The 72,089-nt window shown below is 43.3% G+C and overlaps 1 pseudogene; it reads right to left on the bottom strand.

The window, feature by feature from the left end:
- Nucleotides 1-12,413: 12,413 nt before the first annotated feature.
- Nucleotides 12,414-69,380, bottom strand: LOC147985305 (uncharacterized; annotated as a pseudogene).
- Between the last annotated feature and the right edge of the window lie 2,709 nt (nt 69,381-72,089).

The following is a 72,089-nucleotide window of genomic DNA, read 5'->3' as shown; positions in this document are numbered from 1 at the left end:
ACAGAGGTTTGCGCACTTTTCCCCACAAGACTCGATTGCCTCCGTTGGATTTCTCGCACTACATGGTGTTTGAGAAACGGATGACCGAGACATAGTCTTTCAGAAGCGCTAGCACCTTAGGATCGGGTAGACCGGTACACCTACATCCCCTACATCTGCTAGTCTACCACTGTAAGAGTTCGCACAACTTAATCAACCATGCCAGAGCCCATAATGGCTTGTGGCTGCACACGGAAGTTTCTAGTATGAAAAATCTCATGATCCCTTTGAGCCTGGGTGGTGGTCCGAAAGAAAACAGGCAAGTCCTGATAGACATCAGGTGCCTCAATCCACCCAGATGTGTGTTTAAGTTGCCACCTTAGGTAAACCATTAAATTATCAACCTCACATCTGTCATGGATTTCACTCACCCAATCCACATCTACTAGCATAGCATGGCATAATAAGCAAACATAGAAGTAACTCCCAAAGGTTTGATAATAAACAGGTAATAGGTACTACCTCATCTACTTCCCATCCCACAATTTAATTAGATCCTAATCATGCAATGTGTGAGGATTGATCTAATGCAATAAAACTGGGTTGCAGAAAAGGTATGATCAAAGTGTGAACTTGCCTGCAATGTTGATGAAGATGATTCGCACTCAAAAATCTTGATAGCTCTACTCTTCACACTCCGGTCAATCTATCGTAAGCAAGCAATAGTAACCACACATAAGCAATCACTCAAAAGATCAGAAAGAACGAAGAAGACGATTCAGAAAACATCAAAACCAAGAAAATAACTCTTGCAACATAAAACAATTTCTAACAGTACCAAAATTATGTGAATTTGGCCTTATTATAATGTTTAGGTCAAGAGCTTCGATTTGCAAAAAGAATCAACTCAAACGGAGCTACGAAACTCAAGCTATGATCAAACAAAGTTTGAATTCAAATCTTATCTAATTCAAATTTTAAACTTTCCAAAAACATGTTTGAGTTTATTACTGGATAGAGGACATCATAACGAAGACGTGGGCGTTGGTTTCGTTGGATTTGGACTAACGAGTAAAAAGTAATGATAGATTGAAGTACAGGGACTAATCTGTGAAGAAAGTTATCATGAATAGGTCCCTGGCCGAAATTAAAACAGAAAAAGGAAAAAACTAAAAGGCGAACGTTCGTTTTCTATACCTAACCAGTGAACGTTCACTAAATAGATCAATCTAAAAAAAACTAAACCGTTTTTTTAACGAAAACCGAAATAAAAGGAAATAAACCGGACCGGGGCGGTTTTATACCGGTTCGGGCGGTTCTTCGGTGAGGAACCGGCGGCAGATCTCCGGCGAGGGCGGCGCGGCTCCGGCGACTGCGAGAAGCGGCGACAGCAGCGGGTGGCAGCGCGGCTAGGGCGGGGAGCGGCGCGGGGCGATGCGGCGCGGGGCGGAGTGCGGCGCGGGCAGCAGCAGCAGGCGACGGCGAGGCGGCTGCGAGCGGCGGCGCAGGCAGCACGGGGAGGAGGAGAGAAACGGGCCCGGGGCTCCGGTATTTATGGCGGGGCGACCTCGGGAGGCGTGGGAGAGGGGCAAGGAAGAGGCGGCGCGAGGACTCCGCGGCGGAGACGGCGGTCATGGCGGCGCAGTTGCGTGCAGGGCTCGGTCTCCCGCGGGAGGTCGGGGAAGATGGAGCTGGGCCGCGGCCTGGCTGGCTAGCTGGGCCGGCCCAGTCGGCGGAAAGGTTTTTTTTAACATTTTTTTTCAGAGAACTAAAATAATAAAAACAAAATAACTAAAAATATTATATAGGCATATAATATATCAAAATTTTCAGAAAAAGATTTCCTACAACGTGGACATTTTAGTAAAGTCAAATAAGATCCACACAAAATCAAATAAATTAAAGAGTGCTACTGGTCTATTAAAATTCAACAAAAATCATTTTAAAAATACCAAAATGATTTCAAATTAATTTTTTTCTCCAATTTTCTAATGTAGGGAATCATGTTACCCTAATTTCCATATATTTTATTTTTGGAGAAAAATAATTTGAACAAACTCAAATAAATCCAAATTGAAAATTAATTCCAAAAGGACTTGAAATTGATCCTTTGAAACTCCCAACTCATATTTCATAATTTGAAGAAGTCATTTTATCTTCTCTCGTGAAAATCATTGAGTTGCATAAAGTTTCTGAAGTGGAAAATATTTCCCAATGGAATTCAAATATTTTTCAAACACCCTTTTCATTTTTAAATGGAAGAAGTCATGTCATCTTCTCTCTAGGGTTTTGTGTTGAAAAGAATTCGAATTCATGGAGATCATAAAAGCAAATATGAAAGTTTGGGAAAGTCCTTTTATTCCCTCTCATTTAACTTTCAAAAGTTTCGAATTCACTCACTTTCAGACAATCAATCAAACAATCAACCAAATCTATCTAATTATTATAACATTCCAAAATTTATAATTTTGGGATGTTACATTTCCTTAGGGTATCCTATGAAGACGCACTTTTCCGATTTGGGTTCAAGATTGTCAGGCTGAAGCCTTTTGACAAAAGTGTCGCAACCCCAAACTTTAAGAAACGACAGCTTAGGTTTGTTGCCAAACCACAGTTCATACGGTGTCGTCTCAACGGATTTAGACGGTGCCCTATTTTAACGTGAATGCAGCTGTGTCTAATGCATAACCCCAAAATGATAGTGGTAAATTGGTAAGAGACATCATAGATTGCACCATATCTAATAAAGTACAGTTATGACGTTCGGACACACCATTATGTTGTGGTGTTCCAGGTGGCGTGAGTTGTGAAACAATTCCACATTGTTTTAAATGAAGGCCAAACTCATAACTCAAATATTCGCCTCCGCGATCAGATCGTAGAAACTTTATTTTCTTGTTACGATGATTCTCCACTTCACTCTGAAATTCTTTGTACTTTTCAAATATTTCAGACTTGTGTTTCATTAAGTAGATATACCCATATCTGCTCAAATCATCCGTGAAGGTCAGAAATAACGATACCCATCGTGTTCCTCAATACTCATCAGACCACATACATCGGTATGTATTATATCCAATAAGTCATTAGCTCGCTCCATTGTTCCAGAGAACCGAGTTTTAGTCATCTTGCCCATGAGGCATGGTTTGCTAGTATTAAACGATTCATAATCAAGTGATTCCAAAAGTCCATCTGTATGGAGTTTCTTCATGCGCTTTACACCAATATGACCTAAATGGAAGTGCCACAAATATGTTGCACTATCATTATCAACTTTGCATCTTTTGGCATCAATATTATGAAGTGTATCACTACAATCGAGATTCAACAAGAATAGACCACTCTTCAAGGGTGCATGACCATAAAAGATATTACTCATATAAATAGAACAACCATTATTCTCTGATTTAAATGAATGCCTGTCTCGCACTAAACAAGATCCAGGTATGATGTTCATGCTCAACGCTGGCACCAAATAACAATTATTCGGGTCTAAAGCTAATCCCGAAGGTAGATGTAGAGGTAGCATGCCGACCGCGATCAATCGACCTTGGAACCATTCCCGACGCGGATCGTCACCTCGTCCTTGGCCAATCTTCGTTTACTCCATAGCTCCTATTTTGATTTACAAATATGAGCAACCGAACCAGTATCTAATAACCAGGCGCTACTACGAGCATTAGTAAGGTACACATCAATAACATGTATATCAAATTATTTGGGGCAGTTCCGCTTCCAGTGACCAGTCCCTTTGCAGGAGATGCACTCAGTTTCAGGCTTGGGTCCAGCTTTGGGCTTCTTCCCGGTAGTGGTAACTTGCTTGCCATTCTTCTTGAATTTCCCTTTCTTTCCCTTGCCCTTTTTATTGAAACTAGTGGTCTTGTTAACCATCAACACTTCATGCTCCTTCTTGATTTCTACCTCCGCGGCCTTAAGCATTGCGAACAGCTTGGGAATTCTTTTGTTCATCCTTGCATATTATAGTTCATCAATAAGCCTTTGTAGCTTGGTGGCGGTGATTGAAGAACTCTATCAATGACACAATCAATTGGAGGATCAACTCCCAGTGAGTCAAGTGATTATCATACCCAGACATTTTGAGTATGTGTTCACTGATAGAACTATTCTCCTCCATCTTGCAGCTATAGACTTGTTGGAGACTTCATATCTCTCCACCCCGGCATTTGTTTGAAATATTAACTTCCACTCTTGGAACATCTCATATGCTCCATGATGTACGAAACATCTTTGAAGTCCCGGTTCTAAGCCGTAAAGCATGGCACACTAAACTATCAAGTAGTCATCAGATCGAGCTTGCCAGACTTTCAAAACATCAGCTTCTGCTCTTGTAGCAGGCCTTTCACCTAGCGGTGTATCAAGGAAATAATTCTTCTATGCAGTAATGAGGATAATCCTCAAGTTACAGACCCAGTCCGTTGATGCGGCTTGAAGCTACGTCGGTATTTCCCCAAAGAGGAAGGGATGATGCAACACATCAACGGTAGGTATTTCCCTCAGATGTGAAACCAAGGTTATCGAACCAGCAGGAGAACCAAGCAGCACAACGTAATCAGCCCCTAGACACAGATAACAAATCCTCGCAACTCACCGTGTTAAAGGGGTTATCAACCCCTTCCGGGTACGGCGCCTCAAGATAGGCAAACGGACGTGAGATAAATTGTAATAGATTGATAGATTGAACGTCAAATAAAATAAATAATAATAAATTGTAGCAAGGTATTTTTGTACTTTTGGATTAATAGATCTGAAAATAAATGGAACGGAAAAGTAGACCACAAAGGCAAATAATATGAGAAAGAGACCCGGGGGGCATAGGTTTCACTAGTGGCTTCTCTCGAGAAAAATAGCAAACGATGGGTGAACAAATTACCGTAGGGCAATTGACAAAACTTAAAATAATCATGATGATATCCAGGCAATGATCATTAGATAGGCAACAAATCCAAGATTAGTACACCGACTCCTGCATGCATCTACTACTATTACTCCACACATCGACCGCTATCCAGCATGCATCTAGTGTATTAAGTTCATGAAAAAACGGAGTAGTGCAATAATAACGGTGACATGATGTAGACAAGTGTAGCGACCAGACCTCAAACAGTTTGATCTCTGTGCTTTAGTGTCATCCCTGGATCAGTAATGCTGACACGCATAGTACTTGAAGGATTTATAACAGAGTAGCAATCACACACTTATTACATCGAATGCCTCAAAAGAGAACTTATTACAATAAATATGGCTTAAGGCCATCTAATAACGTTAACAGCGGAAGGCTTGGAAGATAAGTGAGTCCATCAACTCCAACGGCATCACTGAGTATAGAACCACGACCTAAGGGCACCTTACTCGTCATCTGAAAAGTCTGCAACATGAACGTTGCAGCCCGAAAACGGGTCAGCACATGGAATATGCTGGCAATGTAACATATAGAGAGTAATGGAAGAATAAAGCTATACTACATGCATATATGGCTGGTGGAAAGCTCTATGGTTACAGTTTTGCGTAAAGCCAATTTTCCCCTACTGCAAAGGAATAATTTTTTTAACTAACATGGTAGTTGTTAAACATTGCGAGTGTAGACACCCTCTCAAACCCAATTTAGTATCATCATTAAAACCCAACAGTATTAATTTAAAGTAACATGATGAGATTCACATGATAATCCAAGTACTAAATAGTCAAGACGTCCATAACCGGGGACACGACTAACCATGATTAGTTTATACACTCTGCAGAGGTTTGCGCACTTTTCCCCACAAGACTCAATCTCCTCCGTTGGGATTCTCGCACTACATGGTGTTTGAGAAACGGATGACCGAGACATAGTCTTTCAGAAGCGCTAGCACCTTACGATCGGGTAGACAGTACCAACCTACATCCCCTACATCTGCTAGTCTACCACTGTAAGAGTTCGCACGGCTTAGTCGACTATGCTAGAGCCCATAGTAGCTTGTGGCTTCACACGGAAGTTTCTAGTATGAATAAATCTCATGATCCCTTTGAGCCTGGGTGGCGGTCCATAAAGAAAAACAGGCAACCGCTGGAATACCCAGGTGCCTCAATCCACCCAGATGTGTGTTTAAGTTGCCACCTTAAATAAACCATTAATTTATCAATCTCACATCTGTCATGGATACACTCTCCCAATCCACGTCTACTAGCATAGCATGGCATAATAAGCAAACTTAGAAGTAACTCCCAAGGGTTGATAATAAAACAGGTAATAGGTTCTACCTCATCTACTTCCCAAAACCCACATATTAATCAGATCCTAATTGTGCAATTGTTTGAGGATTGATCTAATGCAATAAAACTGGGTAGTAAAGAGGTATGATCAAAGTGTTACTTGCCTTGCTGATGATCCGTGAAACCTAGAGATTCGAAGTAGCAAGCGGCGCACTTCGGGTACTCTATCGCAAACAAACAAGCATACAATAAGTACTCATCTAATGCATGGGTAAAACTCAAATAAGAAAACTAACCAGAAAGTTCAACTTAAGAACTCCGGTTTGCAAAAAGAATCAAATCGAACGAAATAACGAAAGAAACAAACTTTGTTTACTAATCTGGATCTAAGTCAAATTTTACAGATGCAAAAACTTGTTTGAGTTGGTTAAACAGAAAGAGGGTTTCGAGAAGAAACTCCAGGCGCTTGAATCGCCTGATTCCGATAAACGAGCGAAAAGTTATACTAGAACGAAAATCGGATCAGAAATCGCGATCAGAAATAACCGCGGAAAAATCTGAGAAAAAAACCGACGAACAGATTAACGAACAAACGTTCGTTAACTGAAACTAAACGATGAATTCGTCTGTTAAAACGAACGAACGAGCGAACGCTCACTAAATAAATAAACCGGAAAATAAAACCGATCTATTTATAAAAAACGAATTTAGGGTTTTCTAAAAAAATAGATCGGTTTCTTTAGAAAAACCGGGGCGGTGGGCGACTACCTCGGCTCGGGCTCCGGCGAGGTCCGGCGGGGTTCCGGCGGGGCTCCGGTGGCGGTGGGCGTCGTGGGGTGGCGGGGCGGCGGCTCCTGGCGGCGGCGGGGTGGCGGTGGCTTGCGGCGGCGGCGCAAGGCGGTGAGGCGGCGGCAAGCGGCGGAGTGGGTGGCGAGGGGCCGCGGCGGCGGCGACTTGGGGCTCCAGGGGGGCCCGGGGTGGTATTTAAAGGGGGAGAGGCGGCGGCTCCGACTTGGGGAGGGGGTCGGGCGGCGGAGGAGGCTCGGACTCTCCCGAATCTGGCGGCGGCACGGGACGGGAGGCGGTGGCACGGGCGGGCCGGCCTAGCTCGGCTGGGCTTCGGCCCAGTCGGGCTCGCGGGAGGTTTTTTTTTTAAATCCTGCCGAACTAAGAAAAAACCTAGAATAAATAAATAAAAATCTAAAAATGCCAAAACAAATTTTCACCGTCTAAATAAATATTTAGAACAGGATGAACATTTTCTTGGCCCTAAAATGAAGTTTTGAAAACGTGCAATTTTTCATAAATTCAAATAAAATAGCGAGAAAACTCCGAAATAAAATGTTACTTGATTTTTTTATTAAACCTTCAATATTTCTTTATTTTGGGAATGTCATTTTATTCCCTCTCATATTTTTATTATAGAAATAATTGAAGATAGAATAAATAAAATCAATGATCCTATTTTCAAAATTTGAGAAAACCCAAATATAAAAATAACGAAATCCCCAACTCTCTCCGTGGGTCCTTGATTGCGTAGAATTTCTAGATCAGGCCAAAAGCAAATAAAATATGATATGCAGTGATGACCTAATGTATAACATTCCAAATTGAAAATTTGGGATGTTACAAACCTACACCCTTAAGATGAATCTCGCCCTCGAGATTCGGGTTGGCTAGAAAATAGGTGAGGGTGGTCCTTCAGCAGTTCTTCCTCTCGCTCCCAGGTGGCTTGATCCTCGGTGTGGTGGCTCCACTGAACTTTGCAAAACTTGATAACCTTGCTGCGGGTGACTCTGCTGGCATACTCAAGAATCTTGACTGGTTTCTCCTCATAGGTCAAATCACTATCCAACCGAATTGCTTCCAGCGGCACTGTATCTTTCAGCGGTATGTCTGCCATCTCTGCGTGGCATTTCTTCAACTAGGAGACGTGGAACACGTCATGAACTCCCGACAATCCTTCGGGCAACTCCAACTTGTAGGAAACTTCTCCCATACGCTCCAAAACTTTGTATGGTCCCACAACACGTGGCGCTAACTTTCCTTTAACTCCAAAACTCTTAACTCCCCGAAGTGGAGATACTCGAAGATAAAATCGGTCTCCGACTTCGTAAGCTATCTCCTTGCGTTTAGAATCCGCGTAGCTCTTCTTCCTGGACTGGGCTACCTTGAGCCTACCGCGAATCAATTTCACTTTTTGTTCAGACTCCTTAATCAAATCCGGTCCAAACAACTGGCGGTCTCCAACTTCATCCCACGGCAATGGTGTTCTGCACCTTCTTCCGTACAAGGCTTCGAAAGGGGCCATCTTCAAACTGGATTGATAACTGTTGTTGTAGGAGAACTCTGCATATGGTAAATTGTCGTCCCAACTAGATCCATAATCTAGCGCACAAGCTCTCAGCATATCCTCCAAAATCTGATTGACTCTCTCGGTCTGTCCATCTGTCTGCGGATGAAAAGATGTACTGAACTCTAGCCTGGTACCCAAAGTTTCATGCAATTGATTCTAGAACTTTGAGGTAAACTGGGTTCCTCTATCTGATACAATGCTCCTCGGAACTCCATGCAGACATACGATCCTTGTCATGTATATCTTTGCCAACTTAGCACTGGTGTAGGTGGTCTTTACTGGGATGAAATGAGCTACCTTCGTCAAGCGATCGACTACAAACCATATCGAGTCATAGCCTGAACGGGTCCTGGGTAATCCCGTGATGAAATCCATGCCTAGCTTATCCCACTTCCATTCGGGTATCGGCAATGGTTGTAGCAATCCTGCTGGCTTCTGATGCTCTGCTTTTACTCTCTGACATACATCACAAACTGTTACATACTCTGCAATATCCTTCTTCATTCCGGTCCACCAGAAAGTATCCTTCAAATCCAAATACATCTTGGTATTTCCTGGGTGAATAGAGTATGGTGAATCATGGGCCTCCTGCAGAATCAACTTCCTGATCTCCAGGTCGTTAGGCACATAAACACGGTCTTCAAACCATAGGTTATCGTGCTCATCCTCACGAAATCCTTTAACTTTACCTTTGCTCATCTTCTCCTTTATAGAGGCAACCTCCTTGTCAGTTTTCTGAGCTTCTCTGACCTTATCCATCAAAGTAGACCGAATCTCCAATGTTGCTACATAGCCTCTCGGAACTATCTCCAAACATAGCTCACGAAGGTCTTCGGCTAACACCTTCGGTAAATCTCCCGTCATTAATGTGTTGACATGGCTCTTACGGCTCAGCGCATCGGCTACAACGTTAGCCTTTCCGGGATGATAATGCAATCTCATATCGTAATCCTTGATGAGCTCCAACCATCTCCTTTGCCTGAGATTTAGCTCCTTCTGCATGAAAATATACTTCAAACTCTTGTGATCCGTGTATAATTCACAATGGTTTACAATGAGAAAATGTCTCCAAGTCTTTAATGCATGCACTACGGCTGCTAACTCCAAATCATGCGTGGCATAATTCAACTCATGAGGTTTCAGCTGTCGTGAAGCATACAAAATAACTCTTCCCTCCTGCATAAGCACTGCTCCAAGTCCTCGACGTGAAGCGTCGCAATACACCTCATAATCCTTGCTCTGATCTGGCAGAATCAATACTGGTGATGTAACCAAACGTTTCTTCAACTCCTGGAAACTGGCCTCACATTCCTCAGTCCATTTGAACTTGGTATCCTTCTTCAACAACTCCGTCATAGGCTTCGCAATTTTTGAGAAATTCTCAATGAATCTCCGGTAGTATCCTGCAAGTCCAAGAAAACTCCGGATCTCTCCAACTGTTGTTGGTGCTTCCCAATTTGTCACAGTGACAACCTTTGTGGGATCTACTGCTATACCTTCTCCGGATATAACGTGTCCGAGGAATCCAACTTCCTTCAACCAAAACTCACATTTACTGAACTTGGCATATAACTGATGTTCTCTGAGCTTCTCAATTACCAAACGCAAATGCTCCTTATGCTCCTCTTCGTTCTTTGAGTAGACTAAAATATCATCAATGAACACCACGACGAACTTATCCAAAAACTCCATAAACACCTTGTTCATCATGTTCATGAAATATGCAGGTGCGTTAGTCAGACCGAATGACATAACGGTATACTCGTACAACCCATACCTGGTGGTAAAAGCCGTCTTAGGTATATCCTGCTCTCGAATCTTCAACTGATGGTATCCTGATCGCAGATCAATCTTGGAAAATACGTTAGCTCCTTGCAATCGATCAAACAGATCATTGATCATCGGCAGTGGGTACTTGTTCTTGATTGTTACTTCGTTCAATCCTGGATAATCAACCACCATCCTTAACGATCCATCCTTCTTCTCCACTAGAAGTACGGACGATCCCCAAGGTGAAGAACTTGGGCGAATATAACCTTTATCGAGTAACTCCTTAATCTCCTCCAAATCTTTTCCGGGCATCCTGTATGGTCTCTTAGATATGGGCCCTGTGCCTGGCAAAAGCTCAATCAAAAACTCAATATCTCAATCCAGTGGCATGCCTGGCAACTCCTCTGGAAATACGTCAGGGAAATCCTTCACCACTGGTACTTCCTCCTGCACAACTCCTGATAAGGAATTTACTTGAGTCCTCTTCGGCACATGCCAGGATACATACTTGATCCTTCTTCCTTCTGGCGTTGTAAGCAAAATTGACTTACTAGCGCATTCAATGTTCCCTCCATACTTCGATAACCAATCCATGCCTAATATCACAACTAATCCTTGAGATTCCAATACTATTAGGTCCGAGGGAAATACATAGTTACCAATCCTTAATGGTAACCGATCACACCATAGACTAGCCATATACTCTGCTCCAGGCGAGGTTACTAACATGGGTGACCTAAGGGCTTGGGTTGGCGGTTTATACTTATCCACAAATCCCCTTGAGATGTATGAATGCGATGCACCAGTATCAAAAAGAACGAGTGTAGTAAATGTCTTAACCAAAAACTTACCTATTACTGCATCTGGCTGAGCTTCAACCTCCTCCACGTTAACGTGGTTCACCTGTCCCCTATTGAAAGGGTTTGGCTTCTTCCCAGAGCTTACATTGCCATTTCCAATCTGGGCTTCAGGGCATTCATTGGCGTAATGTCCAGTCTTTTGGCACTTATAGCAAGTGACTTGGCTCAGGTCTCTCTTGGCTGGCGTCGATGGGTTGGTACGGTTCTGGCCGTTGCTTCCTCCATCCCTGTTACCATTCTTGGGGCCATTATGATTGTGCGAGCTGCCTCCTCCATGGGTATGCTGAAAATATCCTCCCGGTTTAGGGGTAAAACGTGGCTTCTGCTGAGCTCTAGAATTGTACTTCCCTTGTCCATACTTCCTCTTGCGGTTTTCAATCTGCTGCTGCTTCCTTCAATCATAAGAGCGCGATCTACCAACTCCTGGTAGTTATTGAAGCTTTCTACCATCAAATGCATGCTCAAATCATCATTCAGTCCTTCCAGAAACTTCTCCTGCTTAGCTGCATCCGTAGCAACATCATCTGGGGCATAAGGTGCTAGCTTACTAAAGTCATCCACATACTGGCCAACTGTCCGTCCTCCTTGGCGTAAGTTGCGAAACTCACGCTTCTTCATGGCCATAGCTCCTGCTGACACATGGGCAGTACGGAAAGCCTGCTGAAATTGGTCCCATGTCACCGTGGCTATAGGGTAGGTGATAGTGTAATTCTCCCACCATGATGCTGCTGGTCCATCCAACTGATGTGCGGCAAAGCGCACCTTCTCAGCATCAGTACATCCTGTAGTGGTTAACTCCCTTCCAATCTTGCAGAGCCAATCATCTGCTACTATAGGCTCGGTGCTACTAGAGAACACCGGCAGATTCAGCCTAAGAAAACGGGTTAAGTGATCGACAGGTGGTGGCGGTGGTGGGTTGTTGTTGTTGTTCCCCTGATTCTGATTCTGGACTAGCAACTGCATCAACGTATTCTGCTGCTGGATCAACTGAGTGAGCTCCAGTGGGAAAGCAAATCCATTGTCACGTCTGGGAGGCATCTGGGGGGTTTAGAAAAGAGGATAATATAGAATAGAATGAGGTCTAGAGGGAAAACACTACCCATATGCACATGAGGCAAATGCAAACAAAATCACTTCATTCAATCAAACAAGGGCATACAACGGTCTATCTATCATTACAAAAGTGCTCGGGCTATACTAGATACATGGGGAAATACTACTACTGATATGGGGGTCGACTAGAAAAACTGCTCCGATGAAGACTCCATGATATCTGCTCCGGCTTCATCAACATAGTCATCATCGCTATCGTCTGGGTCCGAGTCGGTGTCGTCGATGATGATGTAGTTCTCTGGACAAGTGCAATCTTCGTCTTCTCCTCCAGTTGCGGGAAATCCCATGAATATTTTTAGCTTCTTCTTCAGATCATCGTTCTTCTCCACGAGTGTTGCTATTTCCTCCTCATATCCATCGCGTGTAGACTTGAGTTCTTCTTCCAGCTCCGTGATCTTGGTCATGGCCTTCTTCAGGTCTATCATGCATGTGCACATCTGGTTCTCCTGGCGTTGAATGTGCTAGTTTAACTCCTGGATGAAAGCTGCAATTGATCTATCCTTCCTGGTGCTGATCATCTCCCATTGCTCATCTCGGCGCCCACAAATCTGGGAGATTGTATCCTTGAGATCCTTGTGGTAGACTTCTCCAATGCGTCCCATAGTGATGTGGGCTGCCATGCTCTTTCCTAGACTCCAGGTTGGTGCATCAAAGGAAAATTCTATGGGCTCAGTGACGGGCATGAACATCCTTCCTGGAACTTGAACTTGAATCATCCAGCGCTCCTCTTCAGGTAAAGTGGCGTTGTAGGTTCCGGTGAAGCTTGGTACTCCGATGTTCAGGTATCTAGTGACTTCCTTCAAGTGACGTACAAAGGGTGTATCTTCATCCGGTTGCGTGAACTTGTTCCTAGCACCCGCCATCCTAAAAGAGTAGAAAAGATGAGGAGTCAGAAATGAGAAGAGGGAGTATTGATCTAGGGCTTTAGCTTAGTGGTCATGTCCTAGAGTCAGCGTGTGCTCTGATACCATCTTGTAGCGACCAGACCTCAAACAGTCCGATCTCTGTGCTTTAGTGTCATCCCTGGATCAGTAATGCTGACACGCACATTACTTGAAGGATTTATAACAGAGTAGCAATCACACACTTATTACATCGAATGTCTCAAAAGAGAACTTGTTACAATAAATATGGCTTAAGGCCATCTAATAACGTTAACAACGGAAGGCTTCGAAGATAAGTGAGTCCATCAACTCCAACGGCATCACTAAGTATAGAACCACGACCTAAGGGCACCTTACTCATCGTCTGAAAAGTCTGCAACATGAACGTTGTAGCCCGAAAACGGGTCAGCACATGGAATATGCTGGCAATGTAACATATAGAGAGTAATGGAAGAATAAAGCTATACTACATGCATATATGGCTGGTGGAAAGCTCTATGGTTACAGTTTTGCGTAAAGCCAATTTTCCCCTACTGCAAAGGAATAATTTTTTTAACTAACATGGTAGTTGTTAAACATTGAGACTGTAGACACCCTCTCAAACCCAATTTAGTATCATCATTAAAACCCAACAGTATTAATTTAAAGTAACATGATGAGATTCACATGATAATCCAAGTACTAGATAGTCAAGACGTCCATAACCGGGGACACGACTAACCATGATTAGTTTATACACTCTGCAGAGGTTTGCGCACTTTTCCCCACAAGACTCGATCTCCTCCATTGGGATTCTCGCACTACATGGTGTTTGAGAAACGGATGACCGAGACATAGTCTTTCAGAAGCGCTAGCACCTTACGATCGGGGAGACAGTACCAACCTACATCCCCTACATCTGCTAGTCTACCACTGTAAGAGTTCGCACGGCTTAATCGACTATGCTAGAGCCCATAGTAGATTGTGGCTGCACACGGAAGTTTCTAGTATGAATAAATCTCATGATCCCTTTGAGCCTGGGTGGCGGTCCATAAAGAAAAACAGGCAATCACTGGAATACCCAGGTGCCTCAATCCACCCAGATGTGTGTTTAAGTTGCCACCTTAAATAAACCATTAATTTATCAATCTCACATCTGTCATGGATACACTCTCCCAATCCACGTCTACTAGCATAGCATGGCATAATAAGCAAACATAGAAGTAACTCCCAAGGGTTGATAATAAAACAGGTAATAGGTTCTACCTCATCTACTTCCCAAAACTCACATATTAATCAGATCCTAATTGTGCAATTGTTTGAGGATTGATCCCATATGTAGAGATAGACACCATCGTTTTATCCTTAGTAGCAACGATACATATGTGTCGGTTCCCTTCTGTCACTGGGATCAAGCACCGTAAGATCGAACCCACTACAAAGCACCTCTTCCCATTGCAAGATAAATAGATCAAGTTGGCCAAACGAAACCCAAATACCGGAGAAGAAATACAAGGCTATAAGAGATCATGCATAAAAGAGATCAAAGAAACTCAAATACTTTCATGGATATAGAAAGATAGATCTGATCATAAACTCCAAGTTCATCGATCCCAACAGACACACCGCAAAAGAGTTACATCATATGGATCTCCAAGAGACCATTGTATTGATAATTCAGAGAGAGAGAGAGAGAGAGAGAGAGGAAGCCATCTAGCTACTAACTAGGAACCCGAAGGTCTACAAAGAACTACTCACGCATCATCGGATAGGCACCAATGGTGGTGGTGAACCCCATCCGAGATGGTGTCTAGATTGGATCTGGTGGTTCGGGACTCTGCGGCGGCTGGATCAATATTTCATCGACTCCCCTAGGGTTTTGGGAATATTGGTTTATTTATAGAGCAAAGAGGTGGTCCGGGGGGCACCCGAGGTGGGCACAACCCACCAGGACGCGCCTGGGCCTCCTGGCGCGCCCTGGTGGGTTGTGATCTCCTCGGAGCACCCCCAGCGTTTGCCTTGGCCCATTAGGTGTCTTCTTGTCCATAAAATATCTCCATAAAGTTTCGCTGCATTTGGACTCCATTTGGTATTGATTTCCTGCAATGTAAAAAACATGCAAAAAATAGCAACTGGCACTTGGCACTATGTCAATAGGTTAGTACCAAAAAATGATATACAATAACTATAAAATGATTATAAAACATCCAAGATTGATAACATAGCAGCATGGTACAATAGAAGATTATAGATACGTTGGAGACATATGAGCATCCCCAAGCTTAACTCCTACTCATCCTCGAGTAGGTAAGTGATGAAAACAAAATTTTGATGTGGAATGCTGCCTATCATGTCATATCATATTTCTTTTCTTTATAGCATGGACATTTGGACTTTTATATTGTTCAAAGCAATAGTCTCATTTTGACATGATAATTTAAATACTCAAGCATATCAACAAGCAACCATGTCTTTCAGAATATCAACGCTAAAATAAGTTATCTCTAGGCCATCATGCTCAACCATTGATCCATTCATGAAACACACTCCCATATTAGCTACACCCAATACTCAAGTGCGATCATATTGCATAAAGTAAAAATAAGGTAAAGATGGAGACTCAAATTCAAAAATAAAAATTGCATAAAGTAAAGAAAAGGCCCTTCGCAGAGGGAAGTAGAGATTTGTAGAGGTGCCAGAGCTGAAAGCGAAAAACTTAGAGATAAAAACATTTTGGGAGGTGTATCCTTCCCACCAACGAAAACGACTTAGAGTTCCCAACACTTTCCATGCTAAATATATCATAGGCGGTTCCCAAACAGAAAATAAAGTTTATTCCATTTTCCACCATACTTTCATTTTCCATGGCTAACCATATCCACGGGTGCCTTCCATACCAACACTTTCCAAGGAATTTATTATTTGACAACATAAAGTAAATTCATCTTTCATTTCGGGACTGGGCATCCCTAATACCTTTGCCTTACTCTCGTGCAATGAGAAGTGAATAAATACTCATCTTGAGAATAACACATCTAGCATGGAAAATATTAGCCACCCCTCACCGCTCCGCGAGCGAAACAAACACACAAAAAAGAAGTTTATTTTGAAAATTAGAGACAACACAAACAAATTTTCTTAGAACAGCAAAAGAATACCGCATATAGGTAGATATAGCGGACTCATGTGGCAAAACTGGTTTAAAGCTTTTTGGATGCACAAGTAGAGATCGTACTTAGTGCAAAATGAAGGCTAGCAAAAGATTGAGAAGCGACAAACCAAGAAACGAATAATCTCATAAGCAAGCATTAAGCATAACTTACACCGAATAATGCACCACAAGCAGGATATAATTTCATCGCATAATTATTGACTTTCGTGCTTGCATAGGGAATCGCAAACCTTAACACCAATATTCTTACCAAAGCATAATTACTCATCGACATAACTCACATATCACATCATCATATCTCAAAACTATTACTAAGAATCAAGTTTATTTTGTCCAATGATCTTCATGAAAGTTTTTACTATATCCTTCTTGGATATCTATCACTTTGGAACTAATTTTAATATGTTGCTTTTGATAAGCTCAAATAAATATAAGTGAAGATCATGAGCATAATTTTTCTTTCTTTCTCTCAAATTGATTTAAGTGAAGCAAGAGAGAATTTCTTGGAAAATTTACTAACTCTCAAATAAATCTAAGTGAAGCAAGAGAGAATTTCTTCAAAAATACTAAAGCACACCATGCTCAAAAATATATAAGTGAAGCACTAGAGCAAGTCCATAGCTCATAAAAATTTAAGTGAAGCATAGAGAGCAATTCTAACAAGTCATGACATAATTTGGGCTCTCTCAAATAAGTGTGTCCAGCAAGGGATCAAGACTTAAAACACAAAATAAATCAAGCAAAGACTCATATCATACAAGACACTCCAAGCAAAACACATAGTATGTGACGAATAAAAATATACCTTCGAGTAAAATACTGATGGTCGTTAGAAGAAAGAGGGGATGCCACTCGGGGGCATCTCCAAGCTTAGTTGTTTGCTAATTTTTGGATAATAGCTTGGGATGACGGGGCATCCCGAAGCTTAGGCTCTTCTTAATCCTTATTCCTTCATCCATCGTAAGATAACCCAAAACTTGAAAACTTCAATGATACAAAACTCAACAAAAACCTTCGTGAGATCCGTTAGTATAAGAAAATAAATCACTACTATAAGTACTACAGTAAACCAATTCATATTTTGTTTTTGCATTATATCTACTGTATTCCAACTTTTCTATGGGAAAAACTCATCAAAGAAAACCATGGAGCCATCAAAATAAGCACATGACGCAACGAAAACAAAATCTATCAAAACAGAACAGTCTGTAGAAACCTGACTATTTTGAATACTTCTGTAACTCCAAAAATTCTGAAACATTAGGATGGCATGAGCAATTTGTATATTAATCTACTGAAAAAGTAATTGGCATTTTATTGCTCTCTGGTTAAAAATGAGAATTGTTTTCGTGAGGGCAAAAGTTTCTGTTTTTTCAGCAAGATTAAACAACTATCACCCAAGAAGATCCTAAAGGCTTTACTTGGCACAAACACTAATTAAAACACAAAAAAACACAATCATAACAGTAGAATAATTGTGCAAACACTCAAGAACAGGAATCAAAGAGCAAAAATAAATTTTATTCATTGGGTTGCCTCCCAACAAGCGCTATAGTTTTATGCCCTTAGCTAGGCATAAAGCAAGGATCTAAGTTTTGTCATCTTTGTTTCAAGATCCATAAGATGCCCTCATAATTAATTCATAAGGTGGCCTAACTCTTGTTCTAGGGAAGTGTTCCATACCCTTCCTCAAAGGAAATTGGAACTTAATATTGCCTTCTTTGATATCAATCACGGCACCGATAGTGCGTAAAAATTGTCTACCAAGAATAATTGGACAAGACGGATTGCAATCAATATCAAGAACAATAAAATCTATGGGCACATAATTCCTATTTGAAAGAATAAGATCATTAATTCTTCCCATAGGCTTTTTAATAGTAGAAGCTGCCAAGTGCAAATTTAAAGAACATTCTTCAAGATCGGTAAGACCAAGCACATCACATAAAGATTTCGGAATTGTAGAAACACTAGCCCCGAAGTCACACAAAGAAAAACACTCATAATTTTTAATCTTTACTTTGATAGTAGGTTCCCATTCATCATGCAATTTTCTAGGAATTCAAACTTCTAATTCCAACTTTTCTTCTAAAGCTTTCATCATAGTATCAACAATATGTTTAGTAAAAGCTTTATTTTGTTCATAAGCATGGGGTGAATTTATCATGGATTGCAACAGAGAAATACAATAAATATAAGAGAAACTATCATAATTAAAGTCTTTGTAATCCAAAAGAACGGGCACATCACTAGCTAAATTTTTGACCTCTTCAAATCCACTTTCATCAATTTTCTCAACAAGATTTTCACCCTCCAAAATATTGGGACGCCTTCTACCTAAAGTTGACTATTCTACAGTCCCTTTTTCATCAATCTTAACTTTACTAAAAATGGAATCAATAGAAGAAACACCAATCATTTTAAGATCTTCATCACTTCCGCGAAAGAAATCACTAGAAAACGCCTTTTCTAAAAATTCTCTTTTTAGCTCTAAGCATAGAGGTTCTTTTCTTACTTTCATCCATAGAAACATAAAGAGATTTAATTGATTCATCTAATTTAGGCACAAAAAATTTCATCTTGAGATTTTTCACATCCTGAGCAATTCTATAAACACTTCTAGACAAATCATCAATCTTACTCAACTTTTCTTCTATGGAAATGTTGAAAACTTTTTGCGTATTGATAAATTATTTAATATTATTCTCCTGATCAAAGGTGTTCGTATTATTATTATATGATTTATTTCCATAGGAATTACCATAATTATTAGGGGAATTACTAGGAAAAGGCTTAGGATTAAGATTTCCTCTATAAGCATTGTTATTGAAATTATTTCGAGAGATAAAATTTACATCTATGGCATCACTATTTTTCTCAATCAAAGTAGACAAAGACATATCATTAAAATAAATAGGAGCACTTTTAATAGCCACCAATTTCATAAGAGTGTCAACTTTTTCACTCAAAGAAGAAATTTCTTCAACCGAATTAACTTTTTTACTAGTAGGAGCTCTTTCGGTATGCCATTGCGAATAATTTTCCATAATATTATCAAGCAATTTGGTGGCTTCACCCAAAGTAATTTCCATAAAAGTCCCTCCCGCGGCGGAATATAAAAGATTACAAGAAACAAAATTCAACCCGCATAAAAATTTTGTATGGTCATCCAAAGATTTAACCCATGAGTTGGGCAATTCGTTAGCATCATTTTCATCCTTTCCCAAGATTGTGCAACATTCTCATGTTCAAGTTTCTTGAAATTCATGATCTGGGTTCTAAGGAAATAATTTTTGCGGGAGGGAAATACTTAGTGATAAAAGCATCTTTGCACTTATTCCAGGAATCGATATTATTGCGAGGCAAAGAAGATAACCAAATTTTTGCAGAATCACACAAAGAAAACTAAAATAATTTCATCTTCACCACATCATTGTCCACATCTTTTTTCTTTTGCATATCGCATAATTCCACGAAGGTATTAAGATGGGATGTGGCATCCTCACTAGGAGTACCGAAAAATTGATCTTTCATAACAAGATTCAGCAAAGCAGTATAATATCACAAGACTCTGCACTAGTGGCGGGAGGAGCAATCAGAGTGCCGATAAAATCATTATTGTTGGTATTTGAGAAATCACACAACTTGGTGTTCTCTTGAGTCATGGTGACTATGCAGCAAGATTTCATTAAAAAACAGATCCGGCAAGAAAACGGTGAACAAAAAAGAGAGGCGAATAAAATGGCAAATTTTTGTGAAGTGGGGGAGAGGAAAACAAGAAGAAAATGGAAAATAATGTAAATTGCGAGGAGATGATATTTGTGATTAGGGACCTGGTATATGCTGGAGATCCTCCGCGGCAACGGCGCCAGAAATTCCTATTGATGCGGCTTGAAGCTACGTCGGTATTTCCCCAAAGAGGAAAGGATGATGCAACATAGCAGCGGTAGGTATTTCCCTTAGATGTGAAAACAAGGTTATCGAACCAGTAGGAGAACCAAGCAACACAACGTAATCAGCCCTTGCATACAGACAACAAATCCTCGCAACCCGACGTGTTAAAGGGGTTGTCAATCCCTTCCGGGTACGGCGCCTCAAGATAGGCAAACAGACGTGAGATAAATTGTAATAGATTGATAGATCGAACGTCAAATAAAATAAATAAGAATAAATTGCAGCAAGGTATTTTTGGATTTTTGGATTAATAGATCTAAAAATAAATGCAACGGAAAAGTAGAATGCAAAGGCAAATAATATGAGAAAGAGACCCGGGGGCCATAGGTTTCACTAGTGGCTTCTCTCGAGAAAAATAGCAAACAATGGGTGACCAAATTACTGTTGGGCAATTGAAAAAACTTCAAATAATCATGACGATATCCAGGCAATGATCATTACATAAGCATCACATCCAAGATTAGTATACTGACTCCTGCCTGCATCTACTACTATTACTCCACACATCGACCGCTATCCAGCATGCATCTAGTGTATTAAGTTCATGGAAAAACGGAGTAATGCAATAAGAACGATGACATGATGTAGACAAGATCTATCTATGTAGAGATAGACCCCATTGTTTTATCATTAGTAGCAACAATACATACGTGTCGGTTCTCTTTCTGTCACTGGGATCAAGCATCGTAAGATCGAACACACTATAAAGCACCTCTTCCCATTGCAAGATAAATATATCAAGTTGGCCAAACGAAACCCAAATATTGGAGAATAAATACGAGGCTATAAGAGATCATGCATAAAAGAGATCAAAGAAACTCAAATACTTTCATGGATATAAAAAGATAGATATGATCATAAACTCAAAGTTCATCGGTCCCAACAAACACACCACAAAAGAGTTACATCATATGGATCTCCAAGAGACCATTGTATTGAGAATTCAGAGAGAGAGAGAGAGAGAGAGAGAGGAAGCCATCTAGCTACTAAGTACGGACCTGAAGGTCTACAAAGAACTACTCACGCATCATCGGAGAGGCACCAATGGAGGTGGTGAATCCCATCCGAGATGGTGTCTAGATTGGATCTGGTGGTTCTGGACTCTGCGGCGGTTGGATCAATATTCGTCGACTCCCCTAGGGTTTTGGGAATATTGGGGTATTTATAGAGCAAAGAGGCGGTCCGGGGGCACCCGAGGTGGGCACAACCCACCAGGGAGCGCCTGGGCCTCCTAGCGCGCCCTCAAGTCATCTAAGTGATACGTGATCCAAATCAACTACCCCATGACCGGTCATCACGTGAAATGGGGTAGTCATCAATGGTGAACATCTCTATGTTGATCCTATCTACTATATGATGCACGTTCGACCTTTCAGTCTCTAGTGTTCCGAGACCATGTCTGTACATGCTAGGCTCATCAAGTTTAACCCAAGTATTCTGCATGTGCAAAGCTATCTTACACCTGTTGTATGTGAATGTAGAGTCTATCACACCTGATCATCACGTGGTGTCTCGAAACGACGAACTATAGCAACGGTGCATACTCAGGGAGAACACTTTTATCTTGAAATTTAGTGAAGGGATCATCTTATAATGCTACCGTCGTTCTTAAGATGCACAAAATATAAACATCACATGCAATCAAAATATGTAACATGATATGGCCATCATCATCTTGTGCTTTTGATCTCCATCTCCAAAGCATCGTTATGATCTCCATCGTCACCCGCTTGACACCTTGATCTCCATTGTAGAGTCATGGTCGTCTCGCCAACAATTTCTTCTACAACTATTGCTAACGCATAGTGACAAAATAAAGCAATTACATGGCATTTGCATTTCATACAATAAAGAGACAACCATAAGGCTCCTCCCAGTTGCCGATAATTTACAAAACATGGTCATCTCCTACAATAACGTATATCACATCATGTCTTGACCATATCACATCACAACATACCCTGCAGAAACAAGTTAGACGTCCTCTACTTTGTTGTTGCAAGTTTTACATGGCTGTTATGGGTTTCTAGCAAGAACCGTTCTTACCTATGGCAAAAACCACAACGATGATTCGTGAAGTTTGTTGTTTTAACCTTCTTCAAGGACCGGTCGTAGTCAAATTCGATTCAACTAAGGTAGGAGTAACAGACACCAGCCAGCCATCTATATACAAAACTAGTTGCATGTCAGTCGGTGGAACCAGTCTCATGTGCGTGGACATGTATGGTTGGTGATACGTCTCTGTCGTATCTACAATTTTTTATTCTTTCATGCCAATATGATACCACTTTCACCTACTTTTGGCGACTTTTTATATGATTTATGGACTGACCTATTGATCCAGTGCCTAGTGCCAGTTCCTGTTTTTTGCATGTTTTTTGTATCATAGAGTATCCTTATCAAACGAAGTCCAAATGCAATAAAATTTTATGGAGAATTATTTTTTAATATATGTGATTTTTGGGAGTTGGAATCACTGCAAATGGAGGCCCACATAGGGCACAAGACACTAGTGCATGACCCAAGAGCCTGGCGCGCGGTGGTTGGTTGTACCCACCACGTACGTCGGTTGGAGCTGTACTTTGGGCGCAAGGAAGCTTATATCCGAAAAAAATCATGTTAAAATCTCAACGCAATTGGAGTATAAGAAATGGTTTTCGGCGAGATCTGGGAACGCAAAACAGAAGAGAACAGAGAGGGAGATCCAATCTCGGATGGGCTCCCGCCCCTCCGTGGCCATGGAGACCAAGGACCAGAGGGGGAACTCTCCTCCCCATCTAGGGGGGAGGCTAAGGAAAAATAATAAGTAGGGGGGCTCTCTCCCCCTCACTTCCGGTGGCGCCGGAGTGCCACCGGGGCAACGATCGAGACGGCGATCTACATCAACAATCTTGCTACCGTCAACACCAACTTTCTCCCCCTCTATGCAGCGGTGTAACACCTCTTCCCCCACTGTAATCTCTACTTAAACATGGTGCTCAACTCCATATATTATTTCCCAATGATCTATGGTTATCCTATGATGTTTGAGTAGATTCGTTTTGTCCTGTGGGTTAATCATGATCTAGGTTGGTATGATTGTATATTTTATTTATGGTGTTGTCCTACGGTTCCCTCCATTCTCGCGCAAACGTGAGGGGCCCTCGCTGTAGGGTGTTGCAATATGTTCATGGTTTGCTTACGGTGGGTTGCGAGAGTGACATAAAATTAAACCCGAGTAGGTGGGTTATGGCGTATGGGAGTAAAAGGACTTGATACTTAATGCTATGGTTGGGTTTCACGACCTTAATGATCTTTAGTAGTTGCAGATGCTTGCTAGAGTTCCAATCATAAGTGCATATGATCCAAGTAGAGAAAGTATGTCAGCTCATGCCTCTCCCTCATATAAAATTACAAGAATGATTACCGTTACTTGTTATCGATTGCCTAGGGACAAATAACTTTCTTGTTGACAAAAAGCTCTCTACTAAAACTAACTTAGTTGTGTATTTATCTAAACAGCCCCTAGATTTTATTTACGTGGTCTTTTTATTATCTTGCAAATCTACCCTATCACACCTATAAAGTACTTCTAGTTTCATACTTTTTTCCGGTAAAGCAAACGTCAAGCGTGCGTAGAGTTGTATCGGTGGTCGATAAAACTTGAGGGAATATTTGTTCTACCTTTAGCTCCTCATTGGGTTCGACACTCTTATTTATTGAAAAAGGATACAAACGATCCCCTATACTTGTGGGTTATCAAGACCTTTTTCTGGCGCCGTTGCCATCGAGCAATAGCGCGGGGTGAATATTCTCGTGTGTGCTTGTTTGCTTTATCAGTAAGTAGTTTTTATATTCTGTTCTAAGTTGTTCTCTATCTTTAGTTATGGATATGGAACACGAAACGCCAAAAAAATTAGTTGTAATTGTTACTCATGGAGATGGGGAACCTCCTAAAACTCTCGATGCTCGTTATGTTAAAAATATTATGCACTACTTTGATAATCCTGAGAAAACCCCATTCAACTTGATAATGGGAGTAACGTTAGATCAACGTGAATACTTTAGGGATTATCGCTTGACTCAAAAGGGAAAGCTTTTATGGGATTAAATTGAAATGTTGCAATGGTATGCTTGGGATTTATGTCGGAGATATGATTTTACTTGTTGCTCCAGGATGAATGCTCCACATCTTCCCTTTTCATGTGAATTTAATGATAATGAAACCTTAGCTTCTTATGCTAATGGTATATATGATTATTATGATGTGGAACGAATAGAAGAATTTGTTGCTTTTAAGGTGCTTATGAAATTGAATCTTTGTTTGAAAAGTTCGAAGATTTTGATTATTCAGTTTATAGGCCTGAAAATTTTGCCATCCTTAAATATTGCTATGATAATTATAAATTCAATTTCGATATTGATGAATTTATTCAGAAAGTCTGCGCTGTCCAAGAAGAGACTAATATTTTGCAGGAGTCTATGGAAGAAGGAATTGATGAAACTGTGAGCTCATTGGATGAAAAAGATGATGAGGAGAGCGAAGAACAAAAGGAGGAAGATCGGATTAGCTACCCGTGCGCACCTTCTAATGAGAGTAACTCTTCAACTCATACATTATTTAATTTTTCTTTGTGCTTACCAAAGGATGATTGCCATGATAATTGCTATGATCCCGTTGATTTGTTTGAAATATCCCTTTTTGATGATGCTTGCTATGCTTGTGGCCAAGATGCCAATATGAATTGTGCTTATGGAGATCAACTTGCTATTGTTCCTTCTGTTAAGAATGAAATTGTTTCTATTGCACCCACGCATGATAGTCCTATTATCTTTTGAATTCTCCAAACTACACTATATCAAAGAAGTTTGGACTTATTAAGGATTACATTGATGGGTTGCCTTTTACCGTTGCACATGATGATTTTGATGAATATAATATGCATGTGCTTGCTTCTCCTACTTGCAATTATTATGAGAGAGGAACTGTATCTCCACCTCTCTATGTTTCCATCATGATAAAATTGCAAGAAACTTCTTATGCTCTGTATTGGCCTTTACTTGATGTGCATGAATTGTTCTTGTATGACATGCCGATGCATATGAAGAGAGTTAGACTTCGTCTTTACTTGATATATGTTTCTTTGTGCTCACTACTAAATGCCAAATCATTGCTAATTAAAATTGGCTTTGATATACCTTGGGATCCGGGTGGATTCATTACTTGAGCACTTTATGCCTAGCTTAATGGTTTTAAAGATAGCGCTGCGGGGAGACAACCCGAAAGTTTTAGAGAGTAATTTATTTCTGTTGAGTGCTTTTATAAAGTTTAAAAACAAAAAAAATATAGAGGGGAACTTAAATCTTCACAAAAACAAAAGTGAAAGTGAGATAGACGAGCACCGTGGAAGCGGGAGCTAGCCTTGAACTTTGTTCATGCCCTTGGAAACTTTTTGAATATTAATTACAGAAACTTTTCAACAAAAATAATTATCCCCTTGTACAATTCCATTGTATTATAAAAATAATGTGCCAAGATTTGCTTTTAGGATTTTTAGATTGCTTGTTGGTTTGTGCGGTGCAAAACAGAAACTTTGGCTGTAGTGGTCAATTTTACAATTTTTTTACTGGAATGCCAAACGGTTCTGAAACTTTTTGCACTGTCTTTCTATAGAAAATGTTTATTTGTCCTAATTTTTTCAGAATTTTTGGAGTACCAGAAGTATGGTGAATGTTCAGATTACTACAGACTATCCTGTTTAAGACAGATTCTGTTTTTGATGCATTGTTTTGCTTGTTTTGATGAAACTATCGATTCTATCGGTGGATTAAGCCATGGAAAGTTATATTATAGTAGCTACAATGCAAAAACAAAATATGAATTGGTTTGCAACAGTACTTAGAGTAATGATTTGCTTTATTATACTGACGGATCTTACTGAACTTTCTATTGAGTTTTGTGTGGATGAAGTGATCAAAGATCGAGGAGGTCTCGATGTGAGGAGAAGGATGTAGCAACCAGACCTCAAACGGTTCGATCTCTGTGCATCAGTGTCATCCCTGGATCAGTAATGCTGACATGCACAGTACTTGAAGGATTTATAACAGAGTAGCAATCACACACTTATTACATCGAATGTCTCAAAAGAGAACTTATTACAAAATAATATGGCTTAAGGCCATCTAATAACGATAATAGCAGAAGGCTTGGAAGATAAGTGAGTCCATCAACTCCAACCACTACAAAAAAATACACTTCTGTGATGATACGTGTTTGTCACAGTAGGTCGCTTTTTTGTCATGCATGTACATCCATGACAAATTTATGACAAAATCAAGATAGTCATACTTGTGTTGTCGTAGAAGTGTTCCATGACATTACCAAAATTATCATCACAGAAGTGTCCACTTCCATGACAATAAATCGCGTGTCACAGAAGTGCTTTCGTCAAGGGTTACCAACACGTGGCATCCACCGTAACGGAACGCCGTTAAGCTATCGGGTCAGGTTTTGGATCCGATAACCCGTTAATAGCCCCGACCAATGGGGATTTTCCATGTGTAAAATCATCATTGGCTAGAGGAAACACGTGTCGGCTCATCATTGGGACAGATGTCATCCACTCACTGGACAGAAGGCGCCTATGATACGTCGACACGTGGCACGGCCAAACAGTGGCCCATTCCTGTGAAAGGACGGCCCATTTGACTTGGTCAAAAGCTGGCGGGATGGCCCATGGAAAGCCTGTTAACGGCCTGTTCGCATATAGCCCATTTACAGCCCGCTAACCCAAGGCCCGTTACGCCCTATCCGAATTAGGCCCAGTAGCGTCATCTGGGCCGTCTAACAGATTCCAGCCTGTTTTCACTTCTGGCCCATGTATAGCCCATGACGTCTTTCGGCCCATATGAGGCCCTTTGTAACTCTTGGCCCATTAGCGGCCCGTGCTGAAACTGGCCCGTAATGAACAGTGTATAACTTTACACCCATTAACGGTCCATGGTGAAACTGGCCCGTAATGAATAGTGTATCACTTTATACACATTAACGGCCCGTTATTCCGTTGGGCCATCTCCAGCCCATGTTATCTTTCGGCCTTCTCAGAGCCCATTTATTCTTGGGCTCATTTCCAGCATTCATTTACTTACAGCCCGTTACTGTCATTTTCTGCTTGTGGGCGAAATTCAGCCCATGGTTACAGTCGGCCCGTTTGTGGTCCGTTAATACGTTGGGTCATTTTCATAGCGTCATCAAATACGGCCTATTAACGATGGCTCGTTATGGTCGGCCCATGAATGGACGATTCCAACTCTAGCCCGTTTATGGCCAGAATGCGGTCTGTTTGGCCCATGTTTGGCCAATCGATCATACGGCCCGTATAAGGCCCATTGATGATACGACCCGTAGAAGGCCCATTGATGATACGGCCCATAGAAGGCCCACTGTTTCTACGACCTGTAGAAGGCCCACTGTTTCTACGGCCCGTAGAAGGCCCACTTTTTCTACGGCCCGTAGGAGGCCCAGTGTCACTACAGTAAATATTAGCCCATGGTTATTGTGGCCTAGTTTTAAAAAATAGGTTATTGCAGCCACTAGCAAACCGCGGAAAAAGAACTACACTGACTACAAGCAAACAAATAAACAAGACAACAAGGAAATAAATAAGCAAGCAACTTACACTAGGCTATCACGGCTATTACACATATTACATCCACTGGGCATCAAAGTTCGCCACCAGTGCAAATATAGGGAACACAACAGCATATAAACGCCGCAGCAAAACAAGTCCAGAACTGAAACCACTTCAGAAGAGCTCAAGAAACAATATCCTGGGTACCCATAATGCTGGCAAGATGCTTAGCAAGCTTATTAAGTTTCTCTTGTTTGGCGCTTAAGTCCTCCAGCGCTTGCTGTTGCACCAGAAAGTATGCATCTGAATTCTGCAGGGACTTCCTCAGTCCTTCGACTTCCTGTCGCATAACATCTGATCGATGTCTTTCAACTTGAAGTTGAGACTCAAGAAGCCGAACTGATTCAGGCAATGAGTTTGAAGAGCTGGTGCCAGCAGTGGTAGCCAGTAACTCGAACACTACATCAAGACAGGACTTTGGGGTTGTCTCAGTGTCTTCAATATAGTTTTTATCAGCTTTCTTGGAGACCAACAGGGATGTTTCACTATCTTGAACCTTATCTGCATTACTTCCTTTACCATTGCATAACAGGGTACTCTTCTCCAATATTTTATCCGTGTTCTAAAAGAGAAACAAACAAACACATCTCAGGTTTACAATGTAGTATATGAAACTCATTTTGGTAAACCAGTTCAGTAGTAAGGTGGACAGGATAACAGCATGAAACAAACATATATCTATGTAGTATGGTCATTGTATGGTCTATATCATTCTAGTTTATGTTGCCAAATCAAGATAGATACAGTTCGAATCATATCTATTTAAGACAAAGCAGCATAGATAGAATATAAGTGTGGGAAACTATACAACAATAACAACACTTGTAATGTGCATGGCATGAGAACATAACTGTTTATTCAATTGAAATTGAAATCAACATAGAGCAAGTTACAACAGCAAACAGCCAAACACGTTGAAGAAACATGTTTAAAACATACCTGTTGCGCCATTGGAGTTTCAATTGCATCCTTCAAATTTGAAATTAGTTGGTATCAGTAAATACAGTGATGCAAGAGCAAAGTAGTATGAACCATAGCTACGGAACCTGACCTGAGAACAATTCTTCTTCTGCTTTAAGCATTGACTTCGGGTTCGGAGTGGTGGTCCTCGTGATTTGGGCACTACAGTTGCCTTACTAACTGCTCGTGTTTGGGTGCTCTGTGGTGGAGATGGTTCTGTGTCAACGGGAACTGGGTGTCTATCTGCTGGGGTTGGGGTTAGAAGGGGTGTAGTTGGTTCTATGTCCAACTGGGTAGGGGTACAATCTGCATGAGTGTGGGTTATGTGTGGTGGGGCTGGTTCTTGGGCAAGTACAACCGTGGTTCTATCTGCATCAACAGGTAGCACAATCTTTTATGAAGACCGTGTTTTTACTCCCACAGATACTGCCATCACTCCCTCCAATTGAAATGGCTGATAAACAAGAAAAGTAATTGAATGTACATACATTGTAAGATAGACATGTGCAATGGATAGTAGGGAAGAAAACAGGGCATGAAATAATTCACATTTATGTTGTCTAAGCAAACAGAATAGCAGGACATAATTTCACATATATGATGGCTAATTAAACAGGATAGCATGACACAATTTCACATGTATGATGGCTAACTAAGCAGGATAGAATGACATACTTCAAAATATGATGACTATGTAAATAGGATGACATGATATAACTATACGATGTGTCTATTAAAGTGGTTGGCATGCCATAAATCACAAACATGCCGTCGATGGAAACATGATGGCATGATATAATTCACGGATAGGATGACATAATTTAAATATGATGACTATGTAAACAGGATGAGATGATATAACTATATTATGTCTTTAGAAAATGGGTTGGCATGCCATAATTCAGATACATGCTATCTATGTAAACATCATGGCATGACATAATTCAAATATATGATTTATATACTAAGGAAGTGAGCAGAGGGCAATCGCATATATGATGTGTCAACTAAGGAGATGGCATTCAATATTGTGTATATGATGTAAAAACTAAGCATTGCAATACAACATATGCATTATATGAGTAATATAACCTTGCCAAGTTTGAGCATACACCTCAGGGGGATAATAGGACTGGTCATCTGCCTCTGAATCCTCCTCTGAAGAGCTATCTGTAACCAACAAGATATCTGCTTCAGCAGGTACCATTGTCTGCTCTGAAGACCTTGTTTTCACTCCAGATTTCTCCATCACCAATTCAAATGGCTGATGCACAGGAAGAGCAGTTGAATATACAAACATTGTCGACAAATGCAATGAGAAATACAAAAAAAAAGGACGGCATGATATAATTCACATATATGACGCTTGCCTAAACAGCATGGCATTGCATAATTCACATACATAATGCCTTGCAACAAGATAACATTGCATAATTCACATATATAATGTCTTGCAACAATTTGGCATTGCATAATTCACATATATGGTAATTAGACACTAAACAGGTGGCATTCACATGAAGCATGTCTAAACTAAGCAAATGACATAGCAATGCAAGATACCATACGCATGATATGAGCAACATAACCCTGCCAAGTTAGGGCATGCACCTCGGGGTGGGGGGGGGAATATGACTGGTCATCTGTCTCTGAATCCTCCTCTGAGGAGCTATCGGTAACCAGCAAGACATGCGCTTCGTCAGATGGCATTGTCTGCTCTGAAGACCTTGTTTCCACTCCAGATTTTTCCATGACCGTGCCAAATGGCTGATGTACAGGAAGAGTAATTGAATGTACTAAAATTGTTGACAAATTTAACACATAATAAAAAATGATGGCATGATATAATTCACATATAAGATGACTGGCTAACCATGGTGGCATTGCAAAATTCACATATATGATGCCTGGCTAGACAAGATGGCATTGCATGATTCACATATACGATAAAGAAACTAAACAGATGGCATTGACACAAAGCATGTCTAAACTAAGCAGATGACATCTTTAATGTATATAGTAAGCAATGCAAGGCACCATATGCATGATATTACCAACATCAGCATGCCAAGTTAGAGCGAAGACCTCATGGGGTAAATAGGAGTGGTCTTCTCCTTCTGAATCCCCCTCATAACAATTATCTTCCTCTTGATTACGATCCGAAATGGGTGGAGGGGGGCTGCCTTTGCGCCCACCATGGAACGATGTCTGCATGAAATTTTATTGCCACGCAAGGCTTCTCTCTTTTGCTCTACATGATCAATTCCATTGTGTACAATAACTGGCATGCATAGGAATAAAACATAGTGAGATTATGTAAGGAGTGCATGCACAAATCCAGAGTGATGGTAGCAAACGGTGGATAGATCCAAAACCAATGATAGCAGGCAGATAATAGCTTTAGTTAAAAAATATAGATAATGGCTCCTTTAATGTTTGTTTTCACCCAACATGAAACTCATAGTAGACACCGGAGATTAACCAGATAGTAGACAAATAGTACTGATTGCTGCCCCAATATGTACCCCACAACCATTTAAAAACTCAAGTTTCAACATTAGTTTGGACCTGACTCAGAGTCTAATAGGTGAACACGACAATAATGTAGCATGTCATCATATTAAGCGACGCATAACGTAAGCAGACACGGAAGTGTGCGACCTCTCTTGCGGACCCGTGTAGTCCTCAAGGTCATCTGCTCAGTTGATGATGGTAATGCAGTTGCCGTGGCTGCCAGCGGCGGGGAAGAAGATCTGAGGCGGCGAAAGACATTCTGGAGAGTGGATCCCTGCTGTGGTGAACCCTTCTGTCGTTGGAGCAGCTGAGCTGGGGTGGAACACAGCGCCGCAGGAGCAGGACAAACCACACAAGGTTTTCTTTGACACATATCTGTAACAGAAGTAATTGAGTAAGGGCTTGTTTGAATTTGAGGATTCTAACAGTGCAGGGATAGGAAATAGACAGGAATAGGATAGGAATGCATGTGCAAAACAGAGAATTTAAAAACATGGGATTTCTGCCAATCTGGGTGTTTGATTCACAACAATTGGAAGATCACAGGATGCAAAAAAGCATGGTGAGATTAAGTCAAACCACAAGAAAATGTACGGTTATAATGCTATTATGCTACTATCTCTTAGTCTTGTGCTTGATGAATAGGAATATGAAAAGGAGGAGAAGTGGAAATTAGAATTCCTATGGTTTTTCTTTCAAGGAGACACTAAAGGAACAAATCCTACAGTTTTCTTTTGCTCCATTCCTTGGCACCAAATTCATGAAAAGTAGTACCATAGGAAACTTTCCAATTCCGATGTTTTTCATTCACTTTTCCTTTCAAGCACTGGCAATTCTAGTAGGCAGGCTTGAGCAAGGAAAATCCTACACTAAAAAAATGTTTTTGTGCTACTTCTATTACTTTGGACCCAGTCCACTGCCATACTAGCTCAACTCCCAGGCCCATCGACAAATGCACAGCTCAAACGCGCAGAGATAAATAATGATGGCGTTCAAGAGAGTCCATCACAGATAGCTAAGTTGCCTGGTACCTCACTGCTTGTCATATAGTAGGATAAAATAATCATATTTCCCGTTACTACGAGTGCTCAGTGGACAATATATATATAACATGTAGAGTAAAAAAGAGATGCAACAAGTGTACAACCTCTTTGGCGAAGCCATGTCGATCTCAGCGTGATTGGGTTGGCCGGTGAGGATGCTTCGGCTGACTTGGCTATCAGAGGAGGGGAAGAAGATCTTAGGCGTCTGGAGATGGAGCCTGAGGTACTGCTCCGCTGTGATGGAGGGTTTCGTCGTTGGAGCAGCTCCGGTGAGTTGTACGACGCCGAGGCTGAAGCAGGACAAGAGAGACAACGAACAACGTTAACCTGAGTGGAATTATAATAGCATCTCCAATACATGTCGTAAAATACATAAACACAAAGTGCTAGATGTAAAATACATCAGCCGCTCATCTCTGAACTTAACTGTCGAAACTGAATTTAACTGTCGAAACTGAACTTAACTGTCAAAACTGAACTTAACTGTCGAAACTGAATTTTGATGTCGAAACTAAACGCACTAGCAAGGTGAGGCTACACGTTGGTCGACTGACTTTTTCATCTCTGGTCGGTCAATTTTGCAGCCGTTGGATACCAAATCAAGGGCCTATGATTCATCTTCAACCTCCACCCCCTGAGCCGGCCAAACAGCAGCCCCCCGCCGCCCGTGGCCGGTGGTGCGCCGCCCCGCCCGCCCCGAAAACACTCCCCACCGCCGGTCCGCCGCCGCCCCGGCCATCCCTCTAGCCCCCCCCCCCATGCCAAGCTTTTTCTCCGGCGATCCCCACGCCACCGCCCCGCAAACGCCCCGCCACCGCCAGCGACCACCGCCCCCATCCTGAACCCTAAGATAGATAGTGGGGTACCTCTCCGGCGAGCCCCCCTCCCCGCTGCGGCCGGTTCTTCCTTCACCCCGGTGGCATCGGAGTGAAGTGTATCTAAATCGGAGCAGCATCGCAAGCAAGAGCAAGAGTGAGAGCAGCAGCGCGAGCAAGAGCAATAGCAAGAGCAGACCAGGCAGGGGACCGAGAGCAAGAGTAGACCAGCAGCACGAGTGAGAGCTAAAGCAGCAGCAGGTCCTACTGATGTGGACGTCGCCGCCGAGGGAGCGACGCCATGGAGGAAGTGGCCGGCAACGCCTCCGTGGATGGAGCCTCGTCGTGTCGGCTCGGGACCGAGCACCAGCAGCACCGTGAGATTGAATCAAGAAGAAAATGCGGTGATTAGTGTACAACCTCTTTGGTGGCGCCGATTAGGCCGCAGCTTCATCCGAGAAAACGATGATGATGATGCTCTTCCGATGGTGCAGGTGAAGACGGTGGTGTGGGAATGGAGGTGGCACGAAAGACGAGGGGAACATCGGGGCAGCTCCTTGGAGGTGGAGGACGGTGTGGCTGAACCGGCGGGACGCTGAGATCGATGACAAATCCTCATCCGGTACGGTGGATGAGGGACGTCGAGGTGTTGCTGTGGCCGACGTCGTCGGGGAAGAGGCTCCGGCTGGGTGGCAGACGGAGCAGGGTGTGGGGTTTCGTCGTGGGTTTTCGCGGCCTCGGTGTACGAATGGGTGGGCGGATGGGATGGCAGTGGGGAACCATGGCTTAGAGGCGCGTGTTCGAAATGTATGGTCGGTTACGAAAGTACCCCCGCCGATTTGAGGCGGCTCTTTCGGTTCAGGGGTACCACGGGCATTTCGCGTGTCAGGATTTCACAGGAGGTGGGAGTTTTCGCGCGCGTTGTAATTTCGGGATAGCAAGGCGCGGGTTGAGATGGAGGGAGTTGTCGAAGCACAACGATACAAAGATATATCTTAAATATTTCGGGCTAACAAGGCGCGGGTTGAAGAGGCGGGAGTTTCCCAGCACGATAGACAGAGATGCTAGCTTGAATTTTCGGCATAACAAGGCGTGGCTTGAAATTTCGGAAGAAGAAGCTTAACGTGTACCCAAAAAAAAGACAATTTGCACCTCAACACGCACAACACACACACAAACACCATTTAGACTAGAGTAAGGTACACATGCATTGCACGCATGAGATTTGGCAACCAAATTATGAATAAATACCACATTATAACATGCAAGATTTGAGTCATATATGCATGATGTAGATGTTCGTTTAATTCTTATAGCTCATTTCATTCAAAATCATCTAGTTTTTATAAGAAAGCTAATCTATTTTAAGATTCATGGAATTGTGCGTCGTAAGACATAAAGTAAAAACAAATAATGGCAAATCATGTAGGAAAACATTTGGGCAATTCTGATACGGAAGATTCTAGAACAAATAAGAAGTTCTTGTGTTTTGATGTTTGTGCATTATGCTTAAGTTCAAGCATGGAGTCTTCTAGATTATACATGTGGCGAAATCTAGTGGAATCTAGATGATATCCAACGGCCAGTAGTGCTCAAATTTGCCATCTTTGGACCATCGGATTCGCCTCATCCAACGACCATCTTTCAAAGTTAAAGTTACCCGCACACAATATAAAAAATATAATATATATAGGGGTATAGATATAGATATGTGATGCAAAAGCCGCCCATCATCTCCAATTAGAATAGTGTGTCCATGCACGGATGCGACGTGGCCAAATGATGTCTGCCATCGGTATCTCAAATTCAAATCAGTTTGACCTTGTTCAATGTGTATACATTACAACATGCTCGTTTCCAAACCACACCGCGCAGATCTCCGTTATATTCATGCATGCATGGGTTTCAAACATCAGGATCTCTTATTCAAATATTTGAATTCAACTTTACATTGATTGTGACCTCACCTATTCAGCTCTTCTTTTACACCCACACAGTAGTCTTCTCTTTATAATTGTACCACTAACCTTCTCTCGTGCATGCATGCACACACACTACCAGTCAGCATTATCCATCGCACGCATGCAATCTTTTTCTTCAGGTCGGTCTCCCATGAAGGCACACACCAACACACATCCCCCTCTCCATCATATCGGGCATTCTTTATCTCTCATGCGTGCATGCGCAACGATCGATGTTCCTCTATGTATGTGTGTATAAAGCTAGGTCTTTCATAGTTTTCCACACAAACCGATCAATCAATATATCCAGTGAGGTCTCACCCTCTTTCCCACGTCCACATCGATCAATCTATACCTCTCTATATAGGATTAACATATATAGCTAATACACCCACATGAATTATGTATCCAACGTCCCCCTCTCATCATCCATGCCTTCCGCTTCATCTCTCATACGCGTGCACAATGGCGAAGACAGGGGGCAGTAAGGGCCCTGCCCCCTCCCCCCTAACATCACTATATATCAAGGCTAATACGTGTGATCATTAGACAATTGCTGCTAAAAATGGTTTAAGTTCATGAATTGACCCTCCTCGTAAAGGATTAGCAATGCTTGGCCCCCTAGCTCATTTATTTTTCATGGCTCCGCCACAGCGCGCATCAGCGCACGTGTTCGCCCTCTCTCTCTAAATATCGATCTCGCACTTGTGCATTCCTTCATAGTCTCCCTCCACTCGGCCCCTCGCACCATCTTCTAGCCCCCCACCGGATTTTGCCACATGTACAATCTAGCAGACTCCATGGTTGAACTTAAGCATAATGCACAAACCTCAAAACAACAGTGGTTCTCTTTTGTTCTAGAATCTTCCGTATCATAACTGCCCAAACTTTTTTCTAGTTGAATTGCCATTATTTGTTTTTACTTTATGCTTTACAACGCACAATTCCTTGAATCATAAAATAGATTAAGGGCTTCTTTGATTCAAAGGATTCTCAAAGGAATTTTGGAGGATTCCAATCATTAGGAATTTTTCCTATCTTGGTTGTTTGATTCGTAGGATTGTAAACCATAGGAATTTTTCCATATGATTCATTTGCACTAGATTTCATAGGAAACATCCCATCCACTCAAACCTCTTTGAAAGAATTTTGTGTTTTTCTATGCACAATCAAACACTCGTACAATCCAATATAATCCCATCCACTCAAATGTAGGATTCAAGACGACATTCCACTATAATCCCATGTTTTCCCTATTCCCGCGTTCTTAGCTTTTTTATAAAAACTAATTGATTTTGAATGAGATGAACTATAAGAATTAAATGAAGGGCTACATCAGGCATATATGACTCAGAGCTTACATGCTATAGTGTGGTATTTATTCATAATTTGGTTGCAAAATCTGATGCGTGCAATGCACGTGTACCTTACTAGTACTTCGAGTATGTGCAAAATACGTAAATTAGAATACCAATGGCACGCTACACAGTGTCTCTCTGACAGTTCATGCAGCCATGTGGCACATGTGTAGGCGTTGCCGCGACCTCCTTGCGTGGATTGATCACAGTGACGTGCTGCTGGTTTCAGAAGAATGTACTCATCCTCCCTGAGCCATACTGGTGGTACATGCACGAAGCAAAGATGTGCACGCATGCCATGCACACATTCATTCCTCGCACGCACACGCGGGTACACGGGCAGACGCAATTTTGTACCAAGATCCACCCCATGTGATAATTTGACGCGTGGAAAGTCGTTCACTTCATTGATGGTCAATTAATACATCGCATGCAAATTGAGTGGACGTGAGGGCGGAAGAAAGACATTATTACTCCACTACGCGCGTGCGAGTAGTTAAATCGTGGGTTGCTAGTAGTACTTCCATTGGCCTCCTTCGTATTTTGTGCCAATTTTTGACAGTAACATAATATTTACGCATTTGAGCAGTGTAGTAGTACTTGAAATTTATGTTCCGCTAAACTCACCGGGAGCCGTTTCGGGCCTCGAAATCAAAGCCATCAATTAATCTTTACCTTGTTCCTGTCACATTCGAAAGCTTGCTCACACCTACTAGTAGTACGTACCAAACCTGAATGTGTTCCCACTATGCAGGTATTAGTACTAGTGCTAGTACTTAGGTTATAAAAAGGGGAACCACCTAACCGAAAATCACTGTACCTTTCCTCCTCATAAGTGCTTCTTCTTCGTTCGTCGTTGCCGTGGCCGGTGAGCAGAGCTCTAGGTCGAGAACTACTCGTAACAAGGGAGCGACAACCAAGGCTGCGGAAAAAAAGAGAGGGCTTGCTGCCACGCAGAGACCTCGAAAGATCTCTCACGGGCAGGCGATGGCTCCCAGGAGCGCCCTAGCCGCGGAGGCGAACATGCCGAGCCGGCGGAGCTGGAGTCGTTATCCCTCGACGGCATGCCCGATCAGCTCAATAAGCAGAAGGAGTTCATACAAGGCTTGATGGAGTTGCTGAAGGAGAGCCTCGACGACATGCCCGCTGAGCTCAATCAGCAGGGGGAGTTAACCGCCGGCTTGGTGATGCTGCTGAATAAGAGCATTGCCTCGGAGAAGAAGGCGAACGGCGAAATCCTGTGACTTCGGGAGGACAATGCAAAGCTCTGCCACGAGATCGACATGTTGAAGGAGAAGAACGCCGGCTGGACGAAGTTGCATGAGAATAGTAGTTCCTCGATGAAGATGCTGCAGGCCCTCGCCATGGAACAGAAGGAAGAGTTGGCGAAGCTCCGCATCGAGCACCCGACTGATGTCAAGGTACGTAATATGGCCGTGGAACAGATGATGAAGGCTCGCGTCGAGAAATGTCGTGTCATGGACACAATGATGAAGATGGCGGAGGAGACGCGCAAGGAGATGGAGGTCGTGGAGGCGATGAAGAAGCAGTTATGACTCCGCGGCGAATTAGATCATTTGGGGTGATAATATTCCTTCTTGTTTTGCTCCTGTGTTTCATCTTTTGCTTCGGGTGTTTCGCCGCACGTGTCACGTTCTCTGCGAGGCATGAATAGAACAATGTTTTTTGAGGGAATGAATAGAACAATGCTAACAATGAGATGACTAGAAAATTAGATCATTTTTTATCGCCATATGGCACTGGGATGCCGTGTTTCGTGCTCCTCCATCGCAGTACTACTCCAGTGGAAAACTTGAGTATACCGCACGGTTCTTTGCTCCTCCTCGATCAAGTCGTCCGTGCATTTATACGAGCAGTCAAATCACAAGGCCCCGCCTTCCAGCAGTAATGAGCCATCAAATCACAAAGGCCCTCGCCTCTCGTGAAACCAACCAAGCTAGACTGCCCCACCCTCTAGCCTTTTAAAAATGTATACTTTTGTACAACAGTAGTATCGATGGATTGCGCCATGGAGCAAAACTTGAAATTAAAAAAAGGTGGTACATATAGAGAGCGCTCGTCGCCAAATTATGCATATAGTACTATTAAAAAGGCTAGTCACAATAATGATGTCCAGCACAACCCACCCCTCAAATAAAACTAAGAGGGTGCTTGGATACGTTTTAGTCCCATGACTAAAAGTAGTGGGACTAAAACATGCTAGCCTCACCCATGCTTGGATCCAAATACTAAAAAGGCTAAAATCAAGTTAATGAGCATTTATTATCCTCGAAACCATCCAATCCAGAACTCGCTTGTGTTAAAGGAGAGGAGTTAAATAAGTAGAGAGAGGACTAATCCACATTTTAGTAGGGGTACCCCTGACTAAATTTTTTTAGTCTCAAGACTAGTTTTAGCCCCTCTTTAGTCAGGGGTGCTTGGAACTTTAGCCTCTTAAAGAGACTATTTTTAGTCAGACTAAAATAAGTCCCTTGGATCCAAGCACCCTCTAAGCATCCTGGAATTCTTTGACAAAACTAAGCACCCTGAAATTCTTTGACAACTAAACTGTTGGCTATATGATGTTGGCCATATATATTGTACGTATATAATGTGAAGAAACGAGTGGTAGTACTATACCAACTAAAAGATGAAATGTAAGAAATACTAGTATGTACGTACTGAAGAGTTAAAGTAACGAGAAGAAACATAACATAGTTCTGCTGGGGGCTCAGCACAACACACCCCTCAAATTAAATTAAGCACACCTGAAATTAAACTTTGTGACTATTCCGGTAGATAGTGCATTAGAATCACCATGAGCAACGACACTGCCACCTTACTCGGAGTCCTCGTCCACGTCCTCGACTTCGTCCTTGTTCCTCTTCCTCTTGGCCGATACTTCTTTGCTTGAACTGCACACTTGGCTGTTGCTCTTCATCCAACCCTTGTAGATATTGAAGCAAAGGTAGCCATCCATTGCAGCGTAGTGGATGTGGTCTATATCTAGTACATTCCGCTGCCATGCATGACGATGAAACATGTATGGAGGTTTCTCCAGTTTACCATACGAAGATGAACCATGGCTCCTGCCAGGGTCAGCATTGAAGGCTGACGAGCGGACACCAGCCAATTCTTCTGGAGGTCGAAGGTGTTGCCTACAACGAGGCCTATCCGATGGAGGACTTCTTTGTTGTTACCAAAGTCTACAGTAACGAATTTGACTAGGTTGCTCTTGAGGAAGTCCTTAAAATCCTGGCACTCAACGTCGGCATGGCATATGTGGTAGACCAAGCATAAGTCATGCACGCAAACCTGGATCACGACGGGCTTCTTCCTCTCTTCGTCCTTTAGATCCTTCTCTCGTCCCAGGACTGTGGTGTACTCAACATCTAGCCTAGTGACCCACTCATCATCTGAGTCTTCGAACATGCGTCTGAAGCGAGAAAGGCATCCTTTCACCGTCACGGAAGAACGGGTGTAGATGACGTCGAACTCATCGCCGGTGATGGTTCTAACCTTGTACTCATCGTCGATCATGGAGATTTGGGATGCCATGGATTTGGGAGGAGGGTTAGGATTAGTGGAACTTCCGTAATGTGAATGGACGGGACGACTAGGAGCGAACCGCCGTAGTATTAAAGGACGTGCGGGGACGAGTAGGAGCGAACTGCCAGCGTGCGAACGGCAGGGTAGTGGCTTTCCATTCTCCCATGATACGGGCTTTCGTGAGCCCTTGGATCTGATATCGAACGGTTGCACGGCGTGATTCCAGACCTATGGGTGAATATCCTATCTTGGAGGGTTATTCTGCAAATTTTTAGCAACTTAGCATGCGACTGTTTGATCTCAGATCCAAGGGCTGCCAGCAGCCCGTATCATGGTCGCGCCTACCACGACCGTCGTGTCGCTCGCGCGGTCGCGCCCTTGGAGATTTAACATGGTGTGTTAGGCTATCTGATGTTGGCATGTCATACATAGTCATCACTTAGTCACTCATACTACAACAAGGTTGGCTATAAGTGTATTTTTTACTCCTCTCTATCTCTTTCTTCGTACTCAAGGAAGAAACGGTGCTAAGCACGTGTATTTATTGCATTTGCCAAGGAGTGACCTCTTCCAATGAAATGGTGTTGCTAAGTTTGCTTCATTTAATTAGCTATAGACTCAAAATTGTCTTTTCACCTAGGTACACACACTTAGCACAGTTTCTTCCTTGGGTCACCAAACTAGTCTCTCTCTTCTTGATTAACTTGCCACATCAGACTTTATGCTTATGTGGCAAGCTTAAGCACCTATAGGAGCAAGTAAAAGTAAGTACAATAGTGCGCTTTACATGGCATTTTTACATATGTGGAGGAAAGAGAGGCAAGGAAAAATTGGAGAAGTGGGCTCTCATGCAAGAGCCAGCCTCTACTACATGGTGGAGCATTGGGAGAGGCACCTGTATGCAGGTGGTAAGGAATCTGGGAGACTCACGCCGGTCGTAGCGCCATAGTTAAAATGATAATGGAAAGTCAAATCACGGGGCCCCACCTGTCCAGCAGTAACTCACTATCAAATCACACAGCCCTACGTTTGCAGCAGCCTACTCCCTCATCTTCTCGCGTCTCTGTCGAACCGACTAGGCGGAACTGCCCCGCCGCCTACCGCGCAGGAAAAGCCCCGCCCTCGACTTTTGAATAGTAACAGTATAATAATTTTGTATCCATGGATTGCGCCCGCTCCATGGAGCAAAGCGTCTAGAAAATGGAGGAGAGACGGTGGTCTTGCAATAGAGAAGAGGGAGAGGCGAGATGGTGGTTTTGGAATGGAGATGATGGAGAGGAGAGGAGGTGGTTTTGCAATGGAGAAGAGGGAGAGGAGTGTGCGGCAGCGATTTAGGATTGGACGAGAGGGCCGGCACGCTCTGACTGGATCAAAATCAAAATCAATTTGGTGACATGCATTCACATTTTGCTTGTCAAATACAGTACGTGGTCAAACCTTGACCCAAAATACGCGAAACAACAAAAAAATACTTCCAAGACCAGCGCCGCTCTTCCGCTCTTCTCCTCTTAAACCACCGCCGCTCCTCTCCTGTTCCAATCTAAATGCAGCGCCGCTCCTGTCCTCTTCCATTTCAAAACCACCGCCCATCCTCTCCTGTTCCAGTCCAAAACCAGCGTCGCTCCTCTCCAGTTCTAATCCAAGACCAGCGCTGCTCCTCTCCTCTTCCATTCAAAAACCACCATCGGCGAGTGAAGGTGCTGTGGAGAAGTAGATCGATGGAGGAGTACAACCGATACGTGAGGATCGCAGACGGCCACCGTGTGAAGCTAGCTGGGATGTTGGAGATACAGTCTTGGTTTGACAACAAGGACCAACTAGAGGCAACGGTGACATCCATGGCCAAATATCTGCAACAGAGCGAAAAGGCAGCGATACTCCCGGAGGGAGTCGCGCCGGAGTACATAGAGCTGCTCCTCGAGGCCATAGAGCAAACAGATTCACCGAATCCGATCGTGAGGGAGCGGTGGTGGGAGTATTGATCCCAGATGGAGCATCCACCAGAGATTGAAGGATCGAGCATCTACAGGGTGCCGTTTGTGAGGGTGTCCTACCAGAGCGAGCCGGTGGAGTCTTCGTCGACCGAACCCAACTGCAAGAGGAGAAAAGCAGTTGGTCCGACAACGCTTCCCCGCCATTGTCTCCCTCCCTGTTCACATCATCTCATGGGGCGGCTGTCTGCCGCCGAGGAATAGGAGGGGGCTGCCCCCCAGCCCAATAGTCGGGCAGGTTGTGAATTGTCAGGAGGAGCTTAGGGTTGTCAGTATTTGCAGGTTGTGAATTGTGTTTTGTGTTGTGCATTTTGAGAGTACTTTCAGATATGAATGTCTTTTGAATTTCAGATTTGCAGTATTGAGCATATGAAGTATTTTATGAATTCTAGATATCTATTTTTAGCACTTAAAAAAATATAGTTCCATAGAAGTATAAAAGTGCAGACAATGTGATTCTCAGAGAAGAAACTGCAAGTTTCAGTTTCAGATAAGAAACTGCAAGTTCAGTTTCAGATAAGAAACTGCAACTTTCAGAGGCAGAGCATTTATATTAACACGGCCTTTTTAAACAGGGTTAACATCATGTTGGAAGTTTTATTCATGGTCGAAAATGGAACTACCAGCCAGTTAACATCATGCTGATCAACATTCATGCATAGCACATCTTCATATGATGCACGGTCAAAATGCCCACACAATGTCGAGTGTGCGAAACACAGAGAAAACGAGGGACGAAGTTTTGGCAAGTGTTGGACGTGGTTTTGGGCTGCCCCATCTAGGCTTTCATTTTTAACATGCGCATCCCACGTCCTCGGATGGGAGGTCCATAGGCCTGTTTGTATTTTCTTAGGGTCGTCATGTATCGACCGGCCTATGGACCTCCCATCCGAGGTTTTATTTTTAGCAGCCTAATTTATGTATTTTTTTGAAGAAAACGCAGAGGTCTGTTCTATTTTTATATAAGAATAGGAACGCCAGGTCCAACTTATGTTTCCCTTCTAACTATATTGTATATATTTAAATTATTTTATATGTTGACTGTTTAGTTCACATAATTGGAAAATATATGACCGTTCTCGCGATCCCCTTCGCCCCCGCCACCACCTCCACCCTCGCCGCCACCATAGATCTCGCCGCCACCCCCCGCCTCCTGACTCCGGGCGCGCCTGCCCCCCTCAGCAAGTCCGCTCGCGCGCCCCATGGAGTCGCCGGCCATATCCACGGGGGAATGGCTGGAAGACAGGCAGATGTACAAGATGCATCTCCCACATGTCTACAAAGCCTTCCCGCGGATGCTCCAGCCGCTCGACTCCGTCGCGCCGGCGGTGCTGCAGGAGACTCAAGGGAGGAGATGGAGGGAGCGGGCGATGCGGATCCGCGACGACGCTCTCTCCTAGACCCAGTGCATGCGCGAATGGAGGGAAGCAGAGGAGGAGGCTGCGAGGAAGGAAGCCAAGGAGGGATCGAATCCGTTTGCTCACTCGAGCAGGTATGCTCGGATGTGCAAGGATCATGTGGATTGGGAGCTGCTAAATCTAGCGCCTGGGGATCTACTTCGAAGGAGATTTCTCGAAGAAGCACAGGATGCCCCATCCCAGTGAGCCGCCGATTGCGTTCGTTCGATGGGCGAAAGGAGAAGTGAATTCAGGAGATCCATGTTGTGCTGCGAGATGGGAATGCTTGACTGGACTCCTGCCCACCAGCACGCCACCGGAGCCGGAGCAGGTGGATCCCCTACCTTACCTCTCCCCCAAACCCGCAGAAGATTAAAATTAGGCTTGCAATCTGCTTCAATTGAGCTGTCTGGTGGATATTTATGCTTCCTGATAGACAACATCTGGCCGGAGGATGAGAAGGAACCAGGAACTCCGATGAATTTCCCCTATCACAATGGGGGGAGCGCCGGTTGTGCAATGGTACGGCCCACCTCCGCCCCAAATGGGGGCACAATCTGGGCAGGCTCCTGTAATTGCCCAAGATCAATCTGCTGGTGGTTCTGACTCTCAGATCAGTGGAAAATCTCAAGGCAAGAATCAGCAAAAGAAGAGACATGACATCCAGAAAACTACTCCTGCCCCTGCTTCGGGCCTTATGGCATACTCTGAGGTGATCTGCTACAACTGTGGGGAACCAGGGCATCATTTGGATAAATGTGTCAAGCCCAAGAGTTGTTTTATCTACAAAATGGTTATCCATAAAGTTGAGAATTGCCCTGTCAGAAGGAAAACCCACAGTTCTGCTAGATATGTTGGAAGTGCTGCTCCAGGATTATGTCCACCATTGACAGAATTTTCTATAACACAGAATTAGATAGTTTTTTCCTCTTTCTAGTTGTAGAGCTCTGCCCAGATGTGGTAGTGACCACACTCCTTTGCTCTGGGACTCTGGTCTTAACCAAACTCCAAAGAGCAATAGTTTTAAATTTGAAAAGTGGTGGTTGCTTAGAGAAGATTTTACTGAGCTAGTCAGAAAAATCTGGAATGAGCCTACTAGGAGCAGCTGCCCCCTAGAAAATTGGCAGATCAAAATCGGGAGATTTGTGAGAACTACCAAAGGGTGAAACTCCAATGAGGAAGCTAATCTTAGAAGATACAAAAGGCTTCTGCTCCTTAAGTTTGATTCTCTAGATATTAAGGCAGAAACCACTAATCTCTCTAAGGCTGAAACTAATAGATTAAACTTTGTCCATGGAGAGCTCAAGAAAATTTGGCTTCAAGAAGAAATCAAAGCCAAACAAAGGTCTAGAGATAGGAACATTAAGGAGGGTGATAGAAATACTGCTTACTTCCATGCAGTAGCTAACCAGAGGAGGAGAAAAACCCTCATTCACTCCCTTGATGGCTCTAATGGCCCTGTTACTGAGGTAGATGAGATGCTGAAAGTGGCTAGTGACTTCTACAAAGACCTGTTTAAGAAAGAAAATCCTTCTGGGTTCTCTCTACAAAACAATTTTTTCTCTGCTTCTGAAAAAGTCTCTCCTGCTGAAAATGAGCTGCTAGAAGCCCCTTTTTCAGACACATAGGTGAAGGAAACCATTTTTAGCTCTTATCCTAATAGGGCTCCTGGTCCTGATGGAATTCCCTTCTTATTTTACCAGCATTTTGGGACTTGGTGAAAAATGATCTCTTAGATCTTTTCCAAGCCTTTCATAGAGGAGAGTTGGATCCAGCAACTTACTCATGGGGGGTCTGTTGGGGTCAAGTTAAATAACTGTGAAAGTGATTTTTTTCCTTGTTGGTAAAGGCCTTAGGCAAGGTGACCCCATCTCCCCGCTTTTGTTTAATTTAGTAGTGGACGTTCTTACTAAAATGCTGAGCAAAGCTGCTGATCATAGTCTGATTGCAGGCTCTGTCCTGAGGTCTGCCCTGGTGGCATCATCTACCTTCAATATGCAGATGATACCATCCTTTTCTTAGACAATGACTCCACACATGCTAGCAATCTGAAAACTGTTCTAACCTGGTTTGAACAAGTCTCGGGCATGAGAATCAACTACTCTAAAAGTGAACTCATCCCTATCAACATGGATGATCAGGAGTTAGCTGACTTCCTCTCTATTCTAGTCTGTAATAAAGGTAACTTCCCCATTAAGTACCTAGGTATCCCTCTCCACTATGATAAACTGAGGAGAGAGGATATCCAACCTCTTCTGGATAAAATCATTAAAAGGATTGCTGGGTGGAGGGGCAAACTTCTCTCTTACAGAGGTAGATTGATCCTCATACAAGCTTGTTTGGCTAGCATTCCAGTGTATCTCCTCTCCTTCTTCAAGTTCCCTAAATGGGCAGTGAACCTCATCAATTCTCAGATGTCTCATTGCTTGTGGAATGATTTTGAGGGAAATAGGAAGCTACACCTTGCTAATTGGGCCCTAGTCTCTATGAAAAAAGATTTTGGAGGCCTAGGCATACCTAACCTCCAAGAAATTAACATCTGTCTTCTAGGGTCTTGGATTAAAAGATTCTGTGAGGAAGACCTGAAACCCTGGAAGTTTCTTATTGCCCATAAATACCTAGGAAATAAACCTAATATTTTTGTCCTTTCCTCCAACCCTAAGACCTCTAGATTCTGGAAAGGATTAAAATCTATTATGCATGTTGTGAAATTTGGCTACAGATGGAACATAGGGGATGGGAGCAAAACCAGGTTCTCGGAAGATACTTGGTTTGGCACATCCCCCCTAGCAGTCCAATTTTGGCCTATTTACTCTGTCCGCAATGAGCTTAACAAAAGTGTCAATGAAGTTTGGGACGGTCAATGCCTAAAACTCTCTTTTAGAAGGAACTTTAATGATAGTCTCATGAAACAATGGTTCCAGTTCGAGGAAATTGCCAAAAGCATTACCTTTACTGTCGAGCCAAATGCCCTGATTTGGCAGCTGGACAATAAGGGGAAGTATTCCTCCAGCTCCCTCTATCATGTTATCAACTTTAGAGGAGTTCAACCCGTGTTTATCCCTGCTGTCTGGAAATTGAGAGTTCCCCCTAAAATTCATGTATTTCTTTGGCCTCTCTCCAAAAACAAATTGATGACTAGGGATAACCTTAGGAAGAGACACATCATCAAACCCCTTAATTTTATTTACTGCTTGGAACAAAAGTCTTGTTCTCACCTATTTTTTGAATCTATAGTTGCTAAACATCTCTGGGCCCACATTGAGGAATATTTCTCTAGTCAGACTGGCTCATCCTTCAAATCTGTTGCCAGATTCTGGATTGCTACCAAAAAGTGCTCAGTTTTAAACACTGTTAGCTCAGCTGTCCTTTGGTGCCTCTGGAAATATAGAAATGCTATGATTTTCAGTAACACCTTCTGGATTTCCATTCCGCAGGTCTTGAGGTTGATCAGGAACATGGTGAGGAACTGGGCGATTCTCTCCTCCGGATCGGACAAGGACACGTTGATGAGCTTCATGGAAACCCTAACAAGATCCCTCCAGAAACCGTTGGCGATCACTTGTGTCTGAACAAGGCTCGACCTGCTCTGGGGCTGGACCCGTGGGCTCGTCTCAAGATCTCTGATGAAGATGATGGGCACGTGGCGCCGAAAAAGAGGGACATCCACCATGCTATGCCTTCCAGCCCGGTGTCTCCGCTTGCTTACTGATCACCGTAGGCTGACACGGCCCCTCGGCTGAAGACCATGAAGACTTCGCTGGACCCTCCTTGTGTCATTTGAGTGCTCTATCCGCTCTGCCTTTGGCACCGCTCGGGTGATTTGTGTTATTCAGAGAACTTGTTCATCCACCTCCCTAGTTTGTAGCTTTTCTACTTTTGCTTTCGAACTACTCTTTGAGCTGCTGTATCAGAATATGTTGTGGTTTCGTTCTCAACAATGGAACCGGGAAAATGCTCCCTGTTTTTCTAAAAACAATTATTTTATATGTTATTATATAAAGCTTGGTAAGACTATAAATTTAAGGACGAATGTAATAATATCACTTATTATTTAAATATATTTATAACAAAATGCTCTCTGTCTGCGACTCTACTCCCGCGTCTTCCCATCTCCGGCTCGTTGCTGTCCGGGGCCTCGCCGTCGTCCACCACCTTGGATGCACTCGGCGCGGCATGGTCAACGTGGTCAACGAACGACACCATCGGAAGTAGACTGTGCGTGGAGAGGCTGACAGCTGGGTCCATGGCCGCACACAAGGAAATGCCTCCTTATTACGTGCAAAATAATGATTCCTCCACCTGACATCTGGGACCCGCCGGAAGGGCCTCTGTATTTCGCGAAATAAAGTGCCCCCCGCTGACATGTCAGACCCAACAGCTATCTTCGCACGCAAGGAAGTGCCTCCTTATTACGCACAAAAAAAATGAATATTCCCCCTGCCAGCTGGAACCCAACATAGTGGGAGGCTGACTTGTGGGCCTACCAAGTTGACGGGGACGGAGGGCTTTGTCAACTTAGTCAATATGAACGATTCTAGCTCCTATTACCGTACGATATTCATCCAATGGCAGTAGTGCTTCTTCAACCTCTGGTCTTCTTGCTCCAGCCGCCCAAACCAGCGCCGGTCGTGTCGCGTGCTCCTGCCTCCCGCAGCCGGCTGTGATGCCACGGAGACTTCACCGCCCCCTACTACTCCCACCGCTGGCCAGGCCATCCCTCTACTCACCCACACCCCATGTTATTCTGCGGCGACAGCAGCCTCACACCGCAGCCGAACCAGTGAACTCTCGTACTCCTCTTCGCGTGGGCATCCACTGCTGCGTCTTCCCCGGCTCCGAGTCGTCCCCTTCCTAGTCCTGGCCGTCGTCCACCGCCCTGGTGCTCTCGGCGCGGCGTGGTCAACATGGTCAACGACCGACTTCCATCGGAAGAGTACTATACGTGGAGAGGCTGACAGCTGGGTCCACGGCAGCCGCAAGGAAGTGCCTCCTATTACGCGGAAAATAATTATTCCTCCACCTGACAGCGGGGACCCACCGGACGAGCCACCAGTATTTTGCGAAAAATCGTTTCCCCCTGACTGCTGGGACCCACCGGACGGGCCACCGTATTTCGTGAAAAAAACGTTCCCCCCGCTGTCAGCTCGGACCCACCGGAAGTGCCCCCTTATTACGCACAAAAAAATGAATACTCCCCGGCTAGCTGGGACCCACCTTGCTGGGAGACTGACTTGTGGGCCTACTAAGTTGACGGGGATGAAGGGCTTTGTCAACTTAGTCAATATGAACGATTCTAGCTTCAGTGACCGTACGATGTCCATCCAATGGCCGTAGTGCTTCTTCAACCTCTGGTCTTCTTGCTCCAGCCACCCAAAGCAGCGCCGGTCGTGCCTCATGCTCCTGCCTCCCGTGGCCGGCTGTGCTGCCGTAGAGGCCTCACCGCCCCCTACTATTCCCATCGCTGGCCAGGCCCTGCGGCGACGGCAGCCTCACACCGCAGCCGAACCAGTGAACCCTCGTAGTCCTCTCCGCGCAGGCTTCCACTGCCGCGTCATCCTCTTCCTAGGCCTCGCCGTCGTCCACCGCCGTGGTGCTCTCCGCGCGGCGTGGTCAACGTGGTCAAGGAACGACTTTCATCGGAAGAGTACTGTACGTGGAGAGGCTAACAGCTGGGTCCACGGCCACAACCCAGTTTTTTTGTGATTTGCCAAGTAAGTCGCTTTGTCAGGCCCGTTGGGCTACAAATCTTTCAAGACAAGGAGAGCTTTCATTCGGCTGGCCGAGAAAATGGCCCATCAGTAATGAGCAATGGGTTGTACATTTTTAAAACACATCAAACTGGCAATTAGTTTCAAATATCTTTTTTTTTCATTTCAAGATTTTAAATTACATTAATTTTTATGCGTAGAGAATTTGTTGGATTTTATATTGATTACACTAGCACATATGCCCGTGCGTTGCAACGGGGAGATATTTTTTTGCAAGAAGAAGTGGGGGAGATAATTGATGTGTTCATCAAAAACGGTCTCCACAGCGGTGGGCGGCAGAGCGAGGAGCTGCGGTCTTCTCACGGGTCATCTTTGACGCGCCGGATCTTGATAGTGATGGGGCTGGTCAGCGTGGCGGCGACCACCCAACTGATACCCTTTTTTTCATAGTCCAATCCCCTTGCACCCTTTGGGTTTTGTTGCTCGTCCGTCGACGGAAAAAGAAATGCATGATAGGTCCAGTTTAGTCCACCCGGAGATATCAGAAAAATGGGGAACTACGTACGGAATGTATGGAACAAAATCTATACGTATATGTTTTTCTTTTCTTAGGGAAGCTGCTTGGGAGCTACTATATGATGCTTGTTGCGTCAAATAGCGCGTGGGACGCATAACAGTTCGTGTCTGGGCCAGCCCACTCGCTGGCATCGAAATAAGCTGTGTTTGCAAGGCATGAGTAATAATCCAAAAAATCACGTGTTGAACGATTGAACATATGACCTTACCCGACAGTGTGGCGCTAGCCATAACAACAAACACCTACTGCTAAGCAATGGCTGGCGCAAATAATTAAGAAGACAAGGCAACATTGGATTTAAAATATTTTTTGAACTTTTCTAAAATATGAATTATCGAATATTCTTGGAAACGTGTTTTTTAATTACAAACAATGTTTATAATATTCCGTACCTTTTGCAAAAAACAAGACCAAAATTTGAAACAACAACATTTTGCGCAGACATCAACATTTTATCAAAACCCGTACATTTTATTATTTGTGACCAACTTTTGGAAACGGAACATGTTTTGAAGATTCAAAACAAATTTATCAAATATGTTTTCAAACGCAGACATTATTCTGAATCCGCGAACATTTTACTAAAATGATAATATAATTCAAAAATCGAAGCGCAACGTCGGATATAAAATATTTTTTAACTTTTTTAAAATATGAATACCCGAATATCCTTGAAAACATGTTTTTTTTAATTACGAACAATGTTTATAATATTCCGTACATGTTGCAAAAAACATGACCAAAATTTGAAAAAAAAACATAATATTATGAAGACATGAAACTTTCATCAAAACCCAAACATTTTATTATTTGTGACCGACTTTTCAAAACGGAACATGTTTTGTATGTTAAAACAAATTTACGAATTATGTTTTCAAACGCAGACATTATTTTGAACCAGTGAACATTTTACTAAAACAATAATATATTTAAAAAAATCGAATATTTTTTAAAATACATGTTGTTTAAAGCCCATTTATTTTGAATATTTATAAATTTGAAAAAAAATCGGAACGAGAAACTGAATTAATGTTCCAAACAGTTTTAAAAAGAGGAAGACAATAGTGTAACTAAAAATCGGAAATTTGACAAAAATTCAAGTTCTGAACTTAAAAAAAATTGAATTGTGAAATAGAGTAAAAATACAAATAAAATTGGACGGAAAACTAAAACGGGCCAGCCCAGACTTCGTTGGCATGTGCGAGGGCAAATTATCTAGCGCACCGGGGGAGAAAATGGATTTTCGCGGCTACATGGGGAGGCACATAAGTGGGCTGGCTTTGCTGGGCCACAGCGTGTACGGGCCAAGTATAAAATTTTGAATTGCTAAAAAAATGGACTACGCATACAAATTTAGTCCACCTCGGATAGAAAAATAAAATTTAAAAATATATTACTAATTATAAATAGGCGTACGCAGACATTATTTTGAATCTGTGAACATTTTACTAAACAATAATATATTTCAAAAATCGATTATTTTTTAAAGCCCAAACATTTTTTAATATTTGTGAATTCGGAACGAGAAAATATATTAATGTTCCAAACATTTTTAGAAAGGGGAAGACAATATTGTAACTAAAAAATATGAAATTTGGTAAAAATTCAAGTTTTAAACTTTTTTGAAAATTTAAAATTCTGAAATGAAGTAGAAATAGAAATAAATTTGGACGGAAAAACAAAACGGGGCTGGCCAATCTTGGGCGCCCTGTGCGATTACCGACTATCTACCGCACAAGGTGAGGAAAAGGCCTTTTGCAGTTATATGGGCTGGATTTGATGGGCCACAGCCTGTGTTGGCCGAGTATAAAATAATGGATTGCTAAAAAATAGACGTACGCACAATTATTTAGTAGCAACTCGGATAGAAAAATAAATTTGAAAAATATATTACTAAAAATAAATAGACGTACGCAGACATTATTTTGAATCTGTGAACATTTTACTAAAACGATTATATATTTCAATAATCTATTTTTTTAAATACATGTTTTTAAAGTCCTAACATTTTTCTGAATATTTATGAATTTGACAAAAAATCGGAACAAGAAAACAAATTAACGTTCCAAACATTTTTAAAAAGGGGAAGACTATTGTAACTCAAAAAAGAAATCTGAAATTTGAGAAAAATTCAAGTTCTGAACTTTTTTGAAAATTTTGAATTACGAAATAAAGTAAAAATACAAAAAATGTTGGACGGAAAAACAAAACGGGCCAACCCAGTCTTGGGAGCCCTGTGCGATCACAGACTATCTATCGCACTGGGCAAGTAAAAGACTTTTCTCGGTTTACATAGGCAGGCAAATAAGTGGGCTCGCTTTGCCGGGCCACACCGTGTGCGGGCCAACTATAGAATTCTGAATTGCTAAAAAATAGACGTGTGCACAAAAAATTAGTACCACCTTGGATAGAAAAATAAATTTCGACGATGAACGGATGAAAAACTTAAGAAACGCACCTTGCTTTATTAGTAGGTATAGAATTTATTTTTAAAATCAGTTTGAATATGAGTCGAAATTTCGGGATTAAAAACAGTTCGGACCGCACCGAAATATGCAAAATTTCGTATAATTTTTTAACCATTGCCACAATATAGGCTGTAATGCTAACAAAAAAAATATGGGCTCCAAAAAAACCTTAAGAATTAATAAATGGGCTGTAAATTATTAGAAATAAAGGCAGATGGGATGTATGCTGTTTTCCACAAATTTGAGGCTTTTCTAAGAAAAATGTTGGCGCACAAGAACTGACTGTTGGATATCCATCCAACGGGCGTCGTGCTTCTTCAATCTCTGCTCTTCCTGCTCCAGCCGCTCAAACAAGCGCCGGCGGGACTGCCTGCTCCCTCCTTCTCGTGGCCGGTTGTGCTCCCGCGCAGGCCTCACCGCCCGACCATACTCCCATCGCTGGCCTAGCCATCCCTCTAATCACCCACACCTGCTCTTATGCTCCGGCGACGGTAGACGAACCAGTAAACCCTCGTACAGTCGTACTCCCCTCTGCGTGGGAAACAACTGCCGAGTCTTCCCTGCCTCCGTGTCGTCCCCTTCCTAGGCCTCGCCGTCGTCCACCGCCCTGGTGCTCTTGGCGCGGCGTGGCCAACGTGGTCAAGGAACGACTTCCATCGGACGTGGACTGTACGTGGAGAGGCTGACAGCTGGGTCCACGGCCGCAGCAAGGAAGTGCCTCCTTATTACACGGAAAATAATGATTCCTCCACCTAACAGCTGGGACCCACCGGACGGGCCACTGTATTTCGCGAAAAAAACGTTTCCCCCTGACTGCTGGGACCCACCAGCTACATCTTCGCACGCAAGAAAATGCGTCCGGGCAAAAAAAACGATTCGCCCCCTGACTGCCGGGACCCACCAGCTACATCTTCGCAGGCAAGGAAGTGCCTGACAGTCGGGACCCACCTGGTCGAAGCGTACGTAGCGTTGTCATTCTGGTCGCGAACGTGTACGTACATACTGGTCGATGTAGAGGCGCACACGTGTCGTAGTAGAGGCGCACACGTAGCATGTACACGTACGTACAGCGGCCAGGGTGCAAGAAAGAAAAATACGGCCACGTATGTGTACATACGGGCGGGGTCTCGAACGCCTACTCACGCATACGTACGGCCAGGGCTCGTGTACATTGCTGGGTCGGAACGGAGAAACAACATCGTCGTCGTGTTCATGCGGAGGCAACAGAATGCGTCGTGTTCATCGGGAGGGCTTGGACGGAACAGGCGATGGAAACGAGGCCCGGCGTACCGCAGAACGGAGGAAGCGGCCTTGTGTTCGACCGGCCACGTTCGAAACGGGATCCTGTTCATTGGGAGGGGTCTGGCGTACCGCAAAACGGAGGAAACGGACCTCCTATGGTCGAGACGGGGGTCCTGTTGATCAGGAGGGGTGTGGCGTACCGCAAAACGGAGGAAACGGACTTGTGTTGGAGCGCTACGGTCGAAACGGGGGTCCTGTTCATCGGGAGGGGTGTGGCGTACCACAAAACGGGACTCCACGGGATACTGTTCATCTCCACCGTCGACCTCCTCCAGCCTCCACGGGCTCCTGTTCATCCAGCCTCCACCGCGCGCTACTCCACCGGCTACTGTTCAACCACCCCTCCAACGTCTACTGTTCATCCAGCCCTCCACACCACCGGGTCCTATTCAACCACCCCTCCACGGGCACCCCTCCACCGTCTACTGTTCATCCAGCCCTCCACACCATGGGGTCCTGTTCAACCATCCCTCCACCGTCTACTCTTCATCCAGCCCTCCACACCACGGGGTCCTGTTCATCCACCCCTCCATGGGCACCCCTCCACCGTCTACTGTTCATCCAGCCCCCCACCACACCATGGGGTCCTGTTCATCCAGAGGCAACGCCACCACTCACTTTTCATCCAACCCCCCCCCCCCCCCCCGCAACGCTCACTGTTCATCCCATCGATCGGCTTCAGTTAGCAGCAGTAGCAAAGGAATCGCTCGATCGGGTTCAGTTAACAGCCATTGATCGATCGCTCGGGTTCAGTAATGCGTAGCCTGCAGTGCAATCGCTCGGGTTCAGTTAGAGCCCAACGCCTCGCTCGGGTTCAGTTAGAGCCAACGCCTCGCACACACGCGCGTATGTGTACGAGAGAAACGCGCATCGCTCGGCCCCCGACCTTCCACCGTAACCGGGAACTCCCTGAAATTTTTCTCCCCCTCGCTTCTACCATGGTTTTTTCTGTCATGGACGGCCCAAAGAATGTCATGCAGCTGCGTCTCCGGCCCGCCTAGGACAAAAAGCCCATTTTTTGTCATGATTTTTTGTCATAGAAGTAGGAGCCCACCACATCTATGATGATACCGGTTTTTGTCACAATTATCGTCATAGAAGTGTCATATATATGACAGAAAAAAAATTTCATTCGGCCCAAAATGTCACGGATGTGTCTTTTTTTGTAGTGAACGGCATCACTGAGTATAGAACCACGACCTAAGGCTCCTTACTCATCGTCTGAAAAGTCTGCAACATGAACGTTGCAGCCCGAAAACGGGTCAGCACATGGAATATGCTGGCAATGTAACACATAGAGAGTAGTGAACAGAAATAGGCTATACTACATGCATATATGGCTGGTGGAAAGCTCTATGGTTACAGTTTTGCGTAAAGCCAGTTTTTCCCTACTGCAAAGGAATAAATTTTATTTAACTATCATGGTGGTTGTTAAACATTGAGAGCGTAGACACCCTCTCAATCCCAATTAAACATCATCATTAAAACCCAACAAAATTAATTAAAGTCACATGATGAGATTCACATGATAATCCAAGTACTAGATACTCAAGACGTCCATAACCGTGGACACGGCTAACCATGATTAGTTTATACACTCTGCAGAGGTTTGTGCACTTTTCCCCACAAGACTCGATCTCCTCCGTTGGGATTCTCGCACTACATGGTGTTTGAGAAACGGATAACCGAGACATAGTCTTTCAGAAGTGCTAGCACCTTACGATCGGGTAGACCGTTACACCTACTTTCCCCTACATCTGCTAGTCTACCACTATAAGAGTTCACACGACTTAATCAACTATGCTAGAGCCCATAGTAGCTTGTGGCTGCACACGGAAGTTTCTAGCATTAATAATCTCAGTTCCCTCTGAGCCTGGGTGGCGGTCCATAGGAAGATCACACGGATACTCCGGGATTTCCAAAAAAATACATGCAACACTAGGTACTCCAGGTGCCTCAATCCACCCAGATGTGTATTTAAGTTGCCACCTTAAGTTGAAACATTAATTAACACTCTCACATCTGTCATAGATTTCACTCACCCAAACCACGTCTACGAGCATAGCATAGCAATATAAGCAACGCGTAGAAGTAACCCCCAGGGTTTGAATGTAACAGGGCAATAGGTTCTACCTCATCAACTACTTCCCAACCCACATGTTAATGACATCCTAACCATGCAATGTTTGAGGATTGGAACTAATGCATAAAAACTGGGTGATAAAGGGGTATGATCAAAGTGTTACTTGCCTTGCCGATGATCCGTGTAACCTAGAGACTCCAAATAACACGCTTCGCACTCCGGGAATTCTATCACAAACAAACAATAGCATACATAAGCAACAATCGAAGAAGCACGGGTAAACCTCAAATAAGAAGATCTAACCAGAAAGTTCAACTTAAGAACTCTGGTTTGCAAAAAGAATCAAACCAAATAGAGCAACGAAACTCAAACGGCGAAAGAAACAAGATCCGTTTACTAATCTAAACTAAGGTCAAATTTTACAGTACCAAAATCTTGTACAAGTTGGTTAAGCGGAAAGAGGGTCTCGAGACGAAGATCTAGGCGTTTGAATCGCCTGATTCCGACTAATGAACAAAAAGATAAACAGAAACGAAAATCGGACCAGAAATCGCTATCGAGAAAATCGCGGAAAAATCCGATAAAAAGAAAACTGACGAATAGACTAATGAACGAGCGTTCGTTAGCTGTAACTAACGGGCGAAAACTGTTCGTTAAGACGAACGTCCGCTAAATATAAGAACCGGGAAAAACCAGCGAACCGATCTAAAAAAATGAACTAGGGTTTCTAAAAAAACCGGACGGTTTTAAAAAAAGCCGCCGACGACGGATTGGCGCGGTACCTCTCCGACGAGGCTCCGGCGAGGTGGGGCTCGGGCGGCGGTGCGGCGGGCTAGCGGGGCGGCGGGGCAGGGCAGCGCGGCACGGCGAGGGGCGGCGGCGGCGACGGCGAGGCGCGGGAGCGGCGGCGCGGCTATCGGGGCGACGACGCGGCTCGTCCCGGGGCTGCGGGGTTGGCGTTGGTGGTTGGTGGTGGTGGCGGCTCGGGGCGGGGTATATAAGGGGGGGGGGGCTTGGAGGACGAGTCCCGGCGGGACTCCTCGTCCGAGTCGGCGGCGGCATGCGCGCGCGAAGGCAGGCGGCGGTGCGGGGCGGTTGGGCCGGCCCGACTGGGTTTCGGCCCAGTCGGCGCTTGGGGTTTTTTTAAAAACAAATCCACCGAAACTAAGAAAAATTCTAGAAAATAAAATAAAATTCTAAAAATGCCAAAATAAATTTTCACCGCCTAAATAAAATATTTAGAACGAGATGAACATTTTCTTAGCCCTGAAATCCAGTATTGAAAAACGTGCAATTTTTCCTAAATTCAAATAAAACTAGCCAAAACTCCGAAATAAAATCTTATTTGATTTTTTATTACATCCTCAATATTTCTTTATTTTGGGAAAGTCATTTTATTCCCTCTCTCATATTTCTATTAATGGAAATAATTGAAGATAAACTAAATAAAATCAAATGATCCTATTTTCAAAATTTGAGAAAACTCAAATATGAAAATAACGAAATCCCCAACTCTCTCCATGGGTCCTTGAGTTGCGTAGAATTTTCTGGATCAGGCCAAAAGCAGATAGAAATATGATATGCAGTGATGATCTAATGTATAACATTCCAAATTGAAAATTTGGGATGTTACAAAGGAGGAGAGGCAAGAGCTCAAGCTTGGGGATGCCCGAGGCACCCCAAGTAAATATTCAAGGATACTCAAGCGTCTAAGCTTGGGATGCCCCGAAAGGCATCCCATCTTTCCTCAACAAGTATCGGTATGTTTTCGGTTTCATTTCGTTCGCGTGATATGTGCAAATCTTGGAGCGTCTTTTGCATTTAGTTTTCACTTTTCATTTATGCACCACGCTAGTATGAAATAGTCCATGCTTGATTTATAGAATGCTCATTGCATTTCACTTATATCTTTTGAGTGTGGCTTTATAGAATTCTTCATGTGCTTCACTCATATCATTTGAAGTTTGGATTGCCTGTTTCTCTTCACATAGAAAACCGTTATTTGAAGAATGCTCTTTTGCTTAACTTATATTTATTAGAGCATGAACTTTTATAGAAAGAATTAAACTCTCATGCCTCACTTAGATCTATTTAGAGAGTCAAAAGGAATTGGTCAATTGCATGGTTAGTCATAAAATCCTACATAAAACCTATGGATCACTGAATATGATATGTTTGATTCCTTTCAATAGTTTTGCGATATAGAGATGGAATATGTGGGAGGTACTAGTAAATGGTTGTGGTTATTAAGAATATTGGTGTTAAGGTTTGTGATTCCCGAAGCATGCACGTATAGTCTCTTGTTATGCTATGAAGTTGGAGCATGATTTATTATTGATTGTCTTCCTTATGAGTGGCGGTCGGGGACGAGCGATGGTATTTTCCTACCAATCTATCCCCCTAGGGGCATGCGTAGTAGTACTTTGCTTCAAGTGCTAATAAACTTTTGCAATAAGTATATGAGTTATTTATGACTAATGTGAGTCCATGGATTATACGCACTCTTACATTTTCGCAATTTGCTAGCCTCTATGGTACCGTGCATTGCCCTGTCTCACATCGAGACGTGGTGCAAACTTCGCAGGTGCATCCAAACCCCGTGATATGATATGCTCTATCACACATAAGATTATTATATCTACCTCAAAACAGCCACCATACCTACCTATTATGGCTTTTCCGTGGCCATCCCGAGATATATTGCCATGCAACTTCCACCGCTTCTGTTTGATGACTTGAGCACTCATTGTCATATTGCTTTCCATGATCATATAGCTGACATAGTAGTTGTGGCTCAGCCACCGTTCATCATTTTTCATACATGCTATGCTAGACCATTGCACATACTGGTACATTGCCAGAGGTATTCATATACAGTCATATTTTGTCATGGGTACCGAGTTGTAATTTTTATTTCTTTTGAGTCATAAGTAAACAGAAGTGTGATGATCATCATTATTCATTTTTAGAGCAGTGCCCTGTCGGCGTCCTGGGAACGGGGGTACCCAGACTTGCCTGCCTGCGGCCCAGGGCGTGGCTCCACCAACGTCCTGGTACGACCCGTCTTCAACAACAATCACTCAAGACCCTCGCGAGGGGCCAAGCCTCGCGAGGCGGACGATGCCAAGACCTCCTCAGGGGCGGCCTCACTAGGCTGGCTCCCGAAGAGTGGAGATATCTATGCAAGGGGCACCTCGCGAGGTTCACTGCGGAGCCATGACGACCAAGGCCAGGCGGACGCCAGCAGGCACAGAGTACCGGTTTCCTCTTTGGTGCTAAAGGGGCAAGCGCAGGCGAGGAGTCCCGAGGCATCAGGAAAAGGTTTCCATATTGGTGCAATAAGACCAAGACCAGCAGGACGGCAGGACGTAGGTCACTGCGGAGCCCATGGCGGCGATACCACTAGAGCCTTTCACTGGTACGCGTCGGTCCTAAACAAATGGTTTTTAACCCCTTTTCGCAACAGCATTTGGAACCGTCGCCAAGTGAGTGTGGGCGATAGGGGGGGTCCTTCCCACACGACCCAGAAACCATCGGGGATATGCCCTCCTAGCACACACGCTCGGCAAAATGAGGTCGTGTGCGATCGGCGAGCGCTCAAATACGGAAATACGTACAGTAGAGCTAAAAAATATACAATTATACGGAGAAATTGTTTCCGGTCACGAGTACATCCCACACAGTCAGTCCCACATAGTCGCTCCAATGAATTATACAGTGAAATTACTATAGGGAAATTGACAAAACTTCAAATAATCATGATGATATCCAGGCAATGATCATTAGATAGGCATCAAATCCAAGATTAGTTGACCGACTCCTGCCTGCATCTACTACTATTACTCCACACATCGACTGCTATCCAGCATGCATCTAATGTATTAAGTTCATGGAAAAACGGAGTAATGCAATAAGAACGATGACATGATGTAGGCAAGGTCTATCTATGTAGAGATAGACCCCATCGTTTTATCCTTAGTAGCAATGATACCTATGTGTCGATTCCCTTCTGTCACTGGGATCAAGCACCGTAAGATCGAACCCAGTACAAAGCACCTCTTCCCATTGCAAGATAAATAGATCAAGTTGGCTAAATGAAACCCAAATACCAGAGAAGAAATATGAGGCTATAAGAGATCATGCATAAAAGAGATCAAAGAAACTCAAATTCTTTCATGGATATAAAAAGATAGATCTGATCATAAACTCCAAGTTCATCGATCCCAACAAACACACCGCAAGAGAGTTACATCATATGGATCTCCAAGAGACCATTGTATTGAGAATTCAGAGAGAGAGAGAGGGAGAGAGAGGAAGCCATCTAGCTACTAACTACGGACCCGAAGTTCTACGAAGAACTACTCACGCATCATCGGAGAGAGGGAGAGAATAATTTTTTTAACTAACATGGTAGTTGTTAAACATTGAGACTGTAGACACCCTCTCAAACCCAATTTAGTATCATCATTAAAACCCAACAGTATTAATTTAAAGTAACATGATGAGATTCACATGATAATCCAAGTACTAGATAGTCAAGACGTCCATAACCGGGGACACGACTAACCATGATTAGTTTATACACTCTGCAGAGGTTTGCGCACTTTTCCCCACAAGACTCGATCTCCTCCATTGGGATTCTCGCACTACATGGTGTTTGAGAAACGGATGACCGAGACATAGTCTTTCAGAAGCGCTAGCACCTTACGATCGGGGAGACAGTACCAACCTACATCCCCTACATCTGCTAGTCTACCACTGTAAGAGTTCGCACGGCTTAATCGACTATGCTAGAGCCCATAGTAGATTGTGGCTGCACACGGAAGTTTCTAGTATGAATAAATCTCATGATCCCTTTGAGCCTGGGTGGCGGTCCATAAAGAAAAACAGGCAATCACTGGAATACCTAGGTGCCTCAATCCACCCAGATGTGTGTTTAAGTTGCCACCTTAAATAAACCATTAATTTATCAATCTCACATATGTCATGGATACACTCTCCCAATCCACGTCTACTAGCATAGCATGGCATAATAAGCAAACATAGAAGTAACTCCCAAGGGTTGGTAATAAAACAGGTAATAGGTTCTACCTCATCTACTTCCCAAAACCCACATATTAATCAGATCCTAATTGTGCAATTGTTTGAGGATTGATCCCATATGTAGAGATAGACACCATCATTTTATCCTTAGTAGCAACGATACATATGTGTCGGTTCCCTTCTGTCACTGGGATCAAGCACCGTAAGATCGAACCCACTACAAAGCACCTCTTCCCATTGCAAGATAAATAGATCAAGTTGGCCAAACGAAACCCAAATACCGGAGAAGAAATACAAGGCTATAAGAGATCATGCATAAAAGAGATCAAAGAAACTCAAATACTTTCATGGATATAGAAAGATAGATCTGATCATAAACTCCAAGTTCATCGATCCCAACAGACACACCGCAAAAGAGTTACATCATATGGATCTCCAAGAGACCATTGTATTGATAATTTCAGAGAGAGAGAGAGAGAGAGTAAGCCATCTAGCTACTAACTAGGAACCCGAAGGTCTACAAAGAACTACTCACGCATCATCGGATAGGCACCAATGGTGGTGGTGAACCCCATCCGAGATGGTGTCTAGATTGGATCTGGTGGTTCGGGACTCTGCGGTGGCTGGATCAATATTTCATCGACTCCCCTAGGATTTTGGGAATATTGGTTTATTTATAGAGCAAAGAGGTGGTCGGGGGCACCCGAGGTGGGCACAACCCACCAGGACGCGCCTGGGCCTCCTGGCGCGCCCTGGTGGGTTGTGATCTCCTCGGAGCACCCCCCAGGGTTTGCCTTGGCCCATTAGGTGTCTTCTTGTCCATAAAATATATCCGTAAAGTTTCGCTGCATTTGGACTCCGTTTGGTATTGATTTCTTGCGATGTAAAAAACATGCAAAAAACAACAACTGGCACTTGGCACTATGTCAATAGGTTAGTACCAAAAAATGATATACAATAACTATAAAATGGTTATAAAACATCCGAGATTGATAATATAGCAGCATGGTACAATAAAAGATTATAGATACGTTGGAGACGTATGAGCATCCCCAAGCTTAACTCCTACTCGTCCTCGAGTAGGTAAGTGATGAAAACGGAATTTTGATGTGGAATGCTGCCTATCATGTCACATCATATTTCTTTTCTTTATAGCGTGGACATTTGGACTTTTATATTGTTCAAAGAAATAGTATCATTTTGACATGATAATTTAAATACTCAAGCATATCAACAAGCAACCATGTCTTTCAGAATATCAACGCTAAAATAAGTTATCCCTAGCCCACCATGCTCAACCATTGATCCATTCATGACACACACTCGCATATTAGCTACAACCAATACTCAAGTACGATCATATTGCCTCCTAGTTGGTGGTTTTATAAGAGAAGATGGAGACTCAAATTCAAAAATAAAAATTGCATAAATTAAAGGAAAGGCCCTTCGCAGAGGGAAGTAGAGATTTGTAGAGGTGCCAGAGCTGAAAGCGAAAAACTTAGAGATAAAAACATTTTGGGAGGTGTATCCTTCCCCCCAACGAAAACGACTTAGAGTTCCCAACACTTTCCATGCTAAATATATCATAGGCGGTTCCCAAATAGAAAATAAAGTTTATTCCATTTTCCACCATACTTTCACTTTCCATGGCTAACCATATCCACGGGTGCCTTCCATACCAACACTTTCCAAGGAATTTATTATTTGACAACATAAAGTAAATTCATTTTTCATTTCGGGACTGGGCATGCCTAATACCTTTGCCTTACTCTCGTGCAATGAGAAGTGAATAAATACTCATCTTGAGAATAACACATCTAGCAAGGAAAATATTAGCCACCCTCACCGCTCCGTGAGCGAAACAAACACACAAAAAAGAAGTTTATTTTGAAAATTGGAGATGACACAAAAAAATTTGCTTAGAACGGAAAAAGAATACCGCATATAGGTAGATATAGTGGACTCATGTGGCAAAACTGGTTTAAAGCTTTTTGGATGCACAAGTAGAGATCGTACTTAGTGCAAAATGAAGGCTAGCAAAAGATTGAGAAGCGACCAACCAAGAAATGAATAATCTCATAAGCGAGCATTAAGCATAATTAACACCGAATAATGCACCACAAGCAGGATATAATTTCATTGCATAATTATTGACTTCCGTGCTTGCATAGGGAATCACAAACCTTAACACCAATATTCTTTCCAAAGCATAATTACTCATCGACATAACTCACATATCACATCATCACATCTCAAAACTATTACTAAGAATCAAGTTTATTTTGTCCAATGATCTTCATGAAAGTTTTTATTATATCCTTCTTGGATATCTATCACTTTGGAACTAATTTTAATATGTTGCTTTTGATAAGCTCAAATAAATATAAGTGAAGATCATGAGCATATTTTTTCTTTCTTTCTCTCAAATTGATTTAAGTGAAGAAAGAGAGAATTTCTTGGAAAATTTACTAACTCTCAAATAAATCTAAGTGAAGCAAGAGAGCATTTCTTCAAAAATACTAAAGCACACCGTGCTCAAAAAGATATAAGTGAAGCACTAGAGCAAGTCCATAGCTCATAAAAGTTTAAGTGAAGCATAGAGAGCAATTATAACAAGTCATGACATAATTTTGGCTCTCTCAAATAAGTGTGTCCAGCAAGGGATCAAGACTTAAAACACGAAATAAAACAACCAAAGACTCATATCATACAAGACGCTCCAAGCAAAACACATAGTATGTGACGAATAAAAATATAGCTTCGAGTAAAATACTGATGGTCGTTAGAAGAAAGAGGGGATGCCACTCGGGGGCATCCCCAATCTTAGTTGTTTGCTAATTTTTGGATAATATCTTGGGATGATGGGGCATACCCAAGCTTAGGCTCTTCTTACTCCTTATTCCTTCATCCATCGTAAGATAACCCAAAACTTGAAAACTTCAATGACACAAAACTCAACAAAAACCTTCGTGAGATCTGTTAGTATAAGAAAATAAATCACTACTATAAGTACTATAGTAAACCAATTCATATTTTGTTTTTGCATTATATCTACTGTATTCCAACTTTTCTACGGCAAAAACTCATCAAAGAAAACCATAGAGCCATCAAAATAAGCACACAACGCAAAGAAAACAGAATCTGTCAAAACAGAACAGTCTGTAGAAACCTGACTATTTTGAATACTTCTGTAACTCCAAAAATTCTGAAACATTAGGACGGACTGAGAAATTTGTATATTAATCTAAGGAAAAAATAATTGGCATTTTATTGCTCTATGGTTAGAAATTAGAATTGTTTTCGTGAGGGCAAAAGTTTCTATTTTTTCAGCAAGATTAAACAACTATCACCCAAGAAGATACTAAAGGCTTTACTTGGCACAAACACTAATTAAAACACAAAAAACACAATCATAATATTAGCATAATTGTGCAAACACTCAAGAACAGGAAGAAAAAAGAAAAAATAAATTTTATTCATTGGGTTGCCTCCCAACAAGCGCTATAGTTTTATGCCCTTAGCTAGGCATAAAGCAAGGATCTAAGTTTTGTCATCTTTGTTTCGAGATCCATAAGATGCCCTCATGATTAATTCATAAGGTGGCCTAACTCTTGTTCTAGTGAATTTATCATGGATTGCAACAAAGAAATACAATAAATCTAAGAGAAACTATCATAATTAAAGTCTTTGTAATCCAAAAGAGCGGGCACATCACTAGCTAAAGTTTTGACCTCTTCAAACCCACTTTCATCAATTTTCTCAACAAGATTTTCACCCTCCGAAATATTGGGACGCCTTCTACCTAAAGTAGACTCTTCTACAGTCCCTTTTTCATCAATCTTAACTTTACTAAAAATGGAATCAATATAAGAAACACCAATCATTTTAAGATCTTCATCACTTTTCCGAAAGAAATCACTAGAAAATGCTTTTTCTAAAAATTCTCTTTTAGCTCTAAGCATAGATGTTCTTTTCTTACTTTCATCCATAGAAACATAAAGAGCTTTAATTGATTCATCTACTTTAGGCACAAAAATTTTCATCTTGAGATTTTTCACATCATGAGCAATTCTATCAACACTTCTAGACAAATCATCAATCTTACTCAACTTTTCTTCTATGGAAATGTTGAAAACTTTTTGCGTATTGATAAATTATTTAATATTATTCTCATGATCAAAGGTGTTCCTACTATTATTATATGATTTATTTCCATAGGAATTACCATAATTATTAGGGGAATTACTAGGAAAAGGCTTAGGATTAAGATTTCCTCTATAAGCATTGTTATTGAAATTGTTTCGAGAGATAAAATTCACATCTATGGCATCACTATTTTTTTCAATCAAAGTAGACAAAGGCATATCATTAAAATCAATAGGAGCACTTTTACTAGCAACCAATTTCATAAGAGCATCAACTTTTTCACTCAAAGAAGAAATTTCTTCAACCGAATTAACTTTTTTACTACTAGGAGCTCTTTCAGTATGCCATTGCGAACAATTTTCCATAATATTATCAAGCAATTTGGTGGCTTCACCCAAAGTAATTTCCATAAAAGTCCCACCCGCGGCGGAATCTAAAAGATTACGAGAAACAAAATTCAACCCCGCATAAAAAATTTGTATGGTCATCCAAAGATTTAACCCATGAGTTGGGCAATTCCTTAGCATCGTTTTCATCCTTTCCCAAGATTGTGCAACATTATCATGTTCAAGTTTCTTGAAATTCATGATCTGGGTTCTAAGGGAAATAATTTTTGCGGGAGGAAAGTACTTAGTGATAAAAGCATCTTTGCACTTTTTCCAGGAATCGATACTATTGCAAGGCAAAGAAGAGAACCATTTTTTTGCAGAATCACACAAAGAAAACTTAAATAATTTCATCTTCACCACATCATTGTCCACATCTTTTTTCTTTTTCATATCGCATAATTCCACGAAGGTATTAAGATGGGATGTGGCATCCTCACTAGGAGTACCGAAAAATTGATCTTTCATAACATGATTCAGCAAAGCAGTATTAATATCACAAGACTCCACACTAGTGGCGGGAGGAGCAATCGAGTGCCGATAAAATCATTGTTGTTGGTATTTGAGAAATCACACAAGTTGGTGTTCTCTTGAGTCATGGTGACTACGCAACACAACATGATTGCACTCAAAAGCAGATCCTGCAAGAAAACGGCGAACGAAAAAGAGAGGCGAATAAAATGGCAAATTTTTGTGAAGTGGGGGAGAGGAAAACAAGAGGCAAATGGAAAATAATGTAAATTGCGAGGAGATGATATTTGTGATTAGGAACCTGGTATATGTTGGAGATCCTCCCTGGCAACGGCGCTAGAAATTCCTATTGATGCGGCTTAAAACTACGTCGGTATTTCCCCAAAGAGGAAGGGATGATGCAGCACAGCAGCTGTGATGCCCCCGATTTGATCGTACACTAATCATACACGCAAACGTGTATGATCAAGATCAGGGACTCACGAGAAGATATCACAACACAACTCTACAAATAAAATAAGTCATACAAGCATCATATTACAAGCCAGGGGCCTCGAGGGCTTGAATACAAGAGCTCGATCATAGATGAGTCAGCAGAAGCAACAATATCTGAGTACAGACATAAGTTAAACAAGTTTTCCTTAAGAAGGCTAGCACAAATTGGGATACAGATCGAAAGAGGCGCATGCCTCCTGCCTGGGATCCTCCTAAACTACTCTTGGTCGTCGTCAGCGGGCTGCACGTAGTAGTAGGCACCTCCCGAGTAGTAGTAGTCGTCATCGACAGTGGCGTCTGGCTCCTAGGCTCCATCGTCTGGTCGCAGCAATTGGGTATAGAAAGGGGGAAAAGAGGGAGCAAAGCAACCATGAGTACTCATCCAAAGTACTCGCAAGCAAGGAACTACACTACATATGTATGCATTGGTATCAAATGGAAAAGGGGTATCATATGTGGATTGAACTGCAGAATGCCGGAATAAGAGGGGGATAGCTAGTCCTTTTGAAGACTATGCTTCTGGTAACCTCCATCTTGCAGCAGGGGAAGAGAGTGGATGGTAAGTTCACCAAGTAACATCGCATAGCAATAATCCTAACTGATGATCCTCCCCTCGTCGCCCTGTGAGAGAGCGATCACCGGTTGTATCTGGCACTTGGAAGTGTGTGTTTTATTAAGAATCCGGTTCTAGTTGTCATAAGGTCAAGGTACAACTCCAAGTCGTCCTGTTACCGAAGATCACGGCTATTCGAATAGATTAACTTCCCTACAGGGGTGCACCACATTTCCCAACACGCTTGATCCCCTTTGTCCGGAAACACTTTTGTGGGTCTTGCCCGGCCTCGGAAGATCAACACGTCGCAACCCTACCTAGGCACAACAGAGAGGTCAGCACGTCGGTCTAAATCCTATGGCACAGGGGTCTTGGCCCATCGCCCATTGCACACCTGCACATTGCGAGGGCGGCCGGTGAGCAGACCTAGCAACCTCCATTACAAAGGAAGTTACGTTACGCGGTCCAACCCGGCGCGCGCCGCTCAGTCGCTGACGTCACGAAGGCTTCGGCTGATACCACGATGTCGAGTGCCCATAACTATTCCCGCGTTGTTGGTTAGTGCGTATAGGACAGTAGCCAGAGTCAGATCAAATACCAAGATCTCGTTAAGCGTGTTATCTTGAAGTAACCGCGAACGTCGACTAGGGCCAGGCCCACCTCTCACCTGGGTGGTCTCAACCTGCCCTGTCGCTCCGCCACAAAGATCCACACAGAGGGCCGTCGGGGAAGTATGTCCTTCCAGCCCCCAATTCATGAATCAACCGCGGGTACTCAACGAGCCGACCCGACTTTAGTCACAACATATATCATGTGTAGTAGGTATAGTATATACCCGTGATCAACACCTGACGTGATCACGGCCTGATAGTATAGCATGGCAGCCAGACAAGAATGTAGGGCCACTGATGATAAACTAGCATCCTATACTAAGCATTTAGGATTGCAGGTAAGGTATCAAGAGTTGTAGCAGCAATGACATGCTATGTAGAGGAATAGGATTAACGGAAAGTAGTAACATGCTACACTACTCTAATGCAAGCAGTAGAGAGAAGAGTAGGCGATATCTGGTGATCAAGGGGGGGGGGCTTGCCTGGTTGCTCTGGCAAGAGAGAGGGGTCGTCAACACCATAGTCTTACTGGGTAGCAGCGGCGTCGGTCTCGGTGTCTAGCGAGAGAAGAGGGGGAAGAAACAATAAATATTAAGAAAACAGATGCATAGCGATGCATGACATGACAAGTAGCGGTGCTAGGGGCGCCCTAACACGGTATGAGGTGGTACCGGTGAAGGGGGGAAACATCCGGGAAAATATCCCCGGGGGTTTCGCGTTTTCGGACAGATGAACCGGAGGGGGAAAGTTGCATGTTCTCTATGCTAGGGATGTGTGGCGGACGAACGGGATGCGTATCCGGATTCGTCTCGTCGTTCTGAGCAACTTTCATGTACAAAGTTTTTCCATCCGAGCTACGGTTTATTTTATATTAATTTTAAAAGATTTAAATCAATTTTAGCATTTATTTAATTAATTTAATTTAACATTATCCAGAACAGTGCATGCTGACTTCAGCATGACGTCAGCAGTTGACCTGGTCTACCTGACATGTGGGTCCCACCTGTCAGTGACCGTTTGACTAATTAACATTAGTTAATTAGGTTAACTAGTTATTAGGTTAATTAATCTAAATTAGTTAATTTAAAAAGAATTAATTAAGTTAATTAATTAATTAATTAATATTTTTATTATTTATTTATTTATTTAAATTCCTTTTTTATTAAATCGTTCTGGGTAGGCTCCGACTGTCATTGGGCCAGGGGCTTAACTGGTGCGGGCTACCGTGCGACGGGCGAGCGCTAACGGGCAAACCCAAGCATGGCATCGCCCGAACAGACACACACAGGGGCGTGGAGGAGGCCACGAGTGGCGGCGGGCGGCGAGCGACAGGGAACTCCTGCGGCCAGCGGCTGCGGGTGCGAGGCGACGGCGTGAGGGTCAGCGCGACGCGGGTGAGCAGGGGGGGCGCTGATGTAGGCGCTCGCAGCAGCAGGGAGGCGCGGCCGGCGAACGAGGCAGTTGCAGCAGCGCAGTTTGTGGACAAGGCCGGCGCGAGAGGGAGGAGCAGCGGCGGCAGCATCTGAAGTTGCAGGCGAGGGGAGGCGTGCGCATCAAGGGGCGTCACGTGCACGGGGCGGCGACAGGGGGTGCCGCGAGTGGAGGCGAGGCGGCTGGCAGTGCGGGGCGAGGCGGGGGGAAGAGGCCACGGGAGGCTGGGCGAAGCGGGGTGACACGGTCGCGGCTGTGGGCGCGCGGGAGCGTGAACGAGCGCGGGGTGAGCGCGTGCGGGAGGACGCGTGGGCGCGGCAGTGCAGACACGGCCGCAGCGACCGATTAGGGGCGTGGCGCCGTAGTGCGTGCAGGTCGATGGGGACGGGGACAGAGGTGGAGAGGCCGGGGGCCTCACCGCGAGGCGCAGGGTCAAGGGCAGCGGGGCTCGGGGAGGTCGACGGGGACGACCAGACGACGAGGAGGCGAGCGGCTGCGGCATGGTGTTGAGGAGGAGGATGGCGAGGTGGCGTTCCGACGGTGTTGGTGCGGCACACGGCGACGGCATAGTTGTCCAAGGCGGTGGGGCATAGTGTGGGTCGAGCCCCCGATCCAGATCGGATCGGGAGGGGGAGGGAACGAGGGAGTGGGGGAAGTGGGGCGGTTGGAGGCTAGGGTTACGGGGGAGAGGGGATAAGGGAGTGGGGGCGGGAGTGGCCAGCTGGGCCGGCCTGGTTGGTCTGGTTGGCCAACTGGGCCAAGGCCCATCAGGGGTTTTCTTTTTAGTTTTTCTTTTGTTTGTTTTGTTTTCTTTTTTTTTGTATTTTCTTTTCCTTATTTATTTACATTTCTGTTTTATTTCATTTTAATGTATTTAGGCAATTTCTAAAAAGGTGTTTGCTGCACTATAATTACCTATGCCATTTTTGGCATGCTCTGAACATTTTTGTTTTAATTTTTGAAAACTTTTATTATTTGACTTTATTTTGAATTTGAATTTGAATCGGTTTCGAACTAACGATAGATTAGCAACAGTAACCGAGGTGACGTGGCATCATTAACGCGGGATTACTGTAGCATGATTATCCGGGCGTTACAAAACTCCTCCACTACAAGAAATCTCGTCCCGAGATTTAGGAGGTAGAAGGAAACAGTGTGGGGTATTCATCACGCAGGCGGTCCTTGTGTTCCCAAGTGGCTTCATCTTCAGAGTGATGCGACCATTGGACCTTGAGGAACTTGATCGCTTTGTGACGTGTGCAGTGTTCAGCTTGGTTGAGAATGCGGACCGGATTCACTTTATAGGAGAGGTCCTATTGTAATTCAAGCACTTCATGATCCACTGCTCGGATTGAATCCTGGAAGCAACGGTGGAGCTGTGACACGTGGAACACATCGTGAACCTGGGAAAGGTTCGGTGGAAGCTCCAGTTGATATGCCACTTTTCCACGCCTTTCGAGAATAGTGAATGGGCCAATATAGCGAGGAGCTAGCTTGCCCTTGATCCCAAAGCGGTGAGCACTCTTCATTGGTGTAACTTGATAACCCACAAGTATAGGGGATCGCAACAGTTTTCGAGGGTATAGTATTCAACCCAAATTTGTTGATTCGACACAAGGGGAGCCAAAGAATATTCTCAAGTATTAGCAGCTAAGTTGTCAATTCAACCACACCTGGAAACTTAGTATCTGCAGCAAAGTGTTTAGTAGAAAGTAATATGATAGTGGTGATAACGGTAACAAAGTAAAGACAGCAAAAGTAATGTTTTTTTTGTAGTGATTGTAACAGTAGCAACAGAAAAGTAAATAAGCGTAAACCAGTATATGGAAAACTCGTAGGCACCGGATCAATGATGGATAATTATGCCGGATGTGGTTCATCATGTAACAGTCATAACATAGGGTGACACAGAACTAGCTCCAGTTCATCAATATAATGTAGGCATGTATTCCGTAAATAGTCATACGTGCTTATGGAAAAGAACTTGCATGACATCTTTTGTCCTACCCTCCCGTGGCAGCGGGGTCCTATTGGAAACTAAGGGATATTAAGGCCTCCTTTTAATAGAGAACCAGAACAAAGCATTAACACATAGTGAATACATGAACTCCTCAAACTATGGTCATCACCGGGAGTGGTCCCGATTATTGTCACTTCGGGGTTGCTGGATCATAACACATAGTAGGTGACTATAGACTTGCAAGATAGGATCTAGAACTCACATATATTCATGAAAACATAATAGGTTCAGATCTGAAATCATGGCACTCGGGCCCTAGTGACAAGCATTAAGCATAGCAAAGTCATAGCAACATCAATCTCAGAACATAGTGGATACTAGGGATCAAACCCTAACAAAACTAACTCAATTACATGATAAATCTCATCCAACCCATCACCGTCCAGCAAGCCTATGATGCAATTACTTACGCACGGCGGTGAGCATCATGAAATTGGTGATGGAGGATGGTTGATGATGACGACGGCGACGAATCCCCCTCTCCGGAGCTACGATACGGAGCCGCCGCCAGCCCTCCCGAGAGAGATTAGGGCTTGGCAGCGGCTCCATATCGTAAAACGCGATGAAACTTTCTCTCTGATTTTTTTCTCCTCGAAAGCCAATATATGGAGTTGGAGTTGGCGTCGGAGGGCCACCAGGGGGCCCACGAGGTAGGGGGGCGCGCCCAGGGGGGAGGGGCGCCCCCCACCCTCGTGGACAGGGTGTGGGCCCCCTGGTCTTCATCTTTGCTGAGGATTTTTTATTATTTATTCTAAGATATTCCGTGGAGTTTCAGGTCATTCCGAGAACTTTTGTTTTCTGCACATAAAACAACACCATGGCAATTCTGCTGAAAACAGCGTCAGTCCGGGTTAGTTCCATTCAAATCATACAAGTTAGAGTCCAAAACAAGGGCAAAAGTGTTTGGAAAAGTAGATACGATGGAGACATATCATAACTCGAAGATAAGCCTTTTCGCCAGGTTGATAGACCATGTCTTTGTGATGACAGTCATACTGACTTTGCTGACGTGATTGAGCAGTCTTGAGATTCTCACGAATAATGCGGACTTGTTCTTCGGCCTGTTGGATAATATCTAGACCGAAGAGTGGACATTCCCCAGTTTCTGACCAGTTCAGAGGGGTTCGACACTTTCGTCCATATAATACTTCGAAGGGGGACATCTTCAGACTAGCTTGATAGCTATTATTATAGGAGAACTTGGCATACGGAAGAGATTCCTCCCATTTCTTGCCGAAGGAAATTACACAAGCTCGA

Source organism: Triticum urartu, chromosome 2A, assembly GCF_056163025.1.
Source record: "Triticum urartu cultivar PI428250 chromosome 2A, HENAU_Tu73, whole genome shotgun sequence".
In the NCBI taxonomy this organism is placed as follows: domain Eukaryota; kingdom Viridiplantae; phylum Streptophyta; class Magnoliopsida; order Poales; family Poaceae; genus Triticum; species Triticum urartu.
The sequence above is the reverse complement of the archived record's forward strand: the minus strand, read 5'-3'. Positions and strand labels throughout refer to the sequence as shown.